The sequence below is a fragment of the Gossypium hirsutum genome, chromosome D01 (assembly GCF_007990345.1).
Source record: "Gossypium hirsutum isolate 1008001.06 chromosome D01, Gossypium_hirsutum_v2.1, whole genome shotgun sequence".
Classification (NCBI taxonomy): Eukaryota; Viridiplantae; Streptophyta; class Magnoliopsida; order Malvales; family Malvaceae; genus Gossypium; species Gossypium hirsutum.
The window spans coordinates 18,072,185-18,144,273 of record NC_053437.1 but is presented as its reverse complement, the minus strand read 5'-3'; the positions used below and the strand labels follow the sequence as shown (position 1 = coordinate 18,144,273).

Here is a 72,089-nt window from a genome sequence, read left to right as displayed (position 1 = left end):
AAAAAATTAAGACTAAAAAATGCTAAACTTATAAAAATAAAAATTCTATAATAAGGAGAATTTAATAGAATTTACTTTTAGGTAATCTTATATTTTGTCAACCAAACACATGAATTTTACATTCCAACCAAACAAGGTAATCTTATATTCCACTTGTAATCGTACTTTATCATAATCCTATTGTGAAATGCAATTTAAGATTTAGTGAATCAAATGTGTATTAACCTGATTTTTGTTAGTGTCAGAGAAGTCAATTTCAGGACTAAATTTGTTAAGACAAGTCGTCCAAAAAGTTGAAACTAAAAGTATATGAATTAAATATGGGATTAAGTAGTACAAAGACTAAATTACAAGGTGAGTAAAATGAAGAGCTTTGATAAAACTTTGAACAAGGAATTAATGTGAAATTAAAATAATGATCATAAAACAATTAAACCTTGGTTAAGTTATATTAGTAGATTGGCTTGGTGATTATCATAAGATTCCACTAATTTACCTTAAGTGAGTGAATAGCCATAGGATGAGTGGCTTTTGGTTTAATTACTTAATATACATACATATTAGTTTGTGAGAGAAAATAAACATTATCACTTAGCTATTCATCTTCTTCTCACGTGTGGGAAAATGCCTCTTATTTTGACCAAAGTTGATTTTGGATTTTCTTCTCCTACTTAAACTCTATTTTTACTTTCCCACTTAAAATCTAATTAACTTAGAGTTGTTGTAGTCATATATGCTATGAATTTTAGCCTATAAATAGGCCTTAACTACTCTAGGTTTTACACAACAAAAATATTTAGATTGAAAGAATTTTATTCTTTGTTCCGAAGGGCCTTTCTTATGGGGCTTTAGGTTTTTCTTCTAATTCACTCTATATTTTGTATTCTCCTTTAATATAGTAAAATCTCTTTTTTTTCATGGTTTTTTATCTTCTTTTGAGAAGTTTTTTCACGTAAAATTTGCAAGTTCAATCTTTTCGATTCTTATTTTCTTCACTTTGTTCGTTCTTTAATCAGGTTTATCCCTTACAAACTAGTATCAGAGCTAGTTCAATTTTCGCAGCCAACCTGTTCAAATATGGTAGCGTCAAGGTTTGATATCGAAAAGTTCAACAGAACTGAAAATTTTATTTTGTGGCAAGTTCGGATGATAGTAATACTGGTTCAAATTGGTTTGAAAAAGAAGGTTGTTACAGGGAAAAAGCTCGTAGATATGGATCAGTTAGAATGGGAAGAGCTCAATGAAAAGGCTATATCCACTATTTTATTATGCCTCACGAATAATGTGTTACAAGAGGTTTTGAAGGAGAAAACAGCGTCTGCGTGATGGAAGAAAGTAGAAGTCTTATATATGATGAAATCTTTCGCCAATAGGTTAGTATTAAAACAACATCTCTACACATTCAAAATAACTGAAGGTGAGTCTATTAGAACTCGTATTAGTGAGTTTGTTACCCTTCTTAATGACTTAAAGGATCTCGAAGCAGAGATTAGTGATAAGGATCAAGCTATGTTGTTGTTATACTATTTTCCCTATTCTTAGAAAACTTTCACGGAAACTCTGATTTATAGGAGAGATCATTTGTCGTTCAAGGATGTGAAGGGAATCTTCTAAGTAACGATAAACTCGACAACGAGTTAGGCCCAAATAAAAAATCAGACAGGTAGGCCTCAATTCTAGTTGCAAGAGGCAGACAACAAACTAGAAATATAGATCGAAATAGGTCTAAGCAAGGTGCAAATCTAGAAACCGTGAAAAATATTGTGGCCATTGTAAAAAGGTGGGCCATGTTAAGGTAGAATGTTGGAAACTTCAAAATGGAATCAAAAGGGATGCCGAAAATGACGAGAAAGATAAGCAGAAAGTCAAGTTGTTGATGCTAGTGTAGTTGAGGAAAAAGGTGGTGATTTCTTATTAGTGTCAACAAACGAAAGTTTCATCTTACTTCCAAATGGATCTTAGGTTCAGGGTGCTCTTATCACATGTGTCCTAACAAGGAATAGCTCTCCATGTACCATTTAGTTGAAGGTGGAGTTGTGTTGATCGGTAATAACTCTCCATTTAAAATATCCAGAATTGGAACAATACAAGTTAGGATGCATGACATAATTATTTAGGCACCGTCAGATGTCAAGTATGTTTCAGAATTAAAGAAAAATCTTATCTCATTGGGATATAATGGTTGCAGGATAGTCATTAAGTCAAATGGATTAAAATTTTCATGCGGGGATCTTGTTGTGATGAGAGGACAAAACAACAGGCAGTCTATACGTTCTATAAGGGTCAATGGTCACTAGTACGATTACGATTACCGAAGAAAAGCCAAAATCGCCACCACGTCGTGACGAGAAGACACTTGACGTCATGATGAAACGAAGTGACTCTTTCTCCACCAATTTCGATTCTACCAAAATTTGGCACGTAGAGGTCATCTTCACCGATTCTAATTCAACCAAACGAAGTGAAAAAGGTATTATAGTCTTGTGCAATAGAGATCTTCTCAAACACACTGATGTTGGTAAGTTAGGTTTCTGCGAGTAGTGTACAGAACAAAAGGGACTTTAGATTACATTCAATCCAATTTATGGGGTCCATCCTCTGACATCTCAAAAGGAGATAATAAATATTTCCTAACTTTTATTGATGACCAGTCTAGAAAACTTTGGGTTTATTTCTTAAAACAGAAAAATAAAGTTTTCAAAATCTTCAAATAGTGGAAGACACTGTTAGAAAAAAATCAAAAAATCTATAAAGCGATTGAAAACAAATTATGGTATTGGGTTTTGTTCATTAGAGTTTAATGATTTCTAAAAATGGGAAGGAATTGAAAAACATCAAACTGTTGTTGGAACTCAGCATTGGAATACAGTTGTAGAAAGAATGAACAAAACCTTGCCGGAAAAGGCTCAATGTATACTTTCTAATGCAGGCTTAGTTAAGGAATTTTGGGCTGAAGCCATAAACTTGGTAAGTTATTTGGTAATCAATGTCCTTATCGAGCATTGAATGGTAAAGTTCCAGAGGAGATATGGTTAGGTAATCTTACCAATTATTTTAATATTAGAATTTTTGGTTGTCCTGCTTATTTTAAAGTTAGCGAGGGAAAGCTTGAACCAAAGGTCGTTAAATACATCTTTTTGGGATACTCTGTTGGTACGAAAGGTTTTAAGTTGTGGTGTTTGAAATCTAACAAGATAATTGTTAGTACAAATATTACTTTTGATGAATCTGTCATGTTTCGATCAGAAAATGGGACTTTTACTTTTAAAGACACAACAAATGAGAGTATCTCAAGCAGGGTGGCGTCAAAAGCTAAAAAAACGGGTGACGTCACAACGAGCAAATGCCTAGCGTTAGAACGAAGCGACGAACAAAAGTCTTATCTTGACGAAGAGGTTCACAACATCGCAACGACACAAAAAATTATGATTCTGGCAAGTTTGAAGTTGTTTTAGATCTATTTGTGGTTCCATGCGACCCTCAGGCACTCTGTCCATCTCAGTTAACTAATTATAAATAGACTCATGAAAGAAAAAGGTAAGAAATACGACCACTACAAAAATATTGTAAAGGAAACCTAGTGGCTTATGCTCTTACTGTTGCTGAGAGCATTGATTCAACCAATCCTACGTATTATTATGAGATAGTTCAAACCTCCAGTTCAAGCCTTCAAAAGAATGAGACTTGGACGCTAGTTAAACCTTCCAACCGTAAAAGAATCATTGGTTGCAAATGGGTGTTTAAAAAGAAGGAAGGTTCAGGTCTTAATGATACTAGGTACAAGGTAAGACTAGTTGCAAAGGGATATAGTCAATTAGAGAGAGTTGATTTTCTTGATGTTTTCTCTCCAGTTGTGAAAATATGTCCATTTGGATGCTTTTGGCCCTTTTTGCATCAAATAGTCTTGACTTACAGCGGTTAGACGTAGAGCTTGCTTTCCTTCATGATAACCTAAGGAGGAGATCTACATGCAACAACCAGAAGGCTTCAAAATTGAAGGTAAAAAACTCATGTTCGTCTCTTACAAAAGTCTTTATACGGTTTGAAGCAGTCTCCTCGGTAATGGTATAGAAAGTTTGACCCATTCATGTTGAGTATTGCTTTTTCTCAAAGTAAATATGACAGTTGTGTTTATCTACAATGTCTTGATGATGGTTTTTTAATATACTTGTTGCTTTATGTTGATGATATGTTAATTGTGGCTAAGAATGCATCTGAAATTGATCACCTTAAAACCATGGTTAACTTTAAGTTTGAGTTGAAGGATTTAGGTGCAGCAAAAAAATTTTGGGGATGGAAATTTTTAGAGATAGACATTCTGGGAAATTGTTTTTATCACAACAAAAGTACATCAAGAAGATCCTTGAGCGATTTGAGATGCAAGATGCAAAACCGGTAAGTACTCTTTTAGTTGCACACTTTAAACTTTCAATTTCAGATTCCCCACAGAATGAAGAAGATGAAAGGTACATGTCAAAAGTACCTTATTCAAGCGCAGTTGGAAGCTTGATGTATGCAATAGTATGCACTCTTCTCGATATTTCACATGTTTTTAGTGTTGTTAGCCAATACATGGAAAATCTTAGAGACTTAGATTGAAAAATGTCTCTCACAGGTTACCTATTTGCTTTTGGGAATTGTGCCATTAGCTAGAAACAGACACTTCAAGCTAAAATGGCTTTTTCGACTAATGAAGTAGAATAGATGGCAATTACAAAAGTAATAAAAGAAGAAATTTTGTTAAAGGGGTTGTTCAATGAATTGGTAAGTGACAAAGGGGCAACTATTGTATATTGTGATAGCCAAAATGTCATATATCTCACCAAAGATCAAATACATCACGAGAGAATGAAGCACATATACATTCGTTATCATGTTGTTCGAGAGAAGATCATTCAAGAGGATATTCTTATTCTTAAAATTGGCACAGAACATAATCCAGTCGACATGTTGACAAAGAGCTTTCCAGTTTCAAAGTTCGAGCATTGCTTTGACTTGGTAAAGATCTGAAAAAGAATCAATTAAGCCCATAACAGGGCTCGACAAGGGAGTTGGTCTAAATACGAGTCAAGGTAGAGATTTATTGTAATAGCCCAATTTTTAGTGGAGACAAAATAGTGGTTCGAGACCACAAATTTCCATCATGTTGACTCATAAATATTATTTTTAGAATACTTATAGAGTCATTAGAGTCGTATTAAAATTTAGTTTAGAAATATTAACGATTAGGTAGTTAATTAAAGAAAATGGCTAAATTGAAAAAGGTGCAAAACTTGCAAATTAAAGCAAATAGGTGATGAAATGGTTTAATTAATATTGAAAGAAGGACTTAGCTAATAATTATGCCTAAATTAATACAGTGGGAAGGCATGTTAATGCAAAATAATAAAATAAAGTAATTACAATGGCAAAATTGTAAATTACATGAAATTAAAAAAAACAAATTAAAATTTTAAAGCTTCCGAAGCATTCTTCTTCAAAATTTGGCTGAAACCACCATAGGAGGGAGCTCTAATTCGGTTCCTTCATTTTTTTTCATATCAAGAATCCTTAGATATCTGGGAAAAAAGAAAATTAGCGGAGTAGTCCCTGAACTTTCGTAATTTCTGCAATTCAGTCCAGGTAAGTTCATTACATGGTCACTATAAATTTTATTGAATGTTCCATACTATTCATTATTGTTTGAATTATGGATTTTATTGAGTTATGCTTACCGAAACAGAAATACGGTGCTTATTCGGGCTAAGTGCCTAGCAGGCTTTGTATCAGTGATTATTCAGGCTAAGTGCCTAGCAGGCTTTGTGCCAGTGAATGTTCAGGCTAAGTGCCTAGCAGGTATTGTGCCAGTGATTATTCAGGCTAAGTGCCTAACAGGCTTTGTGCCGGTGATTATTCTGGCTAAATGCTTAGTAGGCTTTGTGCCTAACAAGCTGTGTGCCAGTGTACTGGAAGTTGCATCTATTTGAATAGTTTTTGGTGAATTATTAAAGGAAATTTATTTCAAACTTACTAAGCTTTTTGATGCTTATTATAGGACTTTTGGAATCATTCCTTTGATTGGATCGACTCAGAAGCTAGCACATTATCATCAACATCTCGGTTGTGATTTTGGTTCTTAATGTTGGTTTAAGTGGCATGTATTAGGAAAGAGTCTATAGTACTTGAATATTTTGTATAGATGTAAATATGGGAGGTAATTTACTATAATTTTTTTTAGTAAAAATAGTTGAACTTGTGTGCTTAATTAGGTAGACCTTTTTGGAACATATATATGAAGAAATTGTATAAATATTTTGGTATCAAATGATGATGATTGAATACTTCAAGTATGCTAAGTGAATTAACTTGATTATAAGTAGTTATGATGCTTAATTTTTGATAAGTGCTTAGTATGTTTAAGCAAAATGGTAAATTGGTATTTGGGTATGAATGGCATTTATGAATATTAATGTTAGTAGTTGAATGGCATGATTGCACCATTTGGTATATTTTGGCAAGGAAATTCAATAATAAGTATTGATGAAAATATGTTTAGAAGTTAGTGAATATTTTGGCCACATTTAGTACATGATTATACATATTACATGCTGTCATTTGAGATGCCTAATGGCATATTGGTTGTATGTCCTTATACCAAGATTGATTAGCTAGAATATGCATGATTTTGGTGCCTTATATTAGCCTGTATATATGCGAAATTTTGGTTGTAGGTGCATGCCAAAATGGGTGAGAAAAATGGCTTATTTTCGTCCATACGGGTAGAGACACGGGTGTGTGTCTCAGCCATGTGTGACACACGGCCAGGTGACATAGCCGTGTGTCCCTATAGTTTTTTAAAAGAGTTGCAAGTTAGGCTGTTACACGGTCTAGCACTCGGCCTAGCACACGGGCGTGTGGGGTTATTATGTGGGGTACATGGCTTGGCACACAGGCGTGTGGATTGGCCGTGTGACCCAAGTCAGTGAATTACACAGGCTGTGGCATGGCCGTGTGTCCCTATCTCGAATTCCCACATGCCGTGTGACCCCTGCAGTTTAGAAAATTTTCCATATTTCTTGAAAATTTTTTTGAGTTTCCTATTTAGTCCCGACTTGCTTCTAACGTGTTTTTAGTGTATCGAGAGCCCATTTAGGGAAAAAAGATGTATGATTTGGATTGCTTTTAAAATAATTACTGATATGATTTGAAATTTTTTAAAATTATGTTTGTTTGAATTGTAAATGCCAATGATGCTTCGTAACCCTATTCCGGTGACGGATACGAGTTAAGGGTGCTATATTTATGGGAGAATGCCTCTTATTTTGACCAAAGTTGATTTTGGCTTTTCTTCTCCTAGGTATATTCTATTTCTAGTTTACCACTTAAACTCTAATTATCCTAGAGTTGTTGTCATCATATATGCTATGGATTTCAACCTATAAATAGGCCTTAGTAACTCTAGGTTTTACACAAAAAAATTAGATTGAGGGAATTTTGTTCTTTGTTTCGAAAGGTTCTTGTAGGGCTTTAAGTTTTCTTTTAATTCTCTCCATCTTTATTATAGTAAAATCTCCTTTTAATTCTCTCCTTTTGCTCGTGGTTTTTATCCTCTTTTGAGGAGTTTTTCCACGTAAAATTTTCATGTTCAATCTTTTCGATTCTTATTTTCTTCACTTTATTTATTGTTTAATTTGATTTATCCCGTACATCACGTGAAACAAAAGAAAGAAAAAAAATGTTAAACCAATTGTTGTGGCCTACAATAAGAATTAGTAAGGTGTTTTTGTTTTAGGAAATTTGGGTAAAGGATGGTTGATATTAGAAAACCACTTGTTAGAATGTTAAATCAATAAAGTTTTGATGCGGAACCATGATGAATAATAGGTACAGAGAGAGAAAAGGGATTAGAACTTTGAAAGAAAATATGTTATCTTGATAGCTTAAGATCTCTAGAATGTAAATAGGAAGTTGGATTTAGATTCGACCGGGTAGATAGTGATTTCTAGGAATACCAGATATTAGGATTTTAAGGGACCTAATAGAATAAAGAGCATTCATATTTGATTTTTAATAATTCTCGTAATTGATTATGAACTATTTTTTATTTTATGAATGTATTATCATACGTAGTTAAAGAAGATACTGGAATGTAAAAAGCGAAAGGAAAATAAAAGACGAACGTCGAATAGATATTGCGATTTGTGCTAGTATAATTCACTTTCAATTACTTATTTTGTTGGATAGTTAGTTGATATAATTAAGTATGAAATAAATGCCAAGGTAAATGTATAGATACTTAAAATCTTGAGATGATTGATATGGTATTGTCTTTGTATGAAACTGTGTTGTAAATTATGATATTATAATGATAATTGATAATATATGTTTTTAAATGATTAGTGTGAATTGAACTTGTAATTAAGTTTGATCAAAAGTATGATGCAATGATAATGTGTCATATATATATTTGAATTAGAATAAATGATGCAATGATGATATTGTGGCCATGAACATTGATATATGCTATAATGATAATTAAAAATGATATTGTCTCATTAAATGATATTAAACGTAGTTCGGGTATAATTGGCATGCTATAAGGTCGTAGATATCAGTGACTTTGTTTTAGCTCCAATTCCTAGAGGATTGAGAGTAGCCTCAATTTTAAAAGGGTCGTGGAAAGTCCCAATTCCTTGAGGGTTGTGGACTTATTTTGACATAGATCCGAGTATTAATTCTAGTGTTTACAATATGTTAATAAGGGTTAAAAACATTGATAAATGAAGAAGTGAAAGTGACTTGAAATACTATATGTTTTGTATATGCAATGATATGTGATTATGATGTATAAAAATAAAACTTAATCTATTGAGAAATAATTGATATGTGTGTTTGTAATAATTTGGTTTTCAACAGTGTCGTAAATTTAGTTTCGAACTGAATTAAATGGGTTAAGTTAATAAATAATTAAAATAGAATAATGACGAGTTAAGTACGGATTGAGAAGGTTGAATTATCAAGTATTATTAAATTAAATTGGTTGATAAAAATAGTACAGGGACTAAATAGTAAAAGTATAATTGCTATTAAATTTTAATTTAAGAAATGAAAAATGACCTAGTTAGAAATTAAACTAAAGGCCATAGAATAATTAAACCAAAATAAAGATGAGATAGAGGAATAAAATGATTAAATGCATACTTTTATAAATATCTTCTTAAGTGGATATCCATTAAGGTCAAGATAAGTTTTAATGTACTTTAAATCCTAATAGTGATTAGAAGTAGATCTCTACTTCATTTATACTTCTTATGCCTATAAATAGAGACTTTGGAGAAACTTTGTAAATATTCCAATTGATCAATAGAATACACTTCCTCTTTGCTCTCTCATTCTCTTTGTTCTTTACTCTCTATCTATTTATTTTATAACACGTTACCAGTACGATTCTCTTTTAATTATCTTAGTTGTGGATTATATCAGTGGCAACTTTGCGAAACATTAAGCCTCATCCATAATATCAAAATTCAACCTCTGACCACTAAAACTACTATTATTTTTCTTTTTCGTTGGCTCCTTTGTTTCTTCAAATGGCTATTTATTATTTTTGGTTGCTATTCAAATTTAGCGCTTACTTTCCAGATTCACTATTACTTACTGCCTTTTACCTATTGCTATTTTCAACTCTTTGAAGGAAACTTTTATCTATTTACTGTTTTATATCTAAATTAATTTTCAATTAAGTTAAATTAATTTGAGATTATTTTATTTTACTTTTTTTTTACTTCTTATTAAAGTTGGTAAAAGAGTATTACTCCGAATGGAAGGTTTAAGTATACACTAAGAGGCTCAACACCAAGATGGACACTGCAGTCCGTTGCTTTGGATGGTGAGAAAAAATTTTTGATCTCAGTATGGATTTTGGATTTATAGAACACTATTTAAATTGGTAAGGAGTTTCAAAATTTTTTTTTGAGGTATGATTATTATTTGTTTGTTTTAAGTCTAATCAAATTATTAAGTTAGATTATTGAATATTGATGGGTTCATAAGGTTTACTAATAAAACTTTATAATATATTATTTTCAAATGGTTATGGAAATATATATTAATTATCGACGCAAAATATAAGTTTTTGTGATATTGGTCCCCTTTAAAGAGATTTTTTTTGTTATTGATGAATGATTGTATTATACCTTTTAGATTGAAGTATAAAGTACAAATAATTTACTAGAACATCATAAAGTTCTATAAGTTATATGTAGCATGTTCTTATGAAAGCATACTAAAGCTCGTTATGGTTGGATGCACCTGAAGTTGCAATTTTTTTTAAATGTAAGTATAACTATACAGTATTCAAAATAAGTTCTCAAATAAAATTATGTGAAAAAATATTACTGATGAAAGCTTGCAAGAGAGAAAACTTATGTATGAAAAGTCATTGGTTATGTACTTGTTGTACACCTAGAAAATAAGATCTACTCTCAAATTTTTCTATTAATAGATTTTGATTGGATTCAAAGTCTACTACTGGAGTTTAATTTGCTTATTTCTTAAAAAAATAGTCAAGACTCAATGTAGAAAAAAATGGATTTTGGGATATTCCCTGAAGCGAATTTTTCATATAATTATTTGGAAATTATATTTATTTTGTTGACTTAGTGACATTATAGACTTCGCATTGATTTAGATATTTTCAGTAGTAAATGTCACAATAGTACTTATATGTGGATACAAAGTAAAAGGAATGACAGTAAGATTATCAATTTGTCACAATTTATATTGAAATTATTAGTACAATTGAAATGCATGTTAGTAAACCAGAAGTTTACTAATACAAATACATTTACTACTTGGCATGACCAATTAGACCATCCTGGATCATATATGATGCGAAAATTAATTGAGGATTCATATGGACATTCATTAAAGAACCAAAAGATTCTTTAATTTAAAGAATTCTCATTTGTTGCTTATTCTCAAAGAAAGTTGATTGTTAAAAACTCACTAGCTAAAGTTGAATTTAATGTCTTGCATTTCTGAAATGAATATAGGCCCATTCATCCACCATGTGGATGGTTTTGATATTATATGATTTTGGTAGATGCATCTACAAAATAATCATATATGTGTTACCAACTTTCAACCTGTCGTTTGGAAGATTGCTTGTTTAAATAATTAATTTTGGATCATGCAATTAATACAATTAATCTTGCTAATACTGATAAGTATATATCTCAATCTTTTATTGATTGAGTTTGAAAACTTATATAAAATTTTGTTATTTATGTGCATAATGATTTAGAGAAATTATTGATTGAACACCTCTAATTAATATCTAAACAATTACTTATGAGAACTAAACTTCCTATTTCAACATGAGATTATGTTGATTTACGTGTTGTACGCATCAAGCCAATAAGTTATATATACTCCCTGTTACAATTGGTTTTTAGTCAAGAGTTAAATATTTCTCATCTTTAAATTTTTGTATGTGCATATATGTTTCAATTGCTTGATCACAACGCACAAGGATGAGCGAATCCTCAAAGAAAGTTGAGAATATATATTAATTACGAGTCTTAATGTATTATTATTGTTTTAAATATATTGGAGATTCAATTATGGCATGATTTTTTATTACTATTTTGATTCAATAGTTTTCCCGATATTAGGGGGAGAGAAATAATAACTTGTAATGAGTTAAGGGGAGAGTAATTTGAACTAGAAGTTCAATAAGGATAACTCATTACAAGTTCCAAATTTGAAAATTCTCATAAAAGAAAATAATAAATCTAAATGGTTATATAGTGGAGGTGGGTGCTCTAGAAGATACCCAAGACAAAACTAAAACTCCAGAAAAGATTCAAGTACCTGAAACTAAAGATTAAAATAATGACAATAAGACATCTCGATAAGTTATGTCAATTCGAGAAAATATAGAACTGGATGATAAAAGTGGTCGACAATGATTTTGCATGGAATATTATTATTAAAATAATGAAATAAAAGGAGGATCTTGAATAAATCTATTGAGAAATATAGATATAGAATAAATTGATCAAAATAGAAAGACACGACTCAAGTACAATTAAATTCATGGAGTTTTTGGACCAGTAGCCCAAATATGTAAAGGTATAAAGCCAGTGAGGGTGCAAATGAAGTAGTTTTGCAAAAGTGGAATAAAAATATGAAGTTTTTCGCTAAGTCCTGGCATTGATTATAAAAAGATATAATATTCTTTTGTGGTGGATGCTATAACCTTTAGATATATTATTTTGGCGATTCATAAAAGATTTAAATTGCGTCTAATGGTTGTTATTACAACCTTTTATGAACCACTATAGTAACGTTTATATTAAATCCTTGAAGGATTTAAGATCCTAGAAGCATAATGAAATTCTCGGGAAATTGTTCATTTCTATGAATTGAAATAATTTGAATATATGTGGTAAATAGTAGTTGAAGGAGGATTATAAAATGATTCAAAATATCTATTTGTGTTTTTATAGAAGAATCATTATTAAAGTTAGCTATGATTATTGTAGAAACTCCTAAAGAGATCAAAATATATTTCCCTCCAAATTTTCCCTCACTCATGACATTCAAAAGAATGGTGATATAAATGCTTAGCAAATACATTCAAATAGTCATTTGAAAAACTAGTATTCAAGATTGAATACGTAGAATATGAGAAAGTATGTGATGTTTTCATGAGAGTGAGTAAATACGCGTTGTACTCTTTTTCCCTTAACCAAGGTTTTGTTCCATTGGGTTTCCCTGATAAGGTTTTTAATAAGGCAGCATATCATGCGTATTATAGATATGTGTACTCTTTTTCCTTAACTAGGATTTTTTTTCTCACAGGGTTTTTATCTTAGGAAGGTTTTAACGAGGCATATTATCTACCAATGAACATCCAAGGGGGAGTGTTATGAACATCTTATTAAGTGGATGTCTATCAAGATCAAGATAATTTTTGATGTACTTTAAATTCTAATAGTGATTAGAAATAGATGTCTACTTCATTTATTGTAACAGACTGAATTTGGGGCTAGTCGGAATAGTAGTTTCAGGACCACAAATTCGACAAGAAAAAAATATTTTCATTATATTTTTATGGTCTATGATTTCACAAAATGATTTCGTGAAAATTTCGTTCAAAAATTTTGACGTTTGGGCACTCAATTTAGTCAAAAGGACTAAATTGTAAAAAGTGTAAAAGTTGAGTTCTATATGTTAGAGGTGTCAAATTGTTATGAAATTTTAAATTTGAGGTCTTTAAATGGAAATTAGACCATTGGTTAAGTTGGTGGACAAAAATGGGTATGGTTAGGCATGTTTCCAAAGTTTTTCATTAAGGGCATTTTGGTCATAGAGTTATTAAAATGTATTAAAAAAATTAAAAGCCAATTTTTGTCCATCTTCAGCCCCTAGGCCGAAAATTGCATGGAGAAATCATGTCTAGGGGTTTTCAAGCTTCCAAACTCGATTGTAAGTCCGTTCTATCCCCGTTTTTAATGATTTTTACGTTCTTGAAATCCTCGTAACGAGATTTACCTATTTTTACCATTGTTTTGAACTAGGGTTTGTGTTTAAAAATTTACCCATGAATGATATGCATGTATTTTTATGTTTTATGTAAGAATAAGAATGTTTGGAGTGTGATAAACGATTTGTACTAAGTAATTTTCGATGAAAATGCCTAAAAGGATTAATTTATAAAAGTTATAAAATATGTCACAACTGTGTGAATAAGTGAGTATTGTGGACTGCTATAGTTATAAAAATTGTTCATCTAGGCCTAAAATGCAAGGAAATTGAATAAAAATTATTTTACGAGCCTAGGGGCAAAATCATAATTTTGTGAAATTTTAGGGGCAAAAACGTAATTTTTTCAAAAGTATGATTTTTGGACTAGAATGAATAGTGTGAAGGTTATATAAGTTAAATGTATTGTTATAAATCAAGAAAGACGAGAAATTGAAATTGAAATTGATCGATAAAAAGAAAAGTGAAAAATTCCCGAATGAACCTTTGGAATAGAAAGGGATACGAATGAATTGACAGAAATGATCTCATGTGTTGCACGGATTGTGTGCAGGCCACTATGTAAAAGTGAAAGTGGTGGTCACGTGTGTAGTACTATGTGCAGGCTACTACGTGTACCGGAATGATAGGTCACATGTGTAGTACTATGTGCAGGCTACTATGCGTACCGGATAGTTTCGATCACGTATGTAGTACTATGTGAAGGCTACTACGTGTATCGAATGGTAATGGTAACATGTGTAGACTATGTTCAGGCTACTATGTGAACCGAACATCATTGATTAGTAAAGTGGTTGCTATGTGTTGATTCCACTCGACATCATTGATTAATAAGGTGGTTGCTATGTGTTGACTCCACCGAGTATCTGTTATTATTCCGAAGTGTTCATCGGGAAATTGACAAAGTGTAATTGAATAATGAATATAGGTGTGGAATTGAATTGAATATCGACTTAGAAATGGAAAAGTGAATTTTGAATTGAATTGTGATTGAAAGTGAAAAAGTGAAATTATGAAAGAGTACATTTAGCAATAAAACAGTTTAGACAGGAACAGTTGTGTGACTTTGAAAAATCACCAAAAATGGTGAAGATTGAATTAGAGGCTTAATAATATATTAAATTGAAGATGAATGAGTCTATTTTCACATAAAAGAAACAGAGCAAGCACAAGAGTTATATATTTTGAGTATTTGAAGTTTAGCTAGACAGAGTCAGACTGAGTTCGGAATCCCCTGTTATGACTTTGGAAAATTATAAAAATTGTAAAAAAATAATTATGGGATAAATTTTATATTTTTAGAATCCCCAGTGAATCTATTTTCAATATAAACAAACGGAAACAATATCCAAATTCTGTACAATGAGATAATTAATTTTTAGTGAAGAGAGGTCAGAACTGTCAAGCATGAAATAGGGGAAACTTTAAAGAATAAACTGTACTTTTTGGATAAACCAAAAATTATAAAAATTTTATGGTTATGATATATGTGAATCTAGTTTCGGGAAAAATTTACGGATCTTAATTTGGAGTTTTTTAGGTCCAGGTAAAAATAATTTAGTGCCTCTGACTCGAATAGACAGCTTTGAATACACTTGTGAGTGAATAGTGAAATTGTAGTTAATGTTGTTTATGTGTGTTATACACATTAAGGATGTGGAATGGAGAGGAGGAGGAGGAGGAAAATTGGAAGAACATATGAATGATTTGTGTATAATTGGTCATATGCTCGATTATAATCGATAAACGATTGAAAAGAAATGATATTCGTAATTGTGCATTATTAGTTATAGTTAAAGTTCATGTGAGAAAATAAAGTTTCATAGTATGTGTATGTGGTATACTTGGTATATGATTTGGTATGTAGGGATGTCAGAAATGGTTTATGAATTAACTCATGTTGATAAGTTTGATACATAAATAAATGTGGTGTTTATCCATGCTTATAATGCTTATACTATATGTTTATTTGGCTAGTATGTTTGGTGTGTATGCTTAGGCTTTGGCCAAGTTGTGGTTGGATTACGCCACATTAAATTTATAAAATTATACATTGAGATGGTAAATGCATAGATGGAAATATGCTTGTGATCATAAAAGGGTGGTAAGGTTTAAAGTTTGTAATCTTTATTAAAATGGTTTATCATGTGGTTAGTCTTCAAAAAGACTAGCGTGCGACTATGGTTGAGTGTAATGTTTATATCTTGTGTGATATGCATAGGAAACGGAAGTGGAAAGGAAATGAAATACTAGGCTCATGCTTGAAGTGTAAAATGATGCAAAAAGGGGACGTTAAGTTAAACGATAAGATGTATTAGTAATGAACTTAATGAAATTGAATTGTACGTGAATTAAATGGAAATTGCAAATGATATGATTTGAATTAAATGAATTATTGTGGTATTGAAATGTATATTGGATTGAGAAATTGAATTGAATCTTAAACATGAGAATCGTGAATTAAATGAAATGGAAATGAAGTATTGAATTGCATGAGTATGTATTGGGTCTCAGAAACCCTATTTGTTACAAATATAGTATTTTGAAGTTATAACGTGAAGATTTATAAAAGCATGTTAAAAATTTGAAGAGTTTAAATTTGAATGAAACTTTATAACTCGATTTAACATGTTTATAAGTGTATGTGTTCTAGTAATTTCTTGTACCCTATTCCGGCATCGAATATGGGTAAGGGGTGTTACAGTGTGAAATCATCAGATTCGGTCATAACGTTTAGACCAGATTTGGGGTGTTACATTTATACTTCTTATGCCTATAAATAAAGACTTTAGAGAAGCTTTGTAAATATTACAATTGATCAATAAAATACGCCCTCTCTTTTTTCTCCTATTCTATTTGTTCTTTACTCTCTTTGTATTTATTTTATAACACATACATCATCATTATTATAATTAATGTTTCATGTAATGATCTTTAATTAAGTAATTAAATTACATTAATTACTCATAATCCTTACACTAATCTAAGCTTAAATGGATGAAATAGTGGAAGGAAAGAGAAGATAATTCAATTTATTCTAATTTTGGCTAAGAAAACTAAACAAGAGAGAATAAAATTTCTCTCAAGTTTCTTCATTGTCGAACCTACATCAAAGAAAATTGTAAGTTCTTTTGTAATGTCCTGAATATTTTAAGTTTGTTATATAAAAATTTACACAAATGTGTATCTGCTTTAGTAGTTAAGTGTTTTGGATGTGTGTATGAGGTTTTGGGTTCAAGTCTCCCTTTTGCCAAATTTTTTTTCTTTTAGATACAAGCCTTACCTTTGTTGAGTGGGATTTTATAAAATCATTTGTTAATTCATATTAGAATAAGCCTACTGGTTCGAGTGGTAAGGAATTAGTGTCTTGGAGGTCTTGTGTTCGAGTCCCTGCGTAAGCGTAGATGTTAAATTTGTTTCGGTTGGCTTAGAGAGTTTGAGTGGTCTTCAAATTCTGAGTTGGTTGGGTTGTTAGTGGATGTAGTGGGATGGTAATCAATTTGGGGATTTTATTTTATTTTATTTTTATCCAAAATTCTTTTCTCCCTTTCCAGAAAAGAAACTGACATTGGTTTTCCCCTTTCTCTGCATTTTCTGTCAATTGACAATTCTTTCCCCTTGCTCTATGCTTTCTGTCACAATTTTATTGTTCAATCTCGGTATTGCACTTCTTTGGTGTTCTTGTGCGTTTTGGTATGTGGCAATAGATGTTGATTTTTCTATTGGTATTGAATTGGTGTTTTGGCAGCAGCGAAACGTGAAGAACGGGACTCTCCTCTCTCGGAATCGTAGTTGGAGTCGTTCGAGAAAACGGGTAAGCGTTGAACACTCGCATTTCGCCTTTTTCGTTTTTGTTAGTTCAGTTTAACTATGAATTTAGACTAATTATGGGAGATTTTTTTATCGGTTTTAGGTGTGGGTTGGCTCAGAAGTGTTTTCGCATCAAAAACGAAATAGGTGTGTTCCCAAAATACAAAAAAAAGGTTTCGACGAAAGCCAAAAAAGCATTTTGTCGACGCCACATGGGCGTGTGCTTGGACATGTGCTTGGCCGTGTGCGAGACACGGCCATGTGTTTGATGAAATCGAGGTCGTGCACAAGAAACAGCCTTGTGATGGTGTGAGTGCGGCCGTGTGGGCCACACAGGCTAGGCCAGGTTAAGCGTGTGGGCCCACACAAGCATGTGGGCCCATAATTCTGAAATTTTCCCTAGGGTCACACGGGTTGTTCCGATCAACTGTGAGCCTACCGTGGGGTCGATAAGGGCTAACCAAACCCTAATTTTGTGATATGATATTCTGATAGTCTATTCTTAGTAAGACACTGATATGTATATTTGACTATTCTGTTATGTATATAAATGTTATCTGTATGTGAGCATGTTAAGCATGTTATTTCAGTATCTATATTCTATATATATGGTTGGGTTGGGACTTGTATATGTGGAGGAAGTGATCTGTATGGTAACACATCACCTCTATTTTGGCAGCTTGATTGCATATTATCTGTAATGTGTCGTATCGACACTATATGGTGTGAAGGGATGGGTGGTTTTTTTTAACCCCACATGGTGTGATGGGATGGTCGAAGATAGTGTGTAGAGGATGGGGGTAAGACTCATTAGTTTTGTTATGTTTAACTGATTCTAATGACTATATCTGTTATGGACTTAAGTCTGAATCTGTATCTGTTTACTAATGATATTTCTATGTATATTGCATGTCTACTTCTGTTGGGTTAAGCACTGAGTTTATGAAAACTCACATTTGTTTGTCTGTTCTGTTTAGGTAATCCACAGACTTAGGCAAATCAGTGTAGTGGAGTCTCATGGTGACCACAAGTTTATGAACTGACTGTAAATAATGGTTTGATTTAATTAAGGATATTTTCTCGGAGTTTTGTAATTAATGGACTCTCCGGACTATTTGGTTTTAATTTTAGATTTGGATTTTCGTTTTGACTCTTTATCTCTGATGGTTGACTACAAATATGGTTTTTACTAAAATAAAAGTTTTTCTGAAATTACAAACTAGAGTTTTTTCAAAATATAATGATTTCTAAGACTTCCGCTATAAATTATGTTTTGGCAAATGAATTAATTAAATAATGCTTTCCATAATTGTTATAAACGAATATGGATTATAAAACTTGGATGATTTATCAAACAAATTTACAAAGCTTTATCCAATGGAGCTGAGCTATTTAGGGGTGTCACTAGAGTCGCCCCTACTATGGTCGAGAATTGGTTGGAGGCCACCGAGAGGATTATTAATGACATCGACTGTACTCCTGAGCATAAATTAAAGGGTGCAGTCTCTTTGCTTCACGATGAGGCATATCAGTGGTGCTTGTCGGTTGAGGAGGGTACTCAACCAGATCGTTTAAACTAGGATTATTTTAAGACTGACTTTTAGGGGAAGCATGTGGGCGCAAGCTATGCTGATGCTCGTAGGCATGAGTTTATGAATCTCACGCAAGGTGATAAATCTGTGGTCGAGTATGAGGATGAGTTTTTGAGATTGAGCCACTATGCTCGAGGCATGGTGGCATTTGAGTATGAAAAACGCGTCCACTTTGAGGACGATTTGAGGACGATTTGAAGGATCTGATTGCTTCACAGAGGGAACGTAAGTTTGTTGTTCTGGTGGATAACATGAGCATCGTCGAAGAGGTTAAGCGCATGGAGCGCTAGAATAGGGATCGTGAGTGGCAAGAATAAGAGGGATTTGGAGCCTACTAATTCTATTCAGAGGCCAAAGAAACGAGTCAGACTTGATCTGCTTGTTAGAGTGGGGGTTCCTGCTGCTCCTACTAGGATCCAGCCTTATAGTGATTGTGGTAGGCATCATCCAGGCAAGTTTTGGAGGAGGTTAGGGCTTGTCTGAGGTGTGGGTCTTTAGAGAATCGAATTAGAGAGTGTCCACAGCGTGCTAATCAGATGCAAGCTTTAGGATCGAGTCTTGTATAGCCTCAGAGGGTAGTTCAGCAGCCACCTAGGGTTCGTGGACCGGCTAGGGGTGGTAATGGTATGGATCGAGGACAGAGACCACCAGGCAGAGGTACTAGTCACACTGAGGCGAGACAGCCTGCACTGGTTTATAATGCTCGACGTCGAGAGAATAGAGACACTTCTGATGTGATCACAGGTACGTACTTTATTTTTGATGTTTCATATATTGTTTCTAAAAAGTTGGGGATTTCTTTTTAGTATACTTCTAGTGAAATTACTATACTGAGTCAATTGGGGCTGTCTGTTCAAGTAAGTAGACTTTATAGGAATGTACCGTTGAAAGTACAAGGGACTGTGTTTCTAAAAAATCTGATGGAGTTACCATTTGGGGAATTCGACTTAATTCTAGGTATGTATTGGTTGGTTGAGCACCGAGTTAGTCTAAACTGTACGACCAAGAGGGTTGTTTTGAGAACCGTAGATGACAAGGAAATAGTGGTGATCAGTGAGCGTTGAGATTATCTGTCTAATGTGATCTCCGCTCTTGTGGCTGAGAAATTGGTTCGAAAATGGTGTGGGACGTATTTGGCTTACGTCAGCATTTAAGTTTCTAGGGACTCTTCCGTCAGGGAAATCAGAACAGTGAGGGAATTTTTGGATGTTTTTCCTGAGGAGTTACTGGGCTTACCTCTGAATCGAGAAGTTTAGTTCGGTGTCCATCGCTCCCTACCGAATGGCACCAAAGGAGTTTCCAAAGCTTAAGGCTCAACTTCAGCAGCTTCTGGATCGTGGGTTCATCTGTCCTAGTGTGTCTCCATGGGGGGCACCCGTTGTGTTTGTAAAGAAAAAAGATGGCACCATGAGGATGTGCATTAATTACCGGTAGTTGAATAAATTGACTGTGAAGAATAGGTATCCACTTCCGAGGATCGACAACTTGTTTGATCAGTTACATGAGGCTTCAGTGTTCTCAAAAATAGATCTCCGGTATGGTTATCATCAGCCGAGAGTTAAGGAAGTTGATATTTATAATACGGCATTTAGGACTCGTTATGGGCACTACGAGTTCCTAGTTATGCCCTTTGGTTAAACAAATACTCCAACTGCTTTCATGGATCTGATGAATCGAGTTTTCAGCTGTATCTGTATCAATTCGTTGTGGTATTCATTGATGATATTATGGTTTACTCTAAGACCAAGGCTGAGCATGATTAGCATCATAGAGTAGTACATCAGATACTCTAAGAGAAATAGCTCTACGTTAAGTTGAGCAAGTGTGAGTTCTAGTTGCAAGAGATAACTTTTCTGGGGCACGTAGTTTTCACTGAGAGGATCCAAGTTGATCCTATAAAGATTGAGGCTGTGCTTGATTAGAAACAACCTAAGAATGTATCTGAGATCCTTAGTTTTTTGGGTCTTACGGGATATTATCGGCGGTTTGTTGAAGGGTTCTCTCTGATTGCAGCTCCTTTGACTAAACTGTTACGCAAGGGTATTCCTTTCGTCTTGTCTGATGCACAACAATCGAGCATCGAGAAGCTCAAGTGTGTTCTGAATCAGGCTCCTGTTCTGATACAGCCTGAATCTGGTAAAGAGTTTGTGGTGTATAGTTATGTGTCGCACGTCGGTTTGGGATGTGTACTGATCCAAGATGGTAATGTTGTGGCTTACATGTCTCGTCAGCTTAAGTCACACGAAGAGAATTATCTGACGCATGATCTCGAGTTAGTTGCTGTCGTTTTGCGTTAAAAATCTGAATGCACTATCTGTATGGTGAGAGGTGTATCATCTACACCGATCACAAGAGCCTCAAGTACCTCCTTACTCTGAAGGGGTTGAACCTTAGGCAGCATCGATGAATTAAGCTGCTTAACAATTATGCCTGCACGATAGAGTACCATCTTGGTAAGGCCAATGTGGTGGCCGATGCTCTCAGTCGTAGAGCGATAACTAATTTAAGAGCAATGTTCGCTCATCTTAGTCTGTTTTCTGATGGAGGTCTGTTAGCTAAGTTGCAAGTTATGCCAACTTGAATTGATCAGATTCAGGATAAATAGTTAGAGAATGAGTCTCTAGGTTTGCGGTTTCGTCAGATTGAGAGTGGTAGTACTTCTAATTTTGCACTGAATAAAGATGGAGTTTTGTGTTTTCAAGGTCAGGTTTGTGTACCAAATGATTCTGATATGAGACAGTCGATTCTAAGGGAGGTTCATAGTAACCCTCATGCTATGCTCCCGGGGGTCATAAAACGTATCGCGATCTTTGTGAGATGTACTAATGGCCGGGTTTGAAACATGAGGTTATGAATTTTGTTGCTTGTTGTCTGACGTGCCAACAGGTTAAGGCCGAGTATCATTTGCCTTCAGGTTTGCTTCAACTTGTTAAGATCATCTTATGGTAGTGATGATGGATTTCGTTAGTGGGTTGCCCTTGACACCTACTAAGAAGGATTTTGTTTGGGTCATTGTGGTTTAATTTACCAAGTCCACTCATTTCATTCCGGTTCGGATGGATTATTCACTGCAGAAGTTAGCGAAGCTTTACATTTCTAAGAATGTGAGGCTTCATAGGGTTTTGGTTTCGATAATTTCTTATAGGGATCCTCGCTTCACTTCTTGGTTCTAGAAGAAATTGTATAAGGCTTTGGGTTCGAGATTAGACTTCAGTACTGCGTTCCATCCTCAGTCCGATAGTCAATCTTAAAGGATGATTCAGATACTAGAGAATATGCTTCGGAGTTGCGTGATTGATTTTCGAGATAATTGGGAGGATTTCCTGTCATTAGCTGAGTTCGCCTACAATAACAGCTTTAAGTCTAGTATCCAAATGGCACCTTACGAGGCTTTGTATGGTCGTAAGTGTCGTACTTCGCTATGTTAGACTGAGTTGGGTGAGCATCATATTTTGGGTCTTGAGTTGGTCTCCAAGACTAAAAATAAGGTTAGACTGATTCGTGATCGTCTGAAGGTGGCTTCCGATAGATAGAATTCCTATGCAGATTTGGAAAAGAGAGATATCGAGTACTCTGTGTGTGACTTCGTATTTCTTAAGGTTTCTCCGTAGAAGAAAGTTCTAGGGTTCGATCATAACTGTAACACCCTTAACCCGTGTCCATCGCCGGACTAGGGTTACGAGGTATTACCAAACAAAACACAGTTCAGAACAGACATTCTTTACAATTCATAGGCCCAGTAATGTATTCTCCCTTATAAAATTTTTTGAAATTAATTAATAAACCAACCTCTTATTCATACAAGTTAAAATCATTTATTCGAATCACATATCTAACCACACAGATCATGCTTTATCGAACATTCTCTTATACGAACTATATTTCAATATCTAACCATTTCAATTACGTTTGCTAATTCAAAACTTTCAAGCCAAGCCATCAAATATCAAAACCAAACTAAATAACAAACGTAATATTTAATAAAAATTATACATACACCTGTTAAACTAATTTAGCCATATCTCACAGTTTAATAACCATTTGCACAAAAAACGTTAGGTAACTTTATACATGACCAACTAAGTTTTTTTTACATCATCCAACCATGTGCATAACACCCTAAAACCAAAAGTCATTTCTAAATTCAATTACCAAATCATAGCATTTTAAACATTATTACCTTATGTACATTTTACTAAATCAAATTTAACCATTTTCGAATACAAATGCCAAGTCATAAAATATCTAATTTGCAAGCTAAATAGCATATCTAACATGTTATATTCAACCACACACATGAACCCCATACCTAATTCGCATGCGAATTATCATGCCTATAATTCATATACACAACCAATTAATATTTTCAATAATCAATCATTCAATTAACCTCCATATCAATTAGATCATATACATTCTTTGTCATTCAAAAATCGAGCCTAAATAGTCAAATACCATAGCCGAACATATAACTACCTATATATATAACACATTTTATAACCATCATTGAATCAATGATTTGACCTTTTTAAAACGAAACTACAAGCAAACATTAAATAGGCATATGTATTCATATCTCAAATGTCCAACAATTTAAAAAAAATAACCTTTCAGTTATCAAATTTAACTCAATAAATCATAACATCTCCATCACCCAGTCTATAAGATAAACATAGTATCTCATATCTTAACATCAAAACAATATGTCATTTATAGATATTCAAATGACCCCTTTTACCAAACCATATTATACCACTTTTCATGCCACCAAAGTAAGTTAATTAATAAGCCGAATATATACCCTACTTACCACTTCTCATTGCCAAATCATATAACCAACATCACAACATATTTACCATAAATCATACCTCTCAATTAAGCTTATAACATGACCAAACATAATTACCAACATTTGCATCATGAACAAGCCATTTTCGCATGGCTATATACATATACAAATTTCAAAAATCAAATATATCAAAACTAACCTATACATGCCACATAACTAAATCTCAAAGCGTTTATTTACCGAAATGAATACTAGATAGTGTGATCAGATCTCCCGAGACTTCCAACCCCAGTAAGTCTCCGAAACTCTATAACATAGGAAAAACACACAGAGTAAGCTTTGAAAGCTTTGAAAGCTTAGTAAGCCATAAGCAAATAAATCATTCCAATAATGTTTATAATTCAATTTAACTAAGCTGAATTTAAAAAATCTCAACCACATATACATTCATCATAATCTCAATTTCTTAAGACCGCACTAGGTAACTTCACTAGAGTTAATTATGGATGGACATATAAACCGTTTTTTCAAATTTATATATCTACCATTAGCTCATTCGTAGGATTAAGCTTCCACAATTTCATTACATACCAACCGAATCATGATCATTTATTACAGTTTATTCGTAAAAAATATATCAATTTCTTTTTATACACATCCAAGCCCGAATAAGCATAACAATTCACATCTCATTTTCACATAAATTATATAACGAATAATCATAATCATACTTACTTTCATTGCTCAAATTCATATTCATCACAAACATACCTGATTCGGCTGCACACTCATATACTCATTTATTTCTCGAAATACCCCGTTGAACCGTTCAGAATCAAATAGGATACTTGGATAGCTCAAAAAAAATCGTACAATGCCAACGTCCCAGACGTGGTCTTACATGTAATCAATATCGATGCCACTGTCCCAGACAGGGTCTTACACGAAATCAAATATGATGCCGATGTCCCAGACATGGTCTTATACATAAATCTCAAATCGATGCCAACGTCCCAGACGTGGTCTTACACGATAACATATATCGGAATCCTATGTCATGACATATGTATCCTAACTATTCCTATGGTTCGTACGGGGCTTTTCGGACGTCGTAATTCTATCGATTCAAGCTCGTAACTAGTTCTCCAACTCTAAATTCAATTCAGCATATGCACATATATTTATTAAAGATAAATTCAGCACATATAACATATATACATTCAAATTTAACAGCATTTATTTACTTATGAACTTACCTCGTACGGACGCGAACGGACCGAAACGACTAATCGATAACTTCCGATTTTCCCGATCCAAATCTGATTTCCACTTTTTCCAATCTAATTAATATCAAATTTAACTTAATTATTCAACATTTCATTAAATTTTCATTCAAGAACATATAAATGGTAATTTGCATTTTAGCCCCTAACATTTCACATTTTTCTCAATTTAGTCCTTATTTCAAAATAACATAAAATACACAAAATTTCACTAAATCCTTGTTAGGCTGAATTCTACCCATACTACTAGCAGCCCATATTTTTAGTTTATTCACACATTTGACCTTGAATTTTACACTTTTCTCAATTTAATCCTTAATACACATTTTTATCAAAAATCACTTAATTAAACATAATAATCTATCAACAAAAGTTTATATTTCATCATCAAAACACAAAAACATCAAGCTAACATCAATGGCAAATTTCAAAATCATCACCAATTCACAAAATTGAAGCATGGGCTTTAAAGAACACAAAGCAACGATCTCAAAAACGTAAAAATTATCAAAAACCGAACAAAGAACTAACCTTAATCAAAATTCAAAATGGCCGAACCCTTAGCTTGTTCTTTCCTTTTTCTTTTCTTTTACATTCGGTTAGTAGAAACAAAAGAAATGATAATGGCTTTTTAACTTATGTTTGTTTTTTTATTATAATAACTTTATAATATATTATTTATTATTATAACTTTTATAATTACTATAAAAACTATATAATATATACATAGTGCCGTCCATTCATTAATTCAATGGCAAAATTGCATCATGAAACCTTCATATTAAAAGAACAACCACTATTTGGCCTTTCTAAAAATAACCACTAAATTTTATTTTACTCGATTAAGCCCTATTCTCAAATTAAGCACTCAAACAATAAAATTAATTCACGAAACTTTCACATATATAAATTCACACATAATAAACACAGAAAAGAATATTAAAATATGTTTCAGACTCGGATGTGTGGTCCCGAAACCACTGTTCCGATTTGGGTCAAAATCGGGTTGTTACAACTCTCCCCCACTTAGGGATTTTCGTCCCCGAAAATCTTACTAGTGAATAAGTGTGGGCAACGTTCTTTCATTGCATCCTCTGGTTCCCAGGTTGCTTCCTGAACTCCGTGTTTATGCCACAGTACTTTGGCTAACGAAATTTTCTTATTTCGTAATTCTTTAACCTCACGAGCCAGAATGAGAATCGGTTCTTCTTCATATGACATATTAGACTTAATTTCAATCTCAGTCAAACTGATCACATGCGAAGGATCGGATTGGTATCTATGAAGCATCGAAACATGGAATACATTATGAATATTTTCTAGTTCAGGTGGCAACAACAGTCTATAAGCAACCGGCCCGATATGCTCTATAATCTCATATGGTCCAATGAATCTCGGACTCAATTTGCCTTTTAGACCAAATCTGAGTATTTTCTTCCACAATCAAAAAGACTTTATCTTCAATCTGAAACTCTATATCCTTTCTTTTCAAGTCTGTATATGATTTCTGACAATCCGATGCTATTTTCAGACTATCACGAATCACTTTCACTTTCTGTTCAGTCTCTTTAATCAAATCGACCCTGTGTATCTTATTTTCTCTGAGCTCGGTCTAATACAATGGCGTACAACATTTACGACTGTATAAAGCCTCGTAAAGTGCCATTTTTATACTAGATTGAAAGCTATTATTATATGCAAATTCAATCAAAGGTAAATATCGATCCTACGTACCTTCAAACTCGAGAACGCAACATCTCAACATATCCTCAAGTATCTGAAAGATTCGTTCAGATTGACCATCTGTTTGCGGATGGAAAGTTGTGCTAAAGTGTAGTTTCGTACCTAAAACATCTTGTAGTTTCTTCCAAAACCGCGATGTGAACCTCGGGTCTCTGTCAGAAACAATAGAAATAGGTACTCCATGCAATCTCACAATCTGAGAAACATATAATTCAGACAGCTTATCAAGCGAATAATCTGTACGAACCGGAACAAAGTGTGCTGATTTAGTCAATCTATCCACAATAACCCAGATCGCATCTTTCTTACTCCGTGTCAACAGTAAACTAGATACAAAATCCATTGTAACTCTATCCCACTTCCACTCGGGTATCATAATCGTCTAAAGTAACCTAGAAGGTACCTGATGCTCTGCTTTCACTTGTTGACAAACTAAACATTTCGAAATAAAGTCAGAAATATCTCGTTTCATACCATGCCACCAATAAAGCTGTTTCAGATCATTATACATTTTTGTACTAACCGGGTGAACAGATAATCGACTATTATAAGCTTCGTTCAAAATCATCTGAATCAACTTTGAATTCTTCGGAACACATATTCAGTTTTTGAACCTCAAAAAATCATTGGTATCAACTCAAAACTCTGTTACACAACTCGATTCACATTGAGCTCGTTTTGCTAACAAATCATTATCAAATTTCTGAGCATCACAAATTTATTGAACAAATAACGGTCTAGCTTTTAATTCAGCTATTATCGAACCATCATTGGACATAGTCATATGCGCATTCATTGCTCGCAAAGCAAACAATGATTTTTGACTTAAAACATCAGCAACAACATTAGTCTTTCCCAGATAATAGTCAATTACAAGCTCATAGTCTTTTAACAATTCTAAGCATCAACGTTGTCTTAAATTCAGATCTTTTTGAGTCATCAAATATGACACATAACTCTTTTCATACAGCTTTAACTATATGGAATCATAAGATATCTCTATACACACTTCTATTAGAACACACTTCAAATCGTTCATTGACACATTACTGAGAATCGTAAACATTTTATTCAACTTAGGCTGAACGAGTACTGATGTTTCGGTTGACAATATCTTCGTGCAAAAAGGAAAACTTCAACAATCAAACTAACTTTAATTTACTACAACATTTCCCAGATAGAACCGTTCCGATAGATATAATTCTGTATCAAATCTTCAATAATACAAATTCTTCTTCAAAACTATCCCTCAATTCACATATGTATGTTCAAAGTTTATTTCCAGTCTGGTGGATAGATTCAAACACATATAACCCAATTATCTTTTCAATCAAATAATTCAAATCAGACTAAACCGCTAAATCAGACTTTTCGAAGAAATCTTTTCTTCTCGTTAAAAGGATAGCCCCAAATATATCATTTTCCAGATTTGATCTTGATCTTCTATCATTTTCACTTTTGCCGATGTCGAATCTTTTACGAGAACTAAAAAAGAGTTTATAATAAAGCTGTCTCATATATTAATCATCGAAGTTCTGAATTATATTGAATTCACCTTTATCAAATAGAAATCATTGGGCCTTAATGAGAACGATGTCTCAACCCTATAAATAGATATTATCCCGGCTGTTAATAAAGCATTTGAACACAGAAGAAAATCAAATATGGTTTAAACAACAACCAATACAGAAACACAACTTCTATAACTCTGATAATGGTACTGCAGTACTCCCATATTTCAAAACAAAAATTATAATAGATATAACCATTTCCGTCAAATGGATATCTCTTACAGATAATCACATAGAATCATGGCACTAAGGATTTTGGATCTAGATATTAAGGTTCTAAGGAGGAAGTCCATACCATTAGTGAAGGTTCTTTGGGGCAATCATGGCACTAAGGAAGCCACATATGAACCTGACGACTTGATGCGTCATCAGCATCCTCATCTGTTCGGATCAGGTAAATTTTGAGGTTAAAATTTATTTTAGGGGGTATAGTTGTAACGCCATGAATATTTTAAGTTTGTTTTATAAAAATTTACACAAATGTGTATATGTTACAGTGGTTAAGTGTTCTGGGTGTGTGTATTAGGTCTTGGGTTCAAGTCTCCCTTTTGCCCCAATTTTGTTTTCTTTAGATCCAAGCCTTACCCTTGTTGAGTGGGCTTATATACAATTTTTTCTTAATTCATATTAGAATGAGCCTGCTGGTTCGAGTGCTAAGGAGTTAGTATCTTAGAGGTCCTGTGTTCGAGTCCCTGCGTGAGCATGGATGTTAATTTTTGTTTTTGTTGGCCTAGAGATTTTGAGTGGTCTTGAAATTTTAAATTGGTTGGGTTGTTAGTGGATCTAGTAGGATGGTAATCAATTAGGGGATTTTTTTTTCCAAAATTCTTTTCTCTTTCTAGAAAAAAGCTGACGTTGGTTTTCCCCTTTCTCTATGTTTTCTATCAATTGACTATTCTTTTCCCTTGCTCTCTGCTTTCTGTCATAATTTTAATGTTCAATATCGGTATTGCGCTTCTTCAGTGTTCTTATGGGTTTTGGTAAGTGGCGATAGAAGTTTTGCTCGGGTTAGAGAGAATTTTCTTTAAATTCGTTTAGAACAATCTTGATTGTTATGTTGGTATTGAACTGGTGTTTTGGCAGCAACGAATCGTAAAGAATGTAACTTTCCTCTCACGGAATCATAGTTAGAGTCGTTCAGGAAATCAAGTAAGCGTTGAACACTCGAATTTTACCTTTGTTAGTTTCGATAGTTCGGTTTAATTGTATATTTAGACTATTTTTGGGTATCAATTTTAGGTGCGGGTTGGCTCAGAAGTGTTTTTGCATCAAAACCGAAATAGGTGTGTTCCCAAAACATAGAAAAATAGGTTTTGGTGAAAGTTGAAAAAGCATTTTTTCGACGCTACACAGGAGTGTGCCTAACTGTGTGGTCTGACGTGAGCGAGACACGGTAGTTTGTTTGATGAAGACGTGGCCATACGCAAGGCACAACCATGTGATGGTGTGAGTGTGGCCGTGTGGGCCAAACAAGCTAGGCCAAGTTACGAGCATGCCACACGAGTATGTGGGTTTTAGGTCAGGCCGCGTGGGCCATACGGGTAAGGCCAATCTGGGCGTGTGGCCCCACATGTGTATGTGGGCCCATAATTCGAAAACGTTTCCTAGGGTTGTACAGTTCATTCCGATCGACTGTTGGCCTACTGTAGGGTCGGTAAGGGCTAACCAAACCCCAATTTGTGTGATCTGATATTCTGATTCTGATTACTTTATCTGATATGGACTTTGGTACGAATTTGTTCTGTCTGCATATGATATTTCTGTGTACACTGCATGTTTACTTTTTTGGGGTTACGCACTGAGTTTCTGAAAACTCACATCTGTTTGCTTGTTCTGTTCAGGTAATCCACAGACTTAGGCGAATCGGTGTAGCGAAATCTCATGGTGACCACAAGTTTGTGAAGTGACTTTAAATATTGGTTTTATTTAATTAACGATTATTTCTGGGAGTTTTGTAATTAATGGGCTCTCTAGACTGTTTGATTTTTATTTTGGATTTGGATTTTCGTTTTGACTCTTTACCTGTGACGGTTGACTAAAAACATGGTTTTTACTAAAACAAAGGTTTTTCTGAAAATACGAACTGGAGTTTTTTTTTTCAAAATATAACGGTTTCTAAGACGTCTGCTGTAAATTATGTTTTGGAAAATGAATTAATTAAATAACACTTTCCATAATAGTTATAAACGAACATGGGTTATAAAACTTGGATGATTTATCGAACAACTTTAGAAAGCTTTATCGAAATAACACTATTTTCAAAACCCTTCTTTGTAACATCTTTAGATCCGGCCATAACACCTAGGTCAGGTTTGGGGTGTTACATCTTTCTTCGTATTTTTCAATAGGATTTCCATTATAATTGATAAGTTTTAAGGACCCATTGGTTCAATTGGAAGAATTAGTGAGATTTCATGTAATTTTTCATTTATGGAAATCTTAGGAAATTTGAGATTAGAAGTTCTAATTCATGCATGAATGATGTTAAGCTAGGTGATGGAAATGATAAAAAAATATAAGATTTAAGAATAACTAATAATTATTGGAGATCTTTGTACTATATTTATTAAGTCAGATTGAAAATTGATCGGGTAAATTGTAATCACCGAGTGTTTCAGATATTAGATATTTTGGGACTAAATCGAATAATGCACATTCATGCTTGTTTATCATATTTCTATGTCTGAATTATTTAACTAATGGATTTTCTGTATCTGAATTTATCGTATGTAGCTAAACACAACGTCAGGATGTCAAAAAGTAAAAGAAAAGGCAAAGTTGTCAATAAATAGCTAATCTAGTTTGTGCTCTCATAATTCAAGTTTGTTAGATAAATATATGCATATGTTTGATTCATTAAACGTCTGGAAATGGTAATCTAACAATGTGATATGTTCAAAAGGTATGTATATACTTGATTATGTGATTTGTGATTATTTGGTAGGTTGAATACATGAACATGTGCTTGTTGATGAAATACAACTAATAGTAATGATATTTGCCCTATTAACATTGTCAAATAGAGTCATGAGTATAATTGGCATGCCATAAGATTCGTTTCAATAGGTGGAAGATTCAGCGCTATGCGTGTACATATCGTCATAGTTCTTCAATACCTTGGGGGTCGAGAACATATCAACAACTCAAATACCTTAGGGGTTCGAACGTATTCTGGTGTTGGTGGGATTGGTGCACTTGTGCCCAATTAGCACTTCAGTGCATATTCGATATGATGGTGGATTGATCCGAGTATCTTTTATTATATCCAATATGGTTAATAGGGATTATAATGTAAAAATAATATATTGAACATGTATTGAATTGGTATGAGATATTGATATTACCATGAGATATGATTTTCATATGTTAAACTTGATGCAAATACCTTGAGGCATCAGAAATTATATTGGGAAATTGTGTAAAGCATTATTGTGAATAAAATGAAATGATAAGTAAGCTATTAGTGTATATTATATATACGTATCTTTGATATTAATATAAAATGATTAGTTGGCTAACTTGAATTTTCATGTTATTTATGTTTATTTGATTTCGTTATGTTTATATTTGAATTATGTTATCACCACTAAGTAACCAATACTCTGCATACAGATTTGTTTGTTTCCATGTGCAAGTCTCAGATAAAGCTAAAGAAATTTTGCATTCTAGCATCCAAATCTCAAGCTCAACTCGGAAGCCATTACAATCCTATTTTGTGTGTATATATATTGAAGTCATATAACATGTACCTAGGTTGGTTGACTTGTAAACTAAGTTAATTTTGGCAGTTTTGGCAAGTGACTTATAATGTTATCTTGCTTTAATTTTATCTTTTGATTACTAGTTAATTATGTTTGATTATGTGGGTTTGAATGTGTAATTTGGTTGGTTTAGTAATGATGAATTTAAGGTTATAATTTGGTGATGTTTGAGTATATTTAGATAGGTCAATTGGTTGAATATGTTTTTGAGTTATATTTTAGGTATGTTTAGCTTCATTTGGCTAAGGTTTTGGACATTTAAAAGTGCAAGATTTTGATCATTTGATCACTGAGCCTCGAGACAGAAAGAACATGTCTCAAGACCGTTAGGATGAATTTCATATCAATTTTTCATTCAAGAGCCTAAGGTCTCAAGACATACTTGTATAGTCTCGAGACAATCATTTTTAGGTCTCAAGACAACTGGTTTCTATCTCGAGATAAAAGAACATCAAAGCTAAATAGATTTTTCCCTGCTCCAAGTCTCGAGCCAAGAACATCTTATCTCGAGACATTCAAACATCGAAGAAAAAATAGAAAATCAGGGGAGGTTGGCCTTGAGACATAAAGGATCATACCTCGAGACACAACATGTAAAGTCTCAAGACATGTCAACTTTATAGCTAAAAATATTTAAAAAAATTCATGACCTGTCTCAAGACATACAAACCCTATCTCGAGACATAAACCTGAAATTTGACATTTGATTTTGGTTTGGAGTCCAAAACTGAAATTAACTTATCATATTTCTGTAATTAGAAGAAATATATTATTATACACTTTGAGCACATATTAATGTTTTTATTAAAATGATTTATTGTTTAAGCTTTTGAATAATGTGAATTAAACCTATTGAAATTATGTTGAATTAGTCTGAGTTGCTTTGGCAATGTAATGTGATGTCACACATTCGAACCCAATGATCGGGTTAGGTGTGGGGTGTCACATTTAGTGATATTAGAGCTAGAGTTTAGCCGATTCTTGGACTAAACTGAGTATTGTAATTGAGTTTAAAGGTACATTCCATTATCTATATCGAGTTCGAGTTGTGTTTTAATGCTAACATGTTATTGTTTGATCTTATATATAAATTAAAGATATTTGAAGCATTAGATAATAAAATTGGTGATGAGATTGAGGTTAGAACTACTTGAGTTGATAGAGAAGATAATTATGATCATGATGCACTGAAAGTAACCAAACCGATGCACATAGATCAGTTAAAGTTGCAAGGCCCTATTTGGAGGGCAAGAGGGATGAAACGCTTTTACACACCATTTTTTATGTCCTTGGGAGTGTTCTCAGTGTTGCACCCTAGGTCATGTCATCGATTGGCAGTTGAAAAGCTCCAATTAAAGAGTTGAGAAAGGATGATGCCATCGAATTCAATGGTGTGGAAGGCATCAGTCCAGAAACTTTTGAATATTGGTTAGAAAATGTTGAGCGAGTTTTAGACCAACTAGAGTGTACCCCACTCGAATGTGCTATATGTGGCGTCTCTCTACTTAAATAAGAAGCTTATCAATGGTGGTTGGCAGTAACCCGTCATTTTTTATCCGAGCAAGTTACGTGAGCCTTTTCTTGGAAGAGTTTAAAAACAAATATGTTATCACACCTAGTTTTCATTATGTTCTTGAAATTAAGAAGGATTTAGGAGTTAATTGCGAGAGATGGTAATTCAGCGAGCTCTATTAAAAAATTTGGAAATTTTTGTGGTTGATTGGTGATTAGTTAGGTCTCAATTCTAATTTAATTAAGTTGGAACTGAATGGTTCCTTAGTAGGAGACAAAATTATCACCAATGGATGGTTTATTTGAGAATCGATGATTGTGCGTGAAAGGATATATATATGAAGGGATTTATTTTGGAGGAAAAATACTTCTCATTTTTGTTTTCATTTTCTCCTCTTTTGCACCATCTTCGTTGGTTGTTCCAAAGGAGAAAATAATTGAGGAAAGCTTAGTATAGGGCAATGATCGTGAGGATTGAGTCTGGAAAGTAGAGAATTCGGTAAGCTGGTAAGCTTCTTAATCTTTCCATTTAATTGATAATGTATTCTAGGTTTTAAGATTTAACCACCTTCAGTTTAATTGGTATGTGGTTTGTCATGCTTAGCTGACAGGACGAAGAAGGTTCTAACATTGGAAAAGCTAAGCTAGTGAGGACGAAGGACAACATGTAAGCTTATGTACTCAACTATTTGAGTGTTGCTTTGGCTTGTTCTGGTTGTTGTTTGCTTGTCAAACTATAGGATCTCCTAAGAAACTCAAGGAGTTTAATTTTGTGCATTAGTTTTATTTAATACCCAAGACTTTAAAAATTACTTTCCAATATTATTGTATAGATTCTCACTAGGTTCTTTCAAACTTACGCGTATTTTACCTTGAATGTAGGGTCAAAGAATGAATCAATGATTGTTTGGGGACCAAGCTAGACACAGCCAAGTCCACGCGAATGGTGATGCAGTTGTACCATACATATAGAGGGGCACACTTAGAGACTACGCCTCGAGGGTTGAATAAGTGTATTTATATCGAATTAAGTCTAAAGCCTTAGTAAGTGTAAATAACAGGCCTAGTAGGGAAAAATGATTGTAAGAACGTTAGCACTTGTATATTAGAGAATTTATTCGAAGCTTAAATTCTAAAACATATTGTTATCCAAGAAATTAGAATAAAGTTGTATGGTAAATATGGGTTTAAAATTTGACGTTGTCTAAGTCTATAAATAAATCAAGCTAGAAAGGTCATTAAGAAATACGGTATAATTATGACATTCGGTATCTAGACCCGGTAATTGGATCGGGTATAGGGTGCTACATATGTTGGGGAACTTTATATCGAAAACAGGAAGTGTGAGTTCATTTTCTTAACTTGGGAAGGTTTATCTGTATCGGATTATGAGCAAGAGTTTCTAGAGTTAAGTCGATATTCCTTGAAGATAGTGTCGATAAAGAAAGAAAGTTGTGATGAGATCAGAGTATCATTGGTCCCTCTAAATGTAACACCCCAAACCCGGCCTAGACGTTATGGTCGAATCTGGGTGTGTTTCGAAAAAGGGTTTTAAATTATATATTTTAAGTTAAAACGTATCGTTTTATTAGTTTACCAATCAGAGTCTTAATATCCGGAAAAACTTGAGTTTATAATCTTATTTGAAACCATTTTAAGTTATCAATAATTTGCAACGGAAGTTTGAAAACGTTTTATTTGAAACCAAGCTCGTGTTTCCAAAAACCATTTGTTAAAACCATTTGTTTGCGTAAAGTGTTTTTGTCAACATTGTGGAAAACAAAGCAAAACAAAATCCAAATCTGAAAGTTAAAAACCATACAATCCAGAGAGTCCTAAATATTACAAACTCTCAAAAACAACCAGATTTTAAAATAAAATTGATATTACTAAATAAAAATAGTTCTCTGTCGAGTGGTCACCGCCGAGCCTCCGTCGCACCAACCCGTCTAAGTTTGTGGATTACCTGAATAGAACAGACAAACATATGTGAGTTTTCGTAAACTCAGTGTGTAACCCAACAGAAATAGTCATGCAACATACACAGAATTTCATATACAGTCAGATATAGATTCGAACCTAAGTCCATAATAGATACAGATATCAAAATCAAATAAACAGCACAGATATACAAAATCCTACCCCCAACCTCTACACACCATCTTTGACCATGCCATCACACCACGTGAGGTTAAAAACACCCACCCCCCAACATACTATATAGTGTTGATGCAACACATAAAAGAATAATATGCAGTCAAGCCGCCAGATTATAGGCAAAAGGTCACCTTACAGATCACTTCCTCCACATATGCAAGTCTCACCCCAAACACAGATACAGAATATAGAATTAACAGAATTAACATGTTTAACATGCTCGTATACAAATAACATATATATAGAATATAGGGTTTGGTTAGCCCTTACCGACCCTACGGTAGGCCCATAGTCGATTGGAGTGACCTGTGCAACCCTAGGAAAAATTTCAATATCCTAGGCCCACATGCTCGTGTGGCTTGCCCTGGCCTAGCTCGTGTGGCCCACATCACCACACTCAGACCGTCACACGGCCGTATCTTGCACACGGCCAGCCACATGGCCGAGCACATGCCTGTGTGGCATCAATAGTGCCCTTTTTCAGCTTTTGTCGAACCTTAATTTTTCGTGTTTAGGGTACACACCTAGTACGGTTTTGATGCTACTGCAATCCCGAGCCCACCAGAACCTAAAGATAGCATTCCAATGACCTATTAGCAACCAATTTATGATTTCATTAATGCAAAAACCGAGTAGCACAACCAAACTTACCACCAAGGAAAACAGCTACAGACACAGTTTAAGCCGTTGAAGTAAAATTCACTGATTCAACGCCTTTTTCTACGAAAGAAAAATCTTTAATGATAAAAAACTTCCAACCACACTACCACGCCAATTCCGAAAAGAAAGAAACGGACACACTAAATTCAAAACCACCATCAATAAAGCCTTACTTACCTAAACCGAATGGAAAGCAATGATTTTACAGATGCAACGATAGGAATTCAATGGATGAAAAGCAAAATTTGAGAAAAAATAAAAGAAAGTGGAGAAGGAAGAAATGGAACATCAAAAATAGAAGGAAAATTGGGAAGAGAGAGAAAAAAATAAAAAATAAAAAAAGATAATAAAACAATATCTCAATTCCCCCCATTATTCCACTAACTAACCGACACACTATCTCACAACTTTATTCTCATACAACAACTTCAGAGTTTCGATTCCACTGAACCTTTATCACACAACCAAAGCAAAATTTATCACCCGCGCTCATGTAGGGATTCGAACACAAGACCTCCAACACACTAACTCCTTACCACTCGAACCAACAGGCTCATTCTGATATGCTTTTACAAACAATATTACAAAAGCCTACCCAATAGGGATAAGGCTAGGATAAAAAATAATAGAATTGTCAAAAGTGGTACTTGAACCCAATACCTCACACACACACACCCAGAACACTTAACCACTGAAGCAGATACACATTTATGCCAAATTTCACCAAAAGCATATTTAAATTATTCAGGGCATTACACTACGAGTTCAGATGTTTTTAAATTTCGTCAATAAAGAATGTTCGAAAAAGCTTTGGGTTGTTGGATCTGCTGCCCTAAGTGTAGTATTTTTGTCAATATACACTTGTACTTTTTTGAACAGATTGGTTAATAAAACAAATTTATTGATTATGATTAATATACTTTGTATCATTTTCCTCAAATGGTTTTTGCAAGCAAAGCAAAATGGAAGCAAATGTTTCCTATTGGTTGTCTAATGTTTAACTAATACTAAGCGGTATTACATGGTCGGATCGTAGTATGAAAAAAAAGCTTATATTAGTAGCCTAACCTAAACATGTCCTTAATCTAATTAGGAATAAGCAAACCAATTGAAAAACTAATATTTCGTCTATCGAGTCCAATTGGGGAGATGCCTTGTCTTGGGCATTGGAGTGGATGACTCCCAGAAGATAAAGACATAGATGTGACTGATTGTACTGATAGTACATCGGACAGGACCCAAGTAGAATAGATCCTGATTCCATTTATGGATTTATTCACTTGTGACATTTATAGTATGGCATATCTAAATCCTAAGTGGATGGCAAACTATGTATGCGTGAATCTTACACTTTATTGTAAATAAAAGCCTGAGTTTAAATAGATAAGGAACCAAAACTTGGTGCTTTGGGTGTACGACTTCTGTTTTATGTAGTGTCATTCATAATAGTGGAATTCAGAGCCCAAAAAAAGGGGTAAATGATATCCTATTATTGGCATTACATGGTAGATGAAAAGTAAACGTGGCCACGAGTCATTCGTCTTTGTAATGGATGACTTGATCACTAATTGTTAGTGATTGAGTTTTCATGAAGTAAGATGTAATGGTTACCATGAGATAAAATAGAATCGTATTGGAAGAATGAATATTGTACCAAAGAGATCAATGATATCCTATGAGTGTAACACACTAATGACAAGGCTATTGAACGAGTACTAAATAGTTGCTTCTGTAATGGTATGTCGTTGGGGAGAGCTCAATCACGATACCATAGTGGAATGACTTTCTGACTACATGAGCTTATCATTAATAAGCGAAAACTCAAAACTTAATTATAAGTCATTTGAGCCTCAACTTCATATGTCCAATCGGTCCCTCCACTAGCTCATTAAAACCATAAATGAATTGTGTGTTTAAATAAAAATGAACAAAATGAATAGAAAAGGAGAAATGGGAAACATTCTGGAATTATTATGGTTTTTTTCAAAATGAAGAAATGGAATCATTTGGAAATGAATATAGGTTTCCAAAAATGAAAATAGAAATTTGAAATCCTTTGTAGAATTACTTAAAAAATGATGGAAGAATAAGTTTACGTTTTTAGACTGTATTAAAGCCTAGAAATGAAAATAAATCATTCAATCATAGTGAACATGTTGAGTTGTGACATATTAAATGAAATTTCTCAAAATTTTATTAGGGGTAAAATCGTTAAAATTTTAACAAGGGTAAAATCATTAAAATTTTACCAGGGGTAAAATCATCAAAATTTTACTAGAGTAAAATTGGGATGAGAAAATTATTTAATATTTAAATATTAAAGTTTATTTCGAGAAATAAAAAAATGATTCGAGTTGGATCACATTACAGAGTACTAAGTCAAAAAAGCCTAGGAAGTACTCGTAATTGGACTCGGTGTGAGAGAGGCCCAAATCCACTGATATAACATGAAGGAGGTGGTAACCCTAGTAGAAATACAAGTGTGAGTAGTTCACCCCTCTCCTACTCTAAGTAGGATATTTTTTTTCCATTTAAAATAAACTTTTACAACTCTACAAGGGTTCTACCTTCTCTTCCTCTAAATAGATGGCACCAGTAGAGCTATTACCATAACTTTTGAGAGATTTTTGTTTCTCTAAAAAATAGAGAGTTATTCTCAACTTATAGAAATATTTTCCAGAATAACAATTTTATTAGTTTCTATTAAAGAAGAGAGAATTTTCGTTTTCACCCTAAAAGGAAAAATTTTCTAATTTTTTGTTTCGATTCATTTGATTCAAGCCCACACTCGAAGAAACTCGTGGTACGAGAATAGCGAAGAAAATCGTTTGGTTGAAATCTAAAAAGCATCAAGGATCTGCTTATCCAAAAGCGCAAGTACAAATCTAATTAAGGTTTGTTGCTATAAGTATCACAAACTGGGTCGATTTTCAAAATTTTAATTTTATGTTGTGCAATAAAACCATTTTCAAACTAGATTTTTTTTCCCAACAATTGGTATCAAGAGCCAAGTTGTGTTATGTTTATGGTGTAAACCAAGACCAAATTTCTCTCTTCATATTATTTGATTAATATTTTATAACATATGTAATTCTTGTAATTATTCGTATGTTTAAGGGAATGTATATGAATGGATACAGTATTATATCTATACATTATATAGTTATTATTTTTTGCCAAGGTTGTGGTTCTTAGGAAATAGACCGTGGACTATTATCTCCATGTAGGATTATTTTTTATTATAAAATTCTTGTGAGTTGGAAACAGATATAGGACATAAATGTAAATTTTCTAAAAAGGAGTTCATGATGAGAAGAAGATGGAGCGATGGTAGTCAAAGACACAAGGGATGCCTTGTGAATAAAAACTATGTATTTTATGTTTATTATTTATTTTCTAGAAATAGAACCATGAAAACATTGGCTGGCAATTTTATTTTATTACCCATCTTTTTATATATTTGTTTAATAATTATTTATGATATAATTGTGATATATGTGTATGAGATGATCCACAGTTGATCTATCAAAGATAAGAAGTGTGGTAATGAGAAAATACATGTGTTGTATTGTTCCATTCACTTTTTTAAGTTATTTAATTACTGTGAGAAGTGTGGTAATGAGAAGGTGCATGTTTAGGATTAGATCTGGCATGAAAAGGCCTAATTTTTAAGTAGTCAAATACGACTCACCTCTCTTTCCTAGGAACCTACCTAGTACACGGTTCACATTCACTTCTTCGGTTTTCCCTTAAAAGGAAAACTATAGAGAATCAAAATTGTTTGATTGATTCTCTTGAATAATTGAATGTGAACATTATAAAATTATCATATCATGTCATGCATACATGAGATAAGCATATCATATAGTTTAGGAAAGAATGTCACATGTACTTGCCATGCATATATTTATCATACATGATTGAATTTGGAAATTAAAAACCTTGCATATTTTTTTAAAATATTGAGTGGGAGAATATCCCTAAACAAGACCTACAGCCTCCATTAATGGTCTCTTGTGATGACATGAGCTAAACCTACCCCAAGGTAAACGTTGTCATATAGATTTCATTGAGGAGACTTCCTGAAAGTAAGCAGAATTTTCTTATGATCATATGATAGTTGGACCGGCCCTTTTGGTAGGTATTATCATGTGATACATTAAGAAGTTTTCTTGTCAAAGAGGACGACTAGTCATAGCATGCTACTCAGTGACATTGTCCCAAGATAACTCATTTGTGGTGCCTGATGCGATAGGTGTTGAGTTGATGGTTATATACTCAAGATCATCTAGTTAAGTAACTCCCCAATGAGTTATGCATAAGTTAGAATGATGGTCAAATGTTACATAATTATTAGTACATGTGAATGCCTAAAGAATTAGGGTCATGTACTAATTGAATTGAAATTCATATTCGTACTAGTTGATCATGATCACCCCTAGGTGGCTTGATTCAATGGGTGTGAGAATTATCGTTGTAACAGTTTACAAACGTTTTTTTTTCCATTTAAAATAAACTTTTACAACTCTACAAAGGTTCTACCTACTCTTCCTATAAATAGATGGCACCGATAGAGCTACTAAGTGTTATTCTGTCAAAAAATAGAGAAAATTTATTCTCAAATTATAACCATATTTTTCAAAATAACAATTTTACTGATTTTTATTAAAGAAGAGAGAATTTTCGTTTTCACCCCAAAAGGAAAACTTTTTCTAGTTCTAATTTTTTTATTCAATTGGTTCGAGCCCACACTCAAACCAATTCTTGGTACGATACTAGTGAAGAAGACCATTTTGAAAGCTAAAAAACATTAAGGATCTGTTTATCCAAAAACACAGGTATGAATTCAGTTAAGGTTTATTGCTATGAATATCAAAAAACCAGGTAAGTTTTCAAAATTTTAATTTTTTGCTGCGAAAGACAACCGTTTTCAAACTGAATTTTTTCCAACATGGGTTGGGATAAAAAAAACCCGCTGAGATCAGTGTTACTAGTAAAAGGGTCGGAGAAGCTTGTTCGCTTCTTGCACCCAAGCGAGCTAGAGATTTCCATAGGCCAAGGAGATCAGTCCCCTCAAATTTCAGATTGGAGAGAAGTCAGCCTAGACAGCCGTTAGTCTCTGTGGCTAGTAGGAGTGGTTCAACTCAAGCTATAAACATTTCAAATTGTGAACATCGTGGGAGAAACCATAATGGTGAGTTTTGGAAGAAGACATGAGCATGTTACCGATGTGGTTCTACGAACCAAGATGTTAGGAATTTTATTATTAAATTGAATGATGCTCCAGTACAATCTCATAGATCCACTCCTACTTCATGGGATCAAGGTCCTACATGAGGTGGTGCCGCTTTAGGTGGTGGTAAAAGAAGAGGTAATGATTCAGTTACTTCTCAACTAGAGGCGAGAGCTTCTACCTCAACATACACCATATGTACTCGAGAGGAAGTTGACACCACAGATGTTGTGTCATGTATATTCTTCATATTTAATATTCCAGTGCATACATTAATCTATCCCATGTCCATACACCCCTATATTAGCACTAGTTTAATTGTTTTGGGTAGTTTCACCGCAGAAAAGTCTAAAATTGAGATGAATGGATCGAGTCCACTAGGTTAATCAGTAATAATGAATCAAGTGTCATTTTTGCCTATTTTAAATCAATGGTAAAACATTTTTTGCTAATCTTTTTATTATGTCATTTAAGAAATTCGATATGACTCTGGGAATGGATTGACTTACAGTGGTGTGATTTTAGACTGTCGACAAAAGAGATTTGGGATCCAATGTCGAGAGGGCGATATTATGATAGTTGAAGGCATAAGGTTGAGTAATGTCATTCAAATCATATCCGCAGTGCAACCCAGTAAACTTTTGAACCAGGGTTGTAAGGCGTTCCTATCAAACTTCATTAACTCAACCTCTGAATATCTAAAGTTGAATGAAATTTGAGTCGTATGTGAATTTGCGGATGTATTCCCGAAAGAATTACATGAGTTACCTCCTGATTCTGAGGTGGAGTTTGCAATTGAAGTTTACTTTGGTACGACTTTGATGTTTATCGCCCCTTATCATATGGCATCGGTTGAGTTAAAACTGTTGGAAAAAAATAAGGTTTGATAACAATTTTCTTGCACAGTGAAAAATAAAAATTTTGAAATATGAGTCGGCTTGTGATATTTATAGCAATAAACCCTTTAGCAAAATTACACCTCTATTTTTGGCTAAACAAATCCTTTACGTACTCGTGTTTCCATCGAATGACCTTATCCACTATTCTTGTACCATGAATTGCTTTGAATGTAGGCTCCAACGATTCGAGTCAAGCATAGAATCAGAAATAGTTTTATTTACTTTTCAATGTGAAAACAAATATCTCTCTCAGTAGAAATCGATAGAATTGTTATTCCAAAAAATATAATTTATATTTAAAGAATAAAACTCTCACTATTTTCAGGTAGAATAACAATATCTCAAAAGTTGTGTGTTTTTATCCCTACCAGCGCCATCTATTTATAGGGAGAAGAGGTGAAACTGTATTTGAATTGTAGAAGTCTATTTAAAATAGAAAAAAGGACTCCTAGTCTAACTAGGATATAGAGGGCGACAACCCTAGTTAAACAAACTAGGGTTTGTCGTCCTTCTCTTTAAACATTAAGGGCTTTTGGGCCTCTCCCATGTCGAGTTCAACTACAAGTAGTTCTTGGACTTCTAACCCAGTACTTTATAATTCGATCCAATCCGATATTTTTTTCTATTTCTCAAAATAAACATCTCAAATTAATTTAAATAAATTAACTTTTCAATTAAATAATTTTCTCAACCAAATTCTAAATCTGTTAAAATCATGACGAATTTACCGTAAAAAATCTATGAAAAAATATATTATATTTCTACATTCAATGGACCCACTATGACAAAATGATTTATTTCCATTTTCCAACTTCATTTAATTCAAAAACCATAAATTCATTTCGAAGTCATTTTCATTTTGGAAAAAACCACATTCATTTCCAAATGTTTCTCATTTCTCTATTTTTACCATTTCTATCCGTTTATGTTCATTTGTTTCAACATACGATTAGGGCTCAAATGATTTATAATTAAGTTCCAACTTTTCGCCTATTAATTATAAACTCATTTAGTCACGAAGTCATTCCACTATAATATCGTGATTGAGCTCCCCCCAACGGCATACCATTACGAAAACAACTCGATTAGTGCTCGTCAAATGGCCTTGCCATAAGTGTGTTACCCTCATAAGATATCCTTAATCTTTTTGGGATAAATTTTTTCTCCCAATATGATCCTATTTTATCTCATGGTAATCATTACATCTTCCTTCATGAAAAGTAAATTACTATCAAATAGTTATCAAGTCATTCATCACAAAGACAAATGACCCGTGGCCACGTTTACTTTTCATCAACCATGTAATGCCAATGAAAAGATATCATTTACCCCAATCTCGGGCTATGAATTCCATGGTTGTGAATGACACTACATACTGCAGAAGTCGTATACCCAACGCACCAGCTTTCAGTTCATTATCTATTTGAACTCAGGCTTTTACTTACATCAAAGTATACGAGTCATACATACATAGTCCATCATCCACTCAAGATTAATGTATCTCACACTTTAAATGTCACAAGTGAATAAATCCATATATAAATTCAGGATCTATTCTTATTTGGTCCAATTTGATGTAATGTCAGTCTAGTCACATCTATATCTCAATCTTTTTGGAGTCATTCATTTCAGTGCCCAAGACAAGACATCTCCCAATTACACTAAATAGACAACATATTAGTCTTTTAGTCAGTTTTCTCATTTTCGATTAGACTAAGTACATGTTTAGGTTCTTTTATTAATATAAGTTGTCTTTCCATATTATGATCTGACCATGTAATACCGCTTAGTATTAGTTTAAACATTAGACAAGCAGTGAGCCAATATTTTATTCTATTTTGCTTTGCAAGAAAAAATCACATAAGGACAATTATACAAAATATATTAATGTAATCTATGAATTATTTTATTAACCAATTTTTTCAAAAAAATTTACAAGTCTACATAGACGAAAATATTACACTTAGGGAACCAGATCTAACAAAAAGAACTTAAAGTGCAATTGCAAGGCTTGTTAGATCAAGCCTTTATACAATCCAATACATTGCCTTGGGGAGCATCAGTTTTGTTTGTAAAAAGGAAAGATGGCACGACTACTTTAAATTGATTACTGACAGTTGTATAAGTTGAATAACCACGTGCGCGCGTGCTTAGAGAACAAACATTTTTATAAAATGATTTAAAATTTTGGTTTTAACTGTAAGCGTACAGTGTTAGTTGTAATATTTGTATTGGCAATGGAACACTAAAGCATTCCAAGGATTGAACCCAAAGGATTGCCAAATTGGTAAATGTGTTATCAAGTTAATTACAAGTTAAACAATCACTAATCTAATTGAGTCAGAAATTATTAATGAAAATTCAAATACAAATTGCTTATAAACTAAATTTAGATTAACAAATAAAAATATAAAACTAACTTTCTTCCTTTTAACTAGAAACTAGGCAAATTGATTGAAATAACAGTTGAACGAGTCATGGATTACTAACTAAGCTGATAAACCTATGATGATTATATTGTTTGTCACTCTTAGCTAAAAATCTCCTCTCGATCTCATCCTAGACTAAAATATATCCCCTAGGTTTTCCTCTCAGTCTCACCTAGGCATATAAGTTTCCTCTTGGCCTCACTATTTAGCACAAGTGTATCAAAGTCCTACACGATAGAGTTTCTTCTCGATCTCGTCTATCTAATTATTCCACTAGAGGCGTCCATTATAGTGTAATATGCAATTTAATACACTTGAACAAAAAGCTAATAAAATCATAGATAACAACTTAGCTAAGTAACCCATTCATCAATCAACCAATAAAACACTTCAGCACATGATTAAACCCAAATTCCACACAATCATTTTAACAAACACATAGTAAGCATAAAATATAAAGGATAAGGGTTGAGAAAATTCTCATTAATAGATAAACATCCAATGAAGCACAAGCGTTTAATATATATCCATCCACAATGTTCCAGCAAAAACGAAGAAATAAAAATACTACAACAAAAACAAAAGGAAAAGAAAAGAAAACCTAAACTAAGAGCTATGAAACTAAGGAAAATGTTTTTCAACGAACAAAATTTGAAAACAAAGGCTTATAAAGTTGTATTTATAGCCTACTAACATTTAACCTAATATTGACCATTTATGCCTTTAAATGAAAAATAAACTTAAGCTTGTTTAGACATAAAACAATCTTGAGACTGGGAGTCTTGGGGGGCTTGGTATCGCAATACCCAAGGTCTAATATCGCGATACCAGTGTAGATTACCTCTATTCTCTTCATTTCAACACTGTCAAGGGTATCACGACTTTCATGCTTTGATATCGCGATACTCCCTTCTTAATGATGTTTTCTTCACGTTCGGGACACCATAGACTCCTTACACCACTCAATCACATTGTTAGGTTCCCCATGGCACGATTGGCCAATTTGGATATCAAAAATGGCTTAAAACTAATAAATATAATTTATTAATAACAAAACTAAAAAAACATATAAAAAGACACCTAAATTGCTCAAGAATAAGCTCCTTAAGTGTAGTGGAGAGTCTAATTTGACATATCAAATTATGGCAGACCAAACTCTCCCATACTTAAGTCTTTGCTTGTCCTTAAGCAAAGACCTTAGAGACATGTACAAAAGACGACCCTTGAACAATGAACACAATTGATAATCAAGTAATGAATATGTAAGGTGTAATAAATTCTTCTACTATACAACTTAAGAATCATACATTTCAAATTCACAACTTTGGAAGCAAATAAAGCTAGTTCACAAAGTTAAATAGTTTATAGACATAAAGGTAATCCCATAAAAGCATACTTCTTCAAGTTATTTCATCAAAATGAGATATGTAGATATGATGTATCTATACACGAAAGAATTCAACTTATTCATTTTGTGCTAAGTTATTGCACATTCCAAATTTGTAAACAGAGATGCTAAGGTCACATAGGTTTTTTGGCTTGTAACGTTCTAAGGCTTGGGTTGGTATGAATTCAAAGAATATGTCAGCTCAAAATGGTTCAAGCAGTATGAACAATATAGCACATAGCATTGCTCCCATATCCCCCCATATGTAATCATTAAGCTCACCACCTTAATTCTCCTTCTTTCGCCTTCCTTAGCTCTCCAATAATGTGGAAGATATGGTTCTATAGTAGCTAGTACAAGCAACTTAGCGAGTATTTGTGCACTATGACAATAAAAAGCTTGATTTCTCCTTTTGAGCGCTTTTTACAATTTTTGCTATTTTCACTCACAATGCTTTTATATCTAACCATGTTGTTTATTCACTCACTTTGCTTTTGACTCTCACAATTTTTTTTCTTTATTTGCTCACATTTTTCGTTCTTCACACATTTTGTAAGAGCCTTTACACGCTATATCAAACCATCTCTTCACTATTCGCTCAATTACATTTTTGGAACCTCTAAATTGTTCCCACCTAATCCTCAATGTTCCTACCAAATTGTTCTCATTTGACATGTATCTCTAAAGAATAGCATTTCAAACACTAAGAGATGAAAGGTTTTCAAGCTTATCAAACCACATCAAAGAATTTGATTGGGAGACTTATTATCCAAGTTGACCCATGCTTTTGTTTTGTCAAATATGTTACACCCAGGTGGACCAAATCTCACCTAAAACTCAAGGAGATAGAAAATCCTTCATCATTTTTTTTTCTATTTTTATGTGTTTTTAAGTTGAATCCTCTGTGGAAGTTTTAATTGAGTTTTTCTTTAATTTTTGGGTTTTAGATGTTCATTTGTGCATGGGTAATTTAGATAATTTTTTGGAATAACCATTTAGATCTGGGTGTCCTGAGTAACTATCTTAGTCCATATTATACAATAAAATCAATCAAGTGTAAAATACTCTTAAGAACTGGATATGTGGAGAATGACTTGGCCATTAGCGAACCAAACATAAGGTGAGTATCTTAGAAATGGTAAATAAATGAAATGAGTAAAAGAATCGTATTTTATTTAATGAGACGAAAATATGAAATTGTGACTTTCGAGTCAAATGATGAAATGATTGCAGGAAGAATTTCTAAGAAGAATACGAGGCATTGACGAGAAATTTATCATTTAAAAAACAAATACCCGCACGAGAACAGGTGAGATAAATATTAAATAGTCACCGAATAGATTTATTTACTGCACAAAAACAAAATGTTTAATTGTATTACCATCGGATATCATTAAACATCACAGATTTAATTGATATCTCTCTATCTGTAACTGTTGAAAGAAAATGACAAAAGGTGTGTGAAAAAAAAATCAAATTCCTAGATACATACAGCAGGAAGGGTCAGAAAAAGTACGAGCGGGTTTTCGGGTGCAAGGACGAATAAGGAAAAGCTGATGAAATGACACGTGGAGTAATAGGGAACGTAGGATGGACATGAAATGGGAGATTCGAAAAAAAAAAACCTTTTAGTTAGATTTGATTGATTGGAAGTGTAAGAGAAACCGTAGAGATACATTTGTTCTTACATCTTTGTCTTTCTTTACATTACTCAACAAAACCCGGAGATTTATTTATTTGTTTGTTTTTATTTCTTGTTTTGTTAGAATTTAGACAGAGGGAGAGCTGGTTTTGTCATAAATGAGGTGAGGGTGTTGCAGTTCTCATGGCGGCGTTGCAGGGGCTTTAATTCCCCCGCATTATTGCTTGGAATTGAAGGGATGAGATGATGATGACCAACCAAAACAACCTTTGAATTTTAATTTTATTTTTATCCTAAAGAGAAAATATATCCATCTTAAGGATTTTTAACCTTAAAAGCTGCGACCCAAAGATCAGAGGAAAGAGGAACAGCCTCTTCTACTTAGAACTGTAGTCATTCAGGGTTGGGGGTTCGGGAGATCGGTCAGAGTCAGGAACATAGCCCACCCCCCCCCCCAAAAAAAAACAAAAGAAAAACAAAGATAGTGTCAAAAACAAAACCCAACAAACACTCACAGGCTAACAGTGGTCTTTAAAAACCTACCAGAAAAAGGTTTTACAGTTGAAACCCATAAAGGCCCCAGGGAAAATCCCAACCAGCTCATCAAACTAGTGATCTGTGGGTGGGGTGGGGGGGTACTAATACTAAATAGGGCGTTTTCTGCTATGGATTATTGGTCTAAATTGAGATTTGTTTCAGCTTTTGAGTGTAACAAATGGCTGGCTTGTTCTATCTAGGTGGACGAGAAGCAGACACTGGAAATAAACAAGAAGAAGATAAAGAAGAGAGCCTGTATTTGTATAGGAACGAGGAGATCTACAACAAGGGTTTTGAGATATGGCCGCAGTATTATTACCACCAACAACAACAACAACAGCAGCAGGAAAACGTGAACACCATCTCGTTTGGAGCGGGCCCTAGTCGAAGAGCTAGAGGGTTTAACTTGTCTGATGAGCCGTCTTCGAGATCAGTAGGGTTTACTGTTATGAAACATGGGGGCATGAATTGCCAAGATTGTGGAAACCAAGCTAAGAAAGATTGTGCACATATGAGATGTAGGACTTGTTGTAAAAGTAGAGGGTTTCAGTGCCAAACTCACGTTAAGAGCACTTGGGTTCCTGCTGCTAAAAGGCGAGAGAGGCAACAACAACTCGCAGCTTTGCAGCACCACCAACAACATGAAGACCAGTTTCGTGGAGAGAACCCCAAAAGGCTGAGAGAGAATCAAGGTTCTCCGTCTCTTGCCTGCACTCGACTGTCCCCCACTACATCAGGTAATGTTGTAGTTTAACATACAAACCAAGACAAAAATCAAATAGATTCTTAGCTAGACAAAGTTTAATTGGGTAAGATTTTAAGGGTTTCCCTTCCCATGGCTTCCCCAAGTACTAGCTAGCAGTACACCGACGAGATCGTATCGTTTGCGTGTGAGTGAGTGAGCTAGTCCACCTCCATGGTCATTGAGCCACCTGCTTCACCTTTATTTTTCTTCTTTTTTCCATTCATTCCGCCACTGTTTTCTGCTGAAACTGACGAAAAGCTCCCATAATTTTCGGAAAAAAAGTTTCCAAGAAAACTCTCTTTCTTCTTTCCTTTTCAGTTTGATTTTTTCTTCCATCTCTTGATTTATTTATCTTTTTTATTATCTCTTTGGAACTTGAAAATTAGGGTTGGAATTGGGTCAATTCCCTCCCGAAGTGAGTTCTCCTGCTGTCTTCCGCTCTGTGAAAGTAAGCGCTATGGACGATGAAGATGAGGAGTTCGCTTATCAAACGGCGGTGAATATAGCAGGGCATGTATTCAAAGGGATTCTTTACGATCAAGGCCCTGAAAGCCATTACACCGGTGGCGGTGAATCCTCTCAGCAACTCAATCTCATCACCGCCGCAGTTACCACAGCAGAAACTGCTAGAACCACAACAACCGCCGCCATTTCGAGCAATCCAGCAACGAGTATGCTAGACCCTTCTCTTTATCCAGCTCCACTTAACGCTTTCATTGCTGGTACGCAATTCTTCCCACCTCCAAGGTCTTGATTTACAGGCCTATTCTCCAATAGAGAGAGAGAGACCCTTCCTTTTTTTAACAAAAACTTCCATTAGTCAGAAACGACTCTAGATATTATTTATCTCTAGCTTTCAGTGTTATTCTTCGTCATTGTTAAATGTTGCATAGAATTTGAATGACATTAGAAAACTGATCAAGATTCTGCATATGATATTTCCCTGTGGATGTTTAGTTTTGTTTTCAAATTTCAATTCAGATTTTCAGTGTTCGTTTTTTTATTCGATCGATGTAGTATGTGGATGTGTGCCCTTTTGGGTGTGAATTATTGGTTTTTTTATAGATAATTTGTACTTTTTCTTTTTCATCTAATCTGCTTTCTGATTGGTATTGAACTCGAAGCCAACTTTTTCCCGTTAATCCGTTTGCCTGCCGGATGGAAAATGGGCAAGAAAATTAGGTTTCGTGTTCGGCTAAACAAAGAAATCCATAACCATTTTTTTAATCCATTTACAATCTCTCTTGTTTTCTTTTTGAGATATAATGTACGTACGTATGTAGTACGTATATTAAACATCTTTTATACGTAAACATTTTCATAAGTTTTTTAGGGCATTTATATCAGAGCTGAAAAGAAAAATCAATTTCAGCTACTTGAATAGACGTGCATGGATGTGACCCTTTGCTAGAATATAGAAACCGTTGCTCATTTGCCGATGATTTTTAATGCATCTCTGCATATATGTGCATGTGATTTATGTTATATTTAGTGTGAGACTAGTGATATAGGGTAAGGTAAGGAGTTAATGGGATTATCTAGAGATGCTTCTGTTTGCAGGCTTCTAGAATTATCACATGGGGAAGAAACAGAAAGATTATGAAACTTTCCAAAGTTTCCATACTTTCTGACTTACAACGTGCTGCTCTGGTCATCTTTGATCATCAACATGTTTTGCACCCTTAAGGCCTTTACTGATGAAACTCTTTTTTATTTCCATAGCTTTTAGTTTTATTAACATTTCTAGTAATGAAAACTATTAGGGATTAATGAAATTATATCTTGTGTTTAACTTGGTGTTTAACCTAGTTAGTTCATCCATTCATCCTTCATCTAACTGCTTTGAATATAATTATGATTAAATGATTGGGTTGAAATGAATGGCAATGGCAATGGCTTGCTATTTTGATTCTCACGTACCATGTTAATCTTGTATATGATGATTATAGAACTTAGAACAGCATTAATTAAACATGAGTTTCTAATGGTCTTGATGTATTCTTTTCCTAGGGCTCTTTATTATCTGCACCTAATTCAATGGTCTTGATTATATTGGGTTGAAATGAAATGCCAATGGCTGCCTATTTCTTTCATGCACATAATTCAGCATATCAATTAGATCATTATACAAATCTCCGCAAGTTAATTTACCATACAAATTATAATTGAATGATATAATGTTTAAGATCTCTAAGAGAAATTAGGTCAAATAGAGAAGGGTAGTTCAATGTACGTACCCCTAAGGCTTTTTCTTTTTTTGGAATATTATGATTAAATAAGTGGAATAAAAAACAAAACGACATTGCAGTAAGGTAGGACGAATCTATTTCAACAGGCTCCAAATGAATTAATGGTAAATTTATTAAGGTCCGGTGCCCAACCTACTTTAACATTATTAAGACGAAATATTTATTTTTTTTATGCTTTGTATTTTTCTAGACCCCAAGGCCATTTCCAATCTCTAAAAACTGCCCAAAACGTAATTGATTCTATATCATAGTATTAATTTCTCTGTCGTTTTATATATATCGTTCCTTGATACTTTACATGGTCTTTTTTGTCATGTTCTCTTCCTTCTTGTTCTTTAGTTAATATTTATAGCTGTTATTAAAAGAGTTCTTGGCTGTATGTATTGTTTCAATGTTCTCATTTGAATGTTATATTTGATGTCAAAACATTTAATTTGAATTTGGTATGTAAACAAGGTTGGAGTACTCATTCAATATTTGTGTAATATAAATTTGCACGGAAGTATCACGTTTAAAATATATTTGAAAAAAGTTGAGGGGAAAAAACCCATCACCTGCATTTACACCGCTAACATAGTAGTTATAAATCTTAAGTCCTAACAAAGTTTGACGTAATCATTAAACCCCATTGAGATCGGTACTGCTACAATTCTTTTTATAGAAATAAACTTCGTAAATTATTGAATCGACAAAAGAAAATGATAAGATTGTTCCCTATTTATGCTTACAAAGTGAGGGGAAAATAAGAACGACAACAATGGCGCGATGGCAATGAAGATGACCGGAAGAAATATAGAGCTAGGGTTCCGACGTCATGCAATATAGGGTTAGGAACTAAGGTTTTGCTACATGACAGATCGTTGCCAGCGGCATTTTAGTGTTGTCTTGGATGCAATCTTTTATTTGTTTTTGGTCCAAAACTCGGTTTTCTTGGGAGTTTTTCATGTCAAAAAAACAAGGGAGAGAGAGAGAGAGAGAGAAAGCTAGCGGCCTGCTACTGTTTGCATGTAAAGCTAAGCTTATTGCCCGCCTGCACACTAGCCTAAAATTACTGTGAAACATTATTGGTTTGACGATTTGATAGTTAGCAGTCATTACTCATCTCTTCTTCAGCCTTTCTTCCAACAAATTATAAGTTGGGTAAATTCCACCATTAGCTATTGAAGTATGGTAAATTGTCATTTTAGCCACTTAACTAAAAAAGTTACAATTTTATCATTGAATTATTCAAAAATTTTCATTTAAGTTATTAGGCTGTTAAAATAATGTTATATGGCTTTCTCTATTCGCATTGTCTGCACTAATTGGAAGCTCTTTTTACCCTTCTCTTCTATAGTTCAGTTTTTTTTATGAAACATCTTTGGACGTCACGAATCTGCAAACCAAAATTTAAATATTTTTTCTCTGATCTCCAACACTGATTGTCATATCAACTTGGATCTAAGGTATGTTTCTTTACTCGTCAATAGGTAATGATCCACCGTACCGATCATTGAATTATCACTTGGAGCTCGCTAGCAAAACTTAAAAAAAATAATTAAAAGCCCAATGGCTTAAATTAAAACTTTTAAATAGTTCAATGACTTAAATGAAAACTTTCGAATAATTAAATGATTAAATTATAATTTTTTTAAATAAGTGACTAAAACGAAAACTTACTTATAATTTAATGACTAATGATATAGCTTACTCTTATAGATTTAATTTCTTATTAATCCTTCTTTCTTTCAATTATTTATTTTACATAAAGGAATCTTTAGTAGGAGTAGGAGTAGGAGTAGGAGGCTGAATTATTCGAATAATTAAGGATTTTTATTAATATTATAATAATTTTTTGGAATATAACAAAAAAATAAATTTATTACAAATCTAAATAACTTTTAGATTATTTACGGATATGAAGAAATTTGGGTTGGGAAAAGAGAAAACGGTTTCAAGGAAATTAATTTAATTTTTTAATCGTCAAATCAATTGTAAAAGTAGATTTAAGGAATGGCAAAATGGGGTAAAAGGAAATCGATTTTCTGGTTTAAATGATGAAATCGTACAAGGAAACTAGGCTAGAGAAAATCGATTTCCTATTCTCTAGGCAAATAAAAAAAAGACGAAAAATCATTCTGTTAGAAACCAATTTCCTAGCAGCCAACCTATTTTGAACCAATTTTTAGGAATCAAATTCTTTGACCAAACACAATACGAACTCGCTAACCACCCAACCCAATTTCATATAAGTACTCTAACACTAAACCGAATACCACACACTAAAAAAACCTAAACCTCATTTTTGAAAAATAAATTCTTCTTGCCTTTTCTTTTTTTGGGTAATAAAAGTTATGGCCAACAAAAAAGCTGTCAACAGTCATTTGCTTCTGTTGTATACATCTAGTTCCTTGTCTTGCCATCATGATATTTGACATTTTGGATAAGACATTAAATATCAACAAAAGCAACTTCAAGTCACCCACTCACATTTTCTATTCTAATAAGGATATTAATCTAAGATTACTCTTTATTCAGTGGTTGTATCTGTTACGAGTTAAAAGACGAAATCAAAAACGGTGCGTAGCATTTTAATGAAAACGAAGTGTGTAAGAGTTTTATTGAAACAGGGCAATTTTGAGCTAAGCCAATAATGAACAGTCTGGCAGTAACCAACCTTCAAATGGTTTTCTTTTCTCTTTCCTTTTAAGCATTTCCGTTGTAACCGCAAGGCATGAAATGAATACAGTACAAGTTTTCTTCCTAAAATTTATCTCTATTTTCTCTTTGTGTTTTCTCCCATCTTCCCCTTTCTCAATAGTTTTCTCTTTCGTATTTTGAATGCTAACAAAGGTATCAGAACTTTCCGATCACGATGGCGAGTGAAGGAGTAACAACCCGCGTATAAAAGGAGGTTCATGTGTTGCAACAAAAGGTGGAAAAGATTTAGGAAGAGCTCTCCAGTTGGATGTTAAGTTTGACGCAAAACTGGAAAATCGACTATAGGGATTTAAGGATGACTTTCAGGAGAAATTAGATCTGAACTTCAACATCTCAAATTTGAGCTTCACGGTTTGTTTACGCAATATTTTGGTAGTCCTGCTGTGCTAATTCATGCCATTGTTCAAGACCGATGAAATGGCATTTTAGGAAGATGTAACACCCCTTACCCGTATCTAACGCCGGAATAGGGTACGAGGCATTACTAAAACACATACACTTGTAAACGTATTTAACCGAGTTATAAAATTTCATCTAAATTAAAACTTTCAAAATAATTAACATGCTTCTATAACTTTTCACAATATATCCTCAAAATATTATAATCATAATAATTAGGGCCTACTAGACCCGATACATACTCATGCAATTCAATGATTCATTTCCATTTCATTCAATTCGTAATTTCTCATGCTCACAATTTAAATCATATCACTACCAATTCTCATTTAATTCAAGTACAATTCAATGTCACTAAGTTTAACACTAATACGTATTTATCATTTAAATCAACGTTTATCGATTATACCATTCATTAACACATTTATGAAATTCTCAATTTTGCAATGAAAACATCACTTTAAAATAACATCATCCTGGTATAAATACACTACCACTTATCCATTTACTTTAATTCTTTTGGGCCCATTTGTCACTTACCATCCTTAATCAAATTAGGGAACGGTTACGGAAAATTGAGTACTTCACTTTCACTTTGCCATAGTATAACTATGGTCTTACGTATGATCACTTATCACTTGTCCCTGATCAGATAAGTGTAGCTAGGCTACCACTTATCACTTTGTCACTTGATCAGATAAGTGTAGCTAAAGCTACCACTTATCACTTTGTCACTTGATCAGATAAGTGTAGCTAAAACTACCACTTATCACTTTGTCACTTGATCAGATAAGTGTAGCTAAAGCTATCACTTATCACTTTGTCACTTGTCACTTATCAGAAGTACTCAAATCCGGCATTCCGCTCAATTTGATCATTTATTCAGTTTTCACATTTTTATTTTATTCTCATTTCATCAATAAATATATATTTCATCATACATTATATAATTCATGAAATTAACATTTAATTATTAAATTTCAGCCATATGAACTTACTTTTCATTATCTTTCCACACTCATTTTCTATGCACATCACACAAGATATAAACATATCATTCAACCATAGTCGCAAGCTAGTGTATTTAAACATAACTCTTTTCGGGGCTAACCACATGATAAACCATTTCAATGCATAACCTATAAATTTAACGTGGCATAGTCTAGCCACTACTTGGCCACAGCCTAAGCATGTATACCAAATATGTTAGCCAAATACACATATAGCATAAGAATTATAAGAATGGATGAGCACAACATTTATTCATGTATCAGGCTTACCAACATGTGTTAATTCATAAATCATTCATGACATTATTTCATGCCAAATCATATACCGAATATACCATACACACATACTATGAAACTTTATTTTCACACATGAGCTTAAACCATGACCAATAATGCACAAATATAAGCATCATATCTATTTCATCGTTTATCAATTATAATCAAACATATGACCAATTATACACAAATCATTCATATATTTCCCAATTTTCCTCCTCCTCCTCTCCATTCCACATCCTTAATGTGTATAACACACTTAATCAACATTAACTATAATTTCACTATTCACTCACATGTATATTCAAAGTTGTTTATCCGAGTCAAAGTCACTAAATTATTTTTTATCCGGAGCTACAGAGCTCCAAATTAAGATCCGTTAATTTTCCCTGAAACTACACTCACATATATTCTTACCATAAAATTTTTAGAATTTTTGGTTTAGCCAAATAGTACAGTTTATTCTTTTAAGTTTCCCCTATTTTGCTGTCTGACAGTTCCGACCACTCTTCACTAAAAATGAATTATCTCATTGTAAAAAATTAAGATGATGTTTCAGTTTGTTTCTTATGAAAATAGACTCATTAAGGATTCTAACCATATATATTATAACTCATAATAATTTTTGTAAAATTTTTAATGATTTTCCAAAGCCAGAACAGGGGAACCCGAATTCATTCTGACCTTGTCTCACAAAATCTATTATATCTCATGATTTACAATTCCATTGCTTACACCGTTTCTTTTATAAGAAACTAGACTCAATAAGATTTAATTTCATATTTTATTCATCCTCTAATTCAATCTCTACAATTTTTGGTGATTTTTCAAAGTTAGACTACTGCTGCTGTCTAAAACTATTTTAGTGCGTGATGTTAATTACCATTTTCCCCTAAGCTTTCAATAAATGATAATTTCATCCCTACTCAATTAACCTCTCAATTGAGCTGATTTTTCTCAATCAACACTTTATTCTATCACTTTAAACTACTTTATAACCTTTGGAAATCATAATTTTAGCACTAGACTTTAATTCCAAACATTTTCACAATTAGGTCCTACAAATCAATTTATATAGAAATTACCTAATAAAATCATCTCATAAACAAATTAAAGCTTCAATTTCATTATATAACATCATAAACTTCCAGAAAATATTCATAGCAACTTTCAACTTCTTTTATAGAATCAAAAACTAATGAATTCAACAAGTGGGCCTAGTTGTAAAAGTCACAAAAACACAAAAATTTCAAGAAATGATCAAGAATTGAACTTACTTGCAGTAAAAATATGAAGAACCAGGTTAAAGAAATCCTTCCATGGTGTTTTAGCTTATGAGAATGCAGGAAAATGAAGAGAAATCTAGATAATTCCACTTTGGTCCTAACTTTATTAAGCAAATTTTGCAATATTCCAATTTTTCCCTTAATTCTTCTTACTTTCTTGCCGATTTCATGCCTTAGCCGTCCAGCCCAAATAGACATTGGGTCTATTTTCCTTTTAAGCCCTCTTCCTTTTATCATTTAAGCTATTTAATCATTTCTTATAATTTTACATTTGTTACAATTTAGTCCTTTTTGTTCAATTAATTATCAGAACTTTAAAATTTCTTGACGAAAGTTTAATACTAACTTTTTATCACTCCATAAATATTTATAAAAATATTTATGGCTCGGTTTAAAATCTCTGATGTCTCAATACCTTGTTTTTTATTCTAATTATTTTAATATTTATTTCTAGTGCACTATTCACTATTTAAAATTTTTTCCTAACTTCACATTTAACTTATACTCACTAAATTAATAATATTTTCTACTCATTTGTCAAATTTACTGATCTCGAATCACCGTTCTGACACCTTTGAAAATTCAGGGTATTACATTTTTTTTATTTTTTTCTCGTCGGATTTGTGGTCCTGAAACCACTGTTCCGACTAGGCCTAAAATTGGGCTATTACAGAAGACCAGCCCTAGGGTTCCCTCCAAAAGAACCCCTTGAAGCTCCTCCACCCCCAACCGTTCTTACACAAGTAAAAGGGTACCAAGAAACGAGTTTTAGAGTGGGATGCCCTCATTTTGATGAGACTGGCTATAGGGTTTGGTGGTCTAAGTTGGAGCAATTTTTTGAAGCAGAGGTAGTTCCTGAGAATGATAGAATTTGTATTGTAATGATGAACTTGGAGGGTCGAGTTCTTGACTAGCATCACTTTCATGCCCAGAAACATGAAAGGTTGCACATGCTAGATTGGCCAAGATATGCCATCAGTTTGCGAGAACGTTTTGGCTCAAAAAAGTTCAGAGACCCCATGTTAGAACTGGTAACCCTTAAGCAACAAGATTCTGTGGAGCATTTTCCATGATTTATTTGTCAGCTTGTTGAACCAGATACATTTGCTTGAACAATATGCTTTAAGTATTTTCATTAGTAATTTGAAACATGATGTTAAAAAATATTTACAGTTATTTAAGCCTCAAACCTTAGTTGATGCTTTTCATTTAGCCAGTCAGATGAAGAATATTTTGAACACTTCCCCTAGGAGGGGGTTTTGGTATGGCTCAAATGTTAAATAAAGTGCTACTCCAAGTAGAGTTGTTTCACTGGTTACATCTAAAGCTCCTATCACTGCTAATGCAGGGTATTCTAGTGGAACTAATGTCCCCAGAGCATCCTCTAAAGGAATCAACCAACTCTAATGTCTGAAAGGAAATAAAAGGGTTTATATTTTTTGTGCGGAGCCAAGTACTATGTTGGTAACAAATATGTCAAAGGGCAGTTATACCAGGTATTGTTGGAAACTCATTCTGATGGAGAATGAGAGGATTTCTGAGAATGTTCTGACCAGCTAGAGGATCCTCCCACAAAAGACAAACAGCAAGAGCCTGTGATATCGCTGTATGCTATGAAAGGGTCATAAGGTCTCCACACAATGAGGTTTGAAGCTCTTATGGGGAATACCAAAGCCATTGTGTTAGTGGATTCAAGTAGTACCCATAACGTTTTAGATACAAGGGTGGTGAGTAAACTGCCTTTTCCTATAGAATACCAGGAACAGTTAAAAGTAGTTGTAGCAAATGGTAGCTGCTTAATAACTACAGGAACATGTAGGAAAGTTAAGTGGGAGACTCAATGTTTCTAGTTTGTCATAGATTTTATGATGCTACCTTTGAAAGGTGTGATTTGGTCTTTGGAATACAGTGGCTACTCTTACTAGGACCCATCTCTTGGAATTTTGGGCCATTAACTATGCAGTTTGATTTCAATTAAAAAAATTGAACCTTGCAGGGTATTCTTTCTGGTAGCATACATGTCATGTCAATAGCTCAGTCTTCAAGATCTTTTTCCACTACTGATCAACTCTTATGCCCCTGCACAATGCTAATGATTTCAGCTGCTCAATTGTCCATACAAGCAAATGGTTATCAGCTTCATGTAGGCATACAAACACTCTTGGAGAATTTTTTAGACATCTTTGGGATCTCTGTAGGCCTGCCCCCAACAAGACCCTAGGACCACAAAATTCCCTTGAAAGACGAGAATGTTGTTATCAAAATATGACCTTACAGATACTCCATGGTTCAGAAGGCTGGAATAGAAAAGATTATTCAAGAAATGTTGTACACTAGTGTGATCAAAGACAATATTGGTTCTTTTGCTTCACCCACAATTATGGTTAAAAAGAAATATGGTAGCTAGAGGCTTTGTATAGACTACATACAACTCAACCAGCTAACCATAAAAGATAAATTTCCCATTCCCATCATCAAGGAGTTGTTGGATGAGCTAGGTCATGCAAGAGTTTTCTCCAAGTTAGACCTCAAGTTAGGATATCATCAAATAAGGATGAATGATGTTGATATCCAAAAAACTACCTTCAGAACTCATGAGGGGTATTATGAGTTCTTGGTAATGCCCTTTGGGCTCATCAATGCTCCATCAATTTTTCAAGCACTCATTAATGCCATCTTTAAGCCCCTTATGAGAAAAATAATGGTGGTATTTTTTATGACATTTTAGTATTTTCAGCAAGCTGGGATGAGCACATAGAGCACCTTAGGGTGGTTATTCCAAATCCTAAGGCAACACACACTCTTTATCAAGCAAAGCAAATGTTCGTTTGGAACTGAATAAGTTAAGTATCTAGACCATGTGATAGCACGAGGAACTGTAGCCATGGATAAAAAGAAAGTGACATGTGTTACCAATTAGCCTACACCCACATGTATTAAGGAATTGATGAATTTTTTAGGCATCACTAGATACCACAGGTGATTCATCAGATATGATGATATGATAACATAATGAATTGGTACAAGTTAGAATGATTTTTATGCTTATATATGTTGCATTTTTCTGGTATGAAGTAGAGGTATCGATATTGATGTTGTAAAAATGATACCTCTGTGATTTGAAATGTGTAGAAAGTTAGAATCGTAAATTGGTATTGATACCCTATCACGAGTATTGATACTTGGGGTAATTTTATCAATACTTTTGTAAAGGTACCAATAATTTTTGAGACTTTGATTTTAGACGAGAAAGAGAATACTGATTTGGTGCCAATTTTTCAAAGGTATCGATATCGTACCAAGAAAATATCAATACCCTTATCCTAGTATCGATACCTATGTATTTGTCTTGGAAATTTTGCTAAGTGATCCTAATGAATGATTAATTATATTTATAAGTCTATTTTAAGTATGTCTAGCATGTTCTAATGATGGCTAATATATGTTTGACTGAAAATTGATAAGATCACTGTTAAAGAGGGTGATTTTTTAATAATGTGACAATTTACTATGAGTATGACATAAGACGGTGGTGTAGCATCCTGATATTTGGGCTTGACGACTAGGCCGGGTATGGGGTGTTACATTTAGTGGTATTAAAGCTCTAGGTTCATTAACTCTTGGACCTAGGTGATTGTTGTGTGTTAAGGTTTTGTAACCCACGTATCTAAATTTCTTTATTTTCTTAAAATTTGTGATATAACTCAGTTTGAACTGCATAAGATTGTTTGAAATGTTCTGATTGAATCGCATCTGGGGTAAGAACGAGAACACACTACTTTAATCCTAAATATGATATAACACATTACTTGGATCATCTCCTCGCCACTCACACTGTTTATTTGTTTATTTGTTTGTTTGTATGCTAGATTATTAGATATGCCTCATAGACGTGTTAATGTGAGTGCGAATGTATTCATTTGTTCTAAGTGCATTAGTTAGTAAGTTGGAAATTCCAATAGAAGTGCTCGATGAGGGTTTCATTCAAGCCAGATCAGGTAGTAGAAGTATGGTGGTAGATTTAGGTTCTGTGCCCTCGTAAAGTTTAAGTGAATTAGCTAATAAACAGAGAATCTCAGTAGTGACTAGTGAATTAGGAAAAAATGGTTAAAATTTATTTAGACGAGAGTGTGCAATTTTGGTAATGGGTTTATTTTTATAAATATCACAAATTGGCTCAATTTTTAAAATTTTAATTTTTCGCTGTGCAAGAAAATCGTTTTTGAACTGAATTTTTTCCAACATAGTTTCCATATTTACCATGGCAACTATCACATCCCATATTTTTATTGTTAAGTTTTCATAATTGTTTAAAAAAAACGTTTCTAGTTTGATGGTTAAGAGTTAGTGAATTTGTCCCTGAAACCCAAGTTTGGTTCCCTTCCCTTGCATAATGTGTAATTTTTTCTTTTTTTTTTCTTTCATCCCTATTTTTGTGCAGCCCCTACCTAGAAACCCTAAGTGTAAATGCTATTTTTTTTATCTTTTCTGTCAGCTTTTCTCATCTGTTTTTTTCTCCCTTATCATCCTACCCTCTCCTTTTCTCTCTACCCTATCAATTTTTCTCTTTTCTTCAACCTTTTGTCGCCCCATAACCTAATTTTATCACCATTATTGTACCGCCCCTCTCTTCCTCCATTGTTGGTGTCGTTTTACTTTGTTGCCCTATTCATTTTCTCCTTTTTTTCATTATTTTGTTGATCTTCTTTGTCGCACATTGAAGCCTTTTGTTGCTGCCATTTTTCTTGCATTGTCGCCTCTCTAAGCCCTCATCTTTTCATCTTTTTCTTCATTTTTGGCTGATGATTTTTACCTCCTTTGTTTGAATCCCCTTAGGCTATTGTTAATGTTATTTTCGATTTTGTGATCACTATTCATCACAGATCTAAAGCGGGTGAAGCGTAAGTGCTGATTTTTAACGAGATCTACATCGTTTTCTTCGTTTCTTTTTATTATGTTATGGTTGAATGTGTTTTTGCCTTGGCTGAATTTTATATACTACCTTTCATGCGCTTTAAATTTTGAAGGATCAAATCCAAACATCTCGAATCAGCAGTGAAATCGGAACTCATTCGTATCTTCATTATATTTTGAAATAGAGTAAATAGAGTAAATAGAGCTTCCAAAAGTTGGAACTGATTGGCAATACTTAATACTTGTTTTGGACGAACCCTATAAGGGTGTCTAGAGGCTGGTTTTAATTTAATTTCGTTCATGTTGTATATAAATCTGAACTAGATCTATTTAGGTTTAAGGCATGGAAGTTGAGAATTTTTTAGTTGTGAAACGGATTTGTGAATACAAGGTGTGGGTCCTAACTTTTGTATGTTTTAGTGTTTACTGTAAGTTGTATGATTGTTCACAAGTTGGTCGAATTTTGTTTTTAATTTCAATGCATGGCCGAATGGCATTATGCTATCCATGAAGTAGCTGATTATGGTAAGTAGTCGTAAGTTGGCCGAAAGCACTAAGTGACCCTCTAGTAAATGGTCGAATGTTATATGGCCTTAAAATGAGGTAATTGATTATGTAAGTATCTTACATATGGGCTAATTGTGTGTTGTGTAAGAAAATCGAGTTTGTAAAACGCAACAAAAAACTAGAGTTTTAAAACCTTTTCAAAAAATAAGAACTTGGTTGTGATATCTAAAGTAATAAACAAGTAATTAAAATTGTACCTTTTCGATTCGTCTAGGATGAATGCTTCGACCGAGTAGTCTTCTCTGTTATCCTCAAGCTCACGTCTATTGAGTGTGGCCTCGCTTCGAATCAGAAAATTTTTCAGAAAATTTCTCACAAAATTACAAGTGCAATAATTTCACAATTTCTTTAAATTTTGGGTCAAGTTGTAAATAAAAAATATCTCTAAAAATCTTCTGAAATAATTTCTTTAGAGAATTTTCTTTCTACAACTTTCTCTTGAATATAAGTTTGGGAAAAATAATGACCCATTAGAGTTAATCAAGTTATTTGGATCAACTTGAATAAAAAATTAAGTTTTTTGGTTTAACTAGAATATTAATTACACAATTTGAGTTATACGAAAACCTGAATAAGAAAAGGCAAAAATACTCCATTTTGATAAATGTTTACCTTTTCTAAAGTTAAAAAACAAAACCATTAATTTAAAAGGCAAAACTACGTTGTTTTGATAAATGTTTACTCATTAAGTTAAAAGGCAAAACTATTATATTGTTTATGTAGTTAAATAATTTTATACTTCGCTTACTAATTAAATAATCGGTTCATGTAAACGCAACATTGAGTATAAATAATAGGATTCGTTAACTCGACTCGACTTGACTCGAAATTTTTTTACTCAATTCGATCCAATTCGAAAAATATGCAAATTGAGTTCGGTTGCTAAAATAGGATCCGTCAACTCGACTAACTCAAAATTTTTTGACTCGACTCAATCGAATACTCACCCCTACATTTTAATATTAAAATCATAAAATACTATCACGATAATTATTAAATTAAATTAAATATTAAATTTATTAAAACAATATTATTTTTGAAATAATTAATTTGAAATCAAATTATCCGGTAGAACCCTAGTAGGAGTGTGATTCCTCCACTGCTCAACTGCCGAAAGACCACTTGTTGGCCATTGGAATGCTATTGTCGTTGCCGTCAGCATCGTCGCTCTCACCAACACCGTCGTGTCCGATGGTGCCATCGCATGTGTGACACCCTCACGCCACCTCAATCCGATTCAACTATTGTTGGTTCGGTCTGGGCCGACAACCCGATCGGTCCTATCCTGTCATCAGTTTCATATACCAGTCCCGGTTCGATCAATTTTTGGGTCTCAATCTCGGTTTTTGGTTCTTAAGGCCAATTTTCGATCTCAATTCCAATTTTCAAGTTCAATTACACATTGGGCGACTTTTCTGACTTGAAAATTAATTTCCAAAAATATCATATTAATTTTAATTAATTTGATTAATTTAATTTTACTTTATCAAAATTAATTTTCCTAAAAATCACTTAGATTTTCCAAATTATTTTTTCAACAAAATTTTTTAATCAAATTCTCTAGTTGAACAATTCTCATGACCGCGTAATTTAATTCCACATCGAATAAATCGACTCAATTAAATTATTTCCAAAGTCGTAGAATTTTCTTCTAATTTAAATGCAGTCTGATCGAGCTTTTGTTAAGCTAGCGAAAGGACCAATCGAACATATACAATTAGGCTTGAGTAATTGCAATTATGTCCAAAAGTATTATTTTGATAATTTGCAATTTACTTAATCATGGAGTCAGTCCACAAGAAGTACCATGATTGAAAACTCCTTATTGTATACTCTTTACAAAAGCAATTCAACCAAATACTTTGTCCAATGACCTCGTCATGTGTGTGTTACCTTCATATGATATAATTGATTCCTTTGAGGTAAATTCGTTCACTCAATACAATCTTATTTTACCTCATTGTCACTGTTGTGTTTTTCTTAATGATTAATATTATCACTGTCCACAAATGGCTGTGATAAATTGCACATTCAAGAACAAGTAACCCATGGTCACATTCCATATTTATCAATCCACGCAATGCCAATGAAAGGATATCGTTAAATCTTTAATCGAGTTATGAATTCCATTGTTGCTAGTAAGGCCAAGCCATACACCAATCATGTACCCAACATACCGGCTATGGGCTTGATCATCTTTAGAGCATAAGCCTCCACTTATATCAAAGCATATAAGTTACATACGCGTGGTTAGTGACTAACTCAGGATTTAGGTAAATCACACCATAAATGTCATAAGTGAATTAATTCAGAAATGGATTCAAAATTAATTCATATTGGGTCCAATCTAATGTATCATTCTTCCAATGAGTACATCTATGTGTCTACCCATGGAGTCAACTATTTCGATAGCCAAGACTAGCCACCTCCATAATTGGAATTGTAAACAACATAATAATCATTCTAAATATTTGAATCAAATGCTCACTTTGATTCTTTTACGAGATTACAAACTCGTTTAGATTATCTACTGAAGTAAGTTGCCTTTCTCACAATGTAAACGTTCTTACAATGCCACTTATTACCAGTTTGAACTTAGACAATCAATGAGATAATATTTGTTTGCCTTAGTTTCGATATGTATGCAGAACATGGAAGGCAAAAACGCAAAAGACATAATAGTGAAATGTGAAATTAACTTTATTTATTTATTTATTTATTCGTCGTTCAAATACATAGAAAACAATTATATGTTTACTACAATATGTGCACATTTTGCAACATATTGCTCTGTTGGTTGGCTAAATGCATGTCATTTCGTGACTTGTATTGTTAAGTATGCTATTTGTTATTGTTACCGACTACATGTAAGCATGCCTACTGTGTTGTCTATTGAATGCATGTGTAGCATGCTATTGGTTGTATTGTATATTTTTGTATGTATGCATGCCATTAAATGGTACTGTTCTCTCTGAATACATGTAAAGCATGCTACCAATACTATTTTACTGCATGTATGTAAAGCATACCACTGATATTGCTTTACTGAATGTATGTTAAGCATGTCACTATGCTGAAACGATACTGTTAAAGCATGACATGCTTCATTGTTTACAAGTTATACTACATTCCATGGGTTCGAGATTGATGAGTGACAGAAGAGTTCCATGGGGTACCGGTGGTTTATCCACATTATTATATTGGCAGTATATCTGTATTTTGGAATTTCATGGAGTACCAACAGTTTATTCGCAATTTACTGGCAGTTTGTCAGCAATTCACTGACAGTTCAACTAAAAACTATTACTGGTAGTTTATCCACAACAAGTTTCAGCTCTTACTATTTTTGGTGTTTGGATGACAAGTTCAGGGAAACTCATGGTATGTAGTAGTTGGATGGGTAGGACATTTGCACTATTTCACATTTGGACATGCCCATGCATATTCATTGTTTACTGAACTGCTATGATCCACTATGGACATTGATATTGTTGGCTATGTGCCCCACTGTGATTGTTTGAATGAATGAAAAATAATTTCTCATTATGTTAGACTCATACTGAGCTTTTTAAAGCTCATCCCATAGTTTAATCCTTACAGGTAATCCTTGAGCCTAGGATCGGGCTTGGCATACTGAGTACTCAACTCAAACATCGGATTTTTCCAAATAAAGTACTTTCACTTTAATTATATTTTTTATTTAGGATTGTAATAAGTTAATTTTGAACTGTGGCATGGATTTATTTTTTTATTTGGGTTTTGTATTCATGATATTTTGATTAGAAAGCGAACATATCTAATAATCAGTTTAAATCGCATGAAACTCAACTTAAAGTAAAATTGATGTTTTTACCAATATTTTGCTGCGTAATAAAGAAACATGTTTTGAAAAGGCAAATTGACATTACAAATCCACTATATTTTTCTCAAATATCACAAATTATAAAAAAAAAAGACTTTAAGTATAGTCAACTTAATAACCTGACATTTTTTTAAAACTTGAAAAAAATAGAGGTTTTTAACTGAACGGTTTTACTTGGCCATTTCGATGGCCAATATAGACTTCAGAATCTAGTCATAACATCTGGGTCAGGTTGGGAAGGTTACAGCAACCTTAGTTTTCCTTAGGTGCTTCATTAGGTCACTAAGGCTTTAAGTCGATGGGCTTCTCGACATGTTCTATGAATCGGGGTAGTTCAAGTGGGTAATGAGCCCTATTTAATCAATTGACCTCCATGAGACACTATTTGTGCATTTAGTCATGGGATTTGATCCGCGGCTCATGACAATATGGTACTTAAATCATGCGCTCCTTGGTGTGCTAAGAAAGGTTATTGTGTATCCTAGTTTTCTTTTATGAGTGTTTACTAAGTGTCATGTCATAAAAAGAATGAAATGTAAAATGTGGAATATATGAACTAAACATGAATGAAAAAATAAATCCTAAGGGGGATTATAACACCCCAAAATTTTTAATTTGACAAATAACACTCTTCTGGTAACAGATATAGTGAATTATTCAGAAAATTTAGAAAAATTTAAATAAAGGAATTTTCATGAAAATAAAATTATTTTGGATCTGGAAATTAATGAAAAGAAATTTAGAAGTGAAAATGTGATGAAAGGACCAACTCGTAAATTTTAAAAATTTTGAGGACAAAATTGCAAATTTGACCAAAATGAGAAAAGTGAGTTATTAGTGATGAATTGAATTGTGATTAAGTGAAATATGTATTGGTATGGTGAAAGTCACTTTTGGGACCAAATTGGACATATTGGAAAGTATAAGGATTAAATTGCACATTTATCAATTTTATTAAGAGAAGAGAAAAGATGCAAATTTTCACCATGCATAGATTTATATTAAATTTTATAAGTGGATTATGATATTTTTAATTGATAATTTCCTAATATTGAGAAGAAATTGTACAAAGAGTAAAAAAAAAGGACAAAATGATAATTTTGCCATAAAAGGGAAATTCGATCATTTTTCAAGTATAATATGATGGAAATATTATTTGGACAACATATTTGACGTGGTAAAATTTAATCAGGCTATTGGATTGTGATTTAAGAAGAATGGGCTTTATTTTATAAAGAAAGAAAGGATGAAAGCCCCTCTTCCCCTATGCTGCCACCATTCCCCCCTCTCCCATGGCTTCCCTCTTCTTTTTTCTTCAATTTTCTCTTCAAATTTCCTAAAGATATGAGTTATTAGATACAAATGGAAATATAAAATTTGATCAAGGGAAAAATGGTCATTTAGCAAGAAAGATAATTTTAGAGAAAATTGCTAAAATGCCCTTGGGTATGTGGATGAAATTTTAGCCATTGGATTTGCTTAAGTATAGGTGGGATGAATCAAATCTAAAAAAAAAATTGTATGGTTACATGCTTCAAAACTTTACTTAATTTCTCATAAATTTTTAACTTCATGAATCACCGACATGTTGCACTGTTTCAAACTATTAAGTATCAAATTGAATTTTTTTTCTTTAAACATAATATCATAAGATGAATATACTAAAAGGGTTAAATCACGTATTAACTATTTAGGGCTTTACTTGGTAGAGTAGAAAGAAAATTAGAAAGATGGAAACTTGAAAGAATAGAAAAATAAAAAGATAAAATAAATTTGTTTCCTTTGTGTATTTGGTAGGAAATATGAAAATATTAAAAGAAAAAGAAATTCCATTTCCATCCATTACTTGATAGAGTTGAAAAATAAGAGGAAAGAAAATGAACTTTTAAAAAATACATAATTTTGAACTAACATTCACCCATCTCATTTTCTCTCATGACATCATTCCAATTTAAGAGGATTGTTTTTTTATGTATTAGAATGAAAAATGGTTATCTATTTTATTTCATCCCCTCTCACTTTTATTTTTACCAAGCACACTTAAAATATATTTTATTTTCACTTTTTTACTCCCTATTTTCGTACTTCTATTTTTTTTAGTCATCCAATCACATCTTAAAATAGAAAAGGTTTCAATGTTTTAAGCAAATATCTCTAAATTCTTGGTAAAACTAAAATGATATAATAACTAAATATCAGTGCTCTCTAAATGCTTGAATGAAATTAAGAGTTGAGATATAAAAACAAAGTTAAGAAAATTTTCGGAATTAGGGGTATGGTTGAGGTCTGAAACCAATGATTTATGATTTGATTTTGTTAGTACAAAAAAATGATGAGATGTAAAGAAACATTCCATAAGAAAACAAAGGGAAAAAAGAAAGGATAAATTCTAAAATGGGAAAATCAAATATATAAGAATATGCACTTTTAGAGCTGGACAAGAAAAGGAATACCTTACCAGAGATTATGGATTGGTGGACAAATTTTATAATGGGCTAACAGATGTAATTTCAGAAATATTTAATTATCAATTAAAAAGGTAAAAAAATATTGATATAAAGAAAATTGGAAGTCGTGTAGACATGTACTATATTTTAAAAAAATAGATAAAATGTTATTTTTTATAAAAATAAATAAAGTGAAATGTTAATAAAAAATAAGGAAATAGTTTTATGAAATTTGAATGATAAACAAATAAATTTAAAATGATGATATAATTAAGGTGTAGGTGATGAAAATAAAGCATAAAAAGTGAAGAATGATTAGACTAATTAACAAGAGTTGATTAAGTGCTTAACTAACTATAAAGATCATTAATTATAATTTTGGTGGGATCCCACTTTAGACAGATGTATGTCAATGTTGGTTGTAATGACATCCCACTTGCAGCAGCCAAACATGGCATATGCCTGGATCAGGTGCGGCCAGCCCCAGCCAGATCGGGAGAGTATGGATCATGTGCTCATCCCAATCCACCTGGCGTCCCAAGACAAAAGAAAAGTCAACGGATTAGAAAGACCCATCATACTAAATAACTATTTTCTCCTATTTGAACCAATAACAGATCAACTAAACAAATAAAAACTTTTTTAATTTATCATTTCTCTAAAACTGTCGATTTAAATTATTCTTTTAACATTTATTCTAAATATTTACTTATATTTGAATAAAATAACATGCTATTAATGAAAATTATGAAGTCTGTCCTACTATATTTGTTATATTCCTTGAAGTGAATATAGTAACAAATAATAAATCTAAAAGACGTAACTTTGGGCATGGACATGGTAAGTTGCTCTACAATAGTAATAATAAAAATAGGTGGTCATAATAATTTTTCTCACCACCAAAAGTAGAAAATGAAGGATTGTGGAGATGAATAATAAGATTGATATTAAAATTTAAATTAATAGTTTCATCATATGCTTCAACTTTGCTTAATTTTACACATATACCTATGCAAAAAAAATATTTGTTTGTGTGCATTTTGTAAATTGATAAAATTTATATGCAACAAATGCATATAGTTTCGTCTTTAATTTTATTGTATTAGAAAATTACTGTCTTTGCCTTTAGTTTGTACCATGCATATATTAATATGGTTAAATCACATACAATGATAAATCAAAAGTTTACGATTGTATTGTTGAATCACATGAGATATTAAACTTGATGTTTACTAGTCCAAATGTATTGATTAAGTTGACATGATTGGTTAGACCATCCCGATCAATAATGATGCGACAAAATGGGAATTTACATGAAAGTTTATTAAAGAACTTAGATCTTCATTTTTCAAATGTTGTTTGTTCTCAAAGAAAATTCATTAAACCTCACTAGCAAAAGTTGAGATTGAACCTCTTACATTTCTAAAAGAAATATAAGTTTATATATCTAGCAAGTGGATATTTTGATATTTTTTTGGTAGATGCATGTACAAGATAATCACATTTGAGCTATCAATTCGCAACTTTTCATTTGCGAGATTAATTGTTTAATGATTTGTTTAAGAATAAAACTTTCAAATTATGCAATCGAGACAATTCTTGCTAATGTTGGTGAGTTTATTTCTCAGGCTTTCAATAATCATTGTATGTTAGATTGTCGGTGTGAGTAAATATCGCAAAGCCTGGTGTTTATGTGTATAAAATGGTTTAGTAGCTAAACTGTATCTTTGAGAACAAAACTTTTTGTATATATGTATAAGGATATGATATTTTCTGGCACTTATACGCATCATGCCAATAAGTTATGATAAATACTCCGCATTAGAATTGACTTTTCGTCATGAGCCAAATACAATCCATTTTAAAATCTTTAAATGTGAAATGTATGTTCAAGTTATTCCACCATAATACAGAAAAATGGGTATTCAAAGAATGTTGGAAATATATATACGTTATAAATATCCTTGTATTATTAAATGTGTTGAATAAATTGAAGATTCAATTATAACATGATTTAGTGATTACAACTTTGATTTGACAAATTTCCCAAAATTGGGGTGAGAAAAATGATAAATGTTAGATAAAATAAATTACTTGTAATGAATTATCATTATCTAAATCCCCATAGAAGTATAGAAAGTAATTTGAACCAAAAGTTCAAGAAGATAATTCACTTTATTATAACTTAACTACCAGACGCATTTACTAACTTGATGAACCAAGTGTTATATGTCAACTAATGTTTTTATTTGAATTGAAGTCTCAGTAGGACAACTTGTTAGACTAATTGAAGGTAATGCATGCCTGAAGCATGATAGTTCGACTACTTCCAAAGATGAAATTTCTTATAAAAGAAAAGAATAAATCTAGATGGTCATATAGTGGATGTGGTGCACCTAAAAAGACCTAAGACATAACTAATTATTAAAACTCCAGAAGATATTCAAGTATCTGAAATTGAAGATGGAAATAATGAAAATAAGTTATGTTAATACGAGAAAATATGGAACCCTGGAATAAATAAAAGTTGTCGATAACGATTTTGTATGCAATGGTATTATTAAAATAATGAAAGAAAATGAGGATCTTGAATAAATTTGAGCTTTTTTTCAAAAATGACCCAAAAACTTTATTATTTACAAAAATGACCCTGTTTCAAAATGTATAACGAAAATTACCTAAAATGAACCATGACGGGCGGTGTTGGTACCCCGATGGCTAGCGCCAAAGTCTATCATCGTGTAATCATTACTTTGTAATTGAGTCGAGGATAAAAAAATGTGTTGGCACTACCATGGCCGACACCCATATGTATTTTTTGAGTACTTTTTAAAAAATATGAGTATTTCCCAGTTCAAAAAAATATTTTTTAATAGGTGTCGACGTGTAGGTGGCCGAGACCAAAAAATTTTTAGTGTTTTTTGGTGTCTGCATTCACGTTCCCAGCACCGATTCATATTTTAAAAAAAAGTTTCTCAGTCTTGGTGTTGGCGTTCTCGTTGCCGGCACCATATGATTTTTGAAAAAAAAATTCGGCATGCTCTGGTTTCCGGAACCAGTAACATTTTTAAAAAAAGCCCAAGACACTTGAGAAAATAA

At 33.2% G+C, this 72,089-nt stretch overlaps 1 protein-coding gene across 1 annotated transcript; it reads left to right on the top strand.

Annotated features, from left to right (window-relative positions):
- The first annotated feature begins 48,023 nt into the window (after window positions 1–48,023).
- LOC107890410 (protein SHI RELATED SEQUENCE 5) lies at window positions 48,024–50,369 on the top strand. Its single transcript, XM_016814828.2, has 2 exons — window positions 48,024–49,272; window positions 49,667–50,369. Exons 1-2 carry the CDS (start codon window positions 48,714–48,716, stop codon window positions 50,032–50,034), a joined length of 927 nt encoding a protein of 308 aa, XP_016670317.1. The 5' UTR covers window positions 48,024–48,713; the 3' UTR covers window positions 50,035–50,369.
- The last annotated feature ends 21,720 nt before the right edge of the window (window positions 50,370–72,089 follow it).

Coding starts and splice junctions, on each gene's coding strand:
- LOC107890410 (XM_016814828.2), top strand. CDS start 48,714: ATGGCTGGCTTGTTCTATCTAGGTGGACGAGAAGCAGACACTGGAAAT. Junction 49,273..49,666: donor ACTGTCCCCCACTACATCAG/GTAATGTTGTAG, acceptor CTTGAAAATTAG/GGTTGGAATTGGGTCAATTC.